This window comes from Ochotona curzoniae, unplaced genomic scaffold, assembly GCF_017591425.1.
Source record: "Ochotona curzoniae isolate NIBS_2020 unplaced genomic scaffold, NIBS_Ocur_1.0 scaffold_3208, whole genome shotgun sequence".
In the NCBI taxonomy this organism is placed as follows: Eukaryota; Metazoa; Chordata; class Mammalia; order Lagomorpha; family Ochotonidae; genus Ochotona; species Ochotona curzoniae.
In genome coordinates, this window is record NW_024467106.1 from 27517741 (window position 1) to 27580421 (window position 62681).

The 62681-nt window shown below is 50.6% G+C and overlaps 2 protein-coding genes across 2 annotated transcripts; one reads left to right on the forward strand and one right to left on the reverse strand.

Moving 5' to 3' along the window:
- Positions 1–20575: 20575 nt before the first annotated feature.
- SEC61B (SEC61 translocon subunit beta) lies at positions 20576–26591 on the reverse strand. Its single transcript, XM_040963103.1, has 4 exons — positions 26514–26591; positions 26271–26368; positions 22595–22696; positions 20576–20846 (listed from the first exon to the last, which is right to left on the reverse strand). The coding sequence occupies exons 1-4, from the start codon at positions 26514–26516 to the stop codon at positions 20759–20761; spliced, it is 291 nt and encodes a 96-aa protein (XP_040819037.1). The 5' UTR covers positions 26517–26591; the 3' UTR covers positions 20576–20758.
- A 355-nt stretch (positions 26592–26946) lies between these two features.
- On the forward strand, positions 26947–31461 carry ALG2 (ALG2 alpha-1,3/1,6-mannosyltransferase). Its single transcript, XM_040963102.1, has 2 exons — positions 26947–27301; positions 30011–31461. The coding sequence occupies exons 1-2, from the start codon at positions 26954–26956 to the stop codon at positions 30911–30913; spliced, it is 1251 nt and encodes a 416-aa protein (XP_040819036.1). The 5' UTR covers positions 26947–26953; the 3' UTR covers positions 30914–31461.
- Positions 31462–62681: the final 31220 nt, after the last annotated feature.

Genomic DNA, 62681 nt, shown 5'->3' on the forward strand with positions numbered 1-62681 from the left:
CAGGCACACAGGTTCCGCGTGGGAGGAAGACTTGGTGGAGGGCACGACCATCGAGCAAGACTTTTCACACCTGGGCTGGACCCAAAATGGAGGAAAGGATGTGTTTCTCACGAGTAACAGCAGTGAGGGCCCAAGAACTGAGTCAGAAAAAGCCTGGACAGGGGGTGGGGGCAGCACCAGGAGCGTGGGAGTGTAAAAGGGGCGGGACGTGGGGAGGAAAGCAAGACGTCACAAATCTGCTCCGAGGTGTTGACCACAGAGAATGCAGAGCCAGCTTGCACACGGAGGCCTCTCTGCCCACGCACATATAACCTGGGGTACAACACCCAGTAGCGGAAACCTTCCAGCCGCTTTCTACCGGCAAGTAAGGTTCAAGACGCCGTGGTGTGCCAGTGGAGTGGTACCCATTCTATTTCTTAAGGCAACACACATGTGCCCCAGAAACACATGCTCACCAAAAGGCCAGCCACCCAAACTAAATGTGTTAAAGATTTAGAACTGAAGAGTCTACCAAGGCAGAAAAAAGCCTAGGCCTGGGGGGAGGAGAGGAGAGTTTGATGGCCAAAGGGTCTAGGGTTTCTATCAAGAATGATGAAGTATTCTAGAATTGTTGACGGTGATGGTTACCTAACTCGCAGAGCACTTGAGCATCTAGTGAATTGTACCCTATAAGCAGGTGAATTGGATGATCTGCAGCATCCAATTGGAAGAACAATTGGTTCTTCCCAGGAGTCGCTCTAAGAAGCACTAGTCTAGACCCAGAGAACATGTGATCTGACCACTCCTTGTCCTATTACAGAGGCGACCTCAAGGCCCAGGGAGTGTGGATGCATCCTGAGGCTCTTAGCGGGTTGCAAGAAAGCTGTGCCTGGAACACAGACTTCTTCCTACAACTTCAGTGCCCAGCCCTGTGCACGGCTGTTCCTGTCCACCCTTGGTCCCTAAGAAAATTTTCACTGATCCACAAACTCCGAAAATCAAGCAGTTGCTGGGCTGCTCGCTCATGCAAGGAGAAAAGACAGAGGTCAAGGCTGGTGTGAGCTACAGTAACAATCCCTTCCCAAGCTTCCTGGCTCTGCCTCCCTCCTCGCTCCCTCTCATCCATCCTATGCAGTCTTCCATAGTGATCTTTCTAGAATCCAACCTGGGACTCTTCTGATATCTCCTCATTACCCACTCAAAGCAATAGGCTATGGATCCAATGATTGCTTTTTGAGCACCTGCTAGGAGTAGGGTATTGTGCCAGTTCAGGCTCAGCCAATGATGACATCTGGGCCCAGTGAGGCCCACCGCTTGTTCTTATAAAGGTTTTCAGTCACACTCTAGATTACTTACATAATCTAAGAGAACAGAATCATTATGGCAGATGCAGTATGGCTCAAACGCCCCCAATATTATTTATGGCTGGGTCTTATACAGATTGTGGTTTACTGACCCACAGGCCAGGTCCTGGGGTTACCATAGTAACCAACAAGCTGTGGTTTTCATGGACCCTACAGTGGACAGCTCATGACTTCCCACCATCCAGCCTTGACCTCTGTCTTTTCTCCTTCCACGAGCGGCCCAGCAACTGCTTGATTTTCAGAGTTTGTGGAACAGTGAAATTTTTCTTAGGACCAAGGGTGGACATAGGGTTGTCTTGAGGGTCCATTTTAAAAACCAACCCCTTCCTCCAAACAAATAATTCAACAAACAGTATGTAGAAAAACCACCGTTCTGTAGGAGTAGAGCTAATCAAGGGTAATCACATCTCCAACATCAATTTCACCCAGATACCTTACATTCTTTGTGTGTTAGTTACCACTGCTCAGGGAAAATATAGGATGTTTGTGTTTTGTGGTTTGGCTCCTCTCACTAAGCATAATGGTCTGCAGTTGCTTCCCTTTTGTTCCTAGACCTATGATTGGGAAGTTAATTGAAAGTAAATCTTTGCAGAATTTTTTTTTAAAAATAAGAAAAGCAAAAGGAGGGAGGGTAGAGTGGGAAGCATCCTTGTGCTCTTTAAAATGTACGCACGAAATACTTAAAATCTATTCCTTTATGGGAATAAAGAAGTTTTTTTTTAAGTGCATTTGATAGTTCAACATAAACAAAAACTAATTCCCACCTAGTGTCACCATCATTTTATAAGCGAAAATAAACCATACTCTTGAAAAGTAGTAAGGGAATCAGATTCTGCTAGTTCCTCTGCTGGCTGTGTTCCTGTTAGCTGTGGCCTCGCAAGCCATCCCTCTTGCAAACTCCCAGCCTAGGGTCAGGCACACGGGAACCTGTGACCATGACACCCAGGCAAACCTAAGTCTGGCATCAGCGCTTGCTTGCTCTCAGCAGCAGGTGGCCAGGTTCCTGCAGCCACGACCTCAGACTGGCTGTTCTACAAGGCATCCAGCCCAGGTGGCAGCCACAGCATGGGACACAGGGTTGAGGAGGGCTCCTAGGTGAGGCTCTTCCTCTGGCACACGCAGGTGAACCCACTGACAGTCACACCGGCAGCTCCCAGCAGGGACTCTCCCGTTGGGCACTGGTTCCTACCAAGTCTCTCACATGACCAGGCAGGCAGTCGGCTCTCAGGGAACAGGTGGTGGCAGCACAGAGAGAGAGAGAGAGAGAGGTTGCTCCACTGGCCTGGCTGGCAGCCACAGGGTAAACCAGGCACTCGCCGCCTGCTCACATGAAGCTTCTGGAATCCCCTCAGGCAATCCCGAGGTCTGTGTGGGGGAAATAAATCATGGCTGGGGCGTGAAGGTAATCCCGCCAGAGCCTGGGGCCAAGGACACAATGCTGCCCGTCTTTCGGTCAGGGACAAGCTCCTGCTTACCCAGCACCTCTATAGGGTGAGTGAGTGCATGTGTGTGTGCACATGGACACGTATGATCACTTAGGGCCCCATCATGGAGACATACCAGCAGGAAGTGCCCTATTCAGTGTTACATATGGGGTAGAAGGTGTCTGTGCCCTAGCTGGGGGCTCTCTGTGCCCCTGAGCTGACCTAGTTGCCTCACTTCCCAGATGTTTCCATTCCTTCCCTCCAGGAGTCCTGGAAAGTAGGGGAGAGGGGTGCACAATTCTAAGGAGCAGTGAGAGACCCTGAGTCAAGACAGGAAAGAAGTCGAAACAAATGCAGCTCACACAGCTCACATTTCCCAGAGAAACTTAGGCCAGAGAGAGGAGACAATCGCTGCAGAGCGTCCACAGATGGAACCTGGGGACAGCTTGTCCCCTAGGAGCCTCGCCATTAAACTAAAGGCTTATCATGCCCAAAACTCAAGTAGCAATACCACAAAATGTATTCTGTAAGCATCCTTCACCTTGAGCTTTCAGGACGGGTGTGGGCTTGTGACTCAGAAGTGGACAAGAACACAGCCAAGGTCAGCAAGTTAGGGGCAGGTGGCAGCAGGGGCAAGGCCTCAGGTCTAGGCGGGTTCTCCCCTCAGCACCAGGTCAAACTGTCAGCAATTCCTGTCTGGAGGCTCACGGCCAGCCTTGAACTTGGGGCTTCATCTCAGCTTTCCCCCACCCGGAGTCAGCTGTTCCTGTAGACCTGTCGCTGCCAGGATGAAACTGAATTCCTCTCCTTGGCCTCAGAGCCAAGGACACGCTCACTGCCCAGGCTGTGCCCAGGCTGGTAATGAGACCTTCCCTGCCACCTGGTGCCAGTCCCCCTGCGGCGTGATGCCTGTGTTCTGGCTCTGAGGAACAGCTGGCTGGCAGAGAGGGGTGGGCAGGGGGCTGGCAGGCCAGGCTCTGAGTCAGGTCTGGCTCGCCCCAGAGGGTCACCTGCCCTCTGGGAGGCTTGGGTTTTACTGCCCTCTCACCATGTCACAGAAGGACACGCTGAACCCTCCCAGGGCCCTGAGGACAGGGGTCGAGCTGACCCCGTAGACAGGGAGGGAACCCGTGAGCAGGCAGTGTCTGCTTTCCTGAAGGTGTCTTCAGGACAGGCAGCAAGGAGGTGGCGGCCTCAGTAGCCCAGGGGAGGCAGAGTGGACACGGGCTTGGCCTCAGAAGCCCCAGTGCCAAGGCCTGTCTCCAGCACCTATCCAGGAATGCAACAGACAGAGCAGGGCAGCTCAGCCCCCAGCAGGCGACTGTCTCCCTGCCACTGGCTCCAACGTCCCCAGTGGTTGTGCACCAAGAAACCGCAAAGATTTACAGCCCTTCATCTTCACCGTGTAGGGAAGTCCAGGCCGAGACGGAAAGGAGTCCGCCCTTAGCCACTTAGCACCAGGACTGAAGACTGAACTCGACTGCAGCCATCCAGCGCAGATGCTTTTAGAACATGGAGTGACAGACATCGCCCAGACCCCCCTACGCATCAGGAGGACATCTCTGTGGGAGCCAGCAAGTACCCTCCTGGTTGGAGTCACATGAGCAGCTTCAATTCACAAAGCACAACGCATTCGCTGCTGAAGTGCCTGCGGCCATCCTGTAAATGCAACTCCTGCCATAACCACACAAGAAGCAAACCCGAAGGCAGCCCAGAACCTCCCCAACCATGCCTTGTTCTTGACTCCATGACTTGTTCTTGTCTCATGACTCCATCCGGGCCCAATGCATGGGCCATAAAGCCAGCCCTCTCCAGAGATCCCTGCGAGGAGCGGGAAGAGGCAGTAGGCGGGGTCCCAGGTAACGCAGGGCAGGGAGGACTAGTACACACTCTCAGCAAAATGTCACCCAAATCGCCTTTGCAACCTAGAAAAATCCCTTCACGCTGTCCCCTTGGGAAAAAAATCCCTCCAGCGCCCCCTGGTGAGCAGCGTTGGAAGACCTGGCACCTTGCCACACCCTGTTCCCTCCACCTCTGCGTTTGTTCCAGGGCAGGCACTTGGCCGGTTCCGCCTCCTCTTCCTCCTGCCGCCCACCGCCCAGAGAGGAAGCCGCTGCGACAGAGCTCTGCTGTCGTCCTGCCATCCCTGAGCTGCCCAGGAAGTGTGTGCCCTCCCCACCCCGCAGCCCCCGCTGAGGCAGGTGTGCAGGAGCAGGTGTGCAGGGAGGAGCCGGGCCTTGAAGCCGGCTGGAAAAACAGTGGATGAACTTAAACTCCCTGTGGTCACTGGGCCTGAGGAAGAAGGATGAAGCGTCGCTGCCATTGCCACATCCCTGGAAAGTGAGCAAATTCTGGTTGGGAGGGAGCAGGGTGTGGAAGTGGGCAGAGGAATCCCAAGACAGCCCGGAATACTGGAGGCCAGGGGTGGCTCCCACTGGAACTTTGGCTGCATCCATGTTGCTGCTATGGTTTCACATCTGTCCCCTCCCCCCGGGGTCACGCAGGGAGTAGTCCCCAAACTTGAACTAATGGTGCCAAGGGGGTGGAAACTTGACCCATGCAGTGTTTGGTGGCATCCTTTGAGGGGATGACTGTATTGGACTAGACTGTTGCAGTAGAATGCCCAAGACACTCCTGATGGCTTTGTCAGGAGACGGGGGGAGAGCACAGAGTTGGACAGGAGGTGCCTGCCTCCCGCCTCGTGGTGGCTCCTCTTCGGGACTCTGCCAGCAAGAGGTCCAGTGGGAACCTCCACCAATGGAGATGACTACATTCAGACCATTGAGTCAAAATACTTGCCTTTTCTCTGTAAAGTAGCTTTCCTCTGATTTGTCACAGTAGAAATGAAGAGCTACCGTACACAGTCATTTGGAGCAAGTGACTCAATATACCTATTTTACTTTTTAAGATTGATTTATTTTGAGCCCCACACAATGCCTCAATTGGCTAATCCTCCACCTGCAAATGTGAGCATCCCATATGGACATTGGTTTATGTCGCACTTGCTCCAGTTCCTTTCCAATTCCCTGCTTGTGGCCTGGGAAAGCAGCAGAGGGTGGCTCAAAACCTTGGGACCCTGCACGCAGAAGAGTCTCCAGATTTTGAATCAGCTCAGCTCTGGCCGTTGTGGCCCCTTGGGCAGTGAAGCAGCAGGTAGATGGGCTCTCTTCCCCACCCCCCGCAACTGGTTTGTCTCCTTCTCTCTGTAAATCTACCTTTCCAATAAAAATAAAAGTGGGAAAAAGAGGGAAGACTTGCTTGGAATTCCTTCTAACATATCCAAAGGCAAATGTGAAAATCTTAAAAACAGAGGAGAAGGAAAAGAAGAAAGGAGGTTTGGCTCTCAGATCCCAGCCTCCACTTGGCCCGCTACAGAGGTTGTAGTGTCAGCCAGCGCAGTGTAGACACAAGCTTACCAGGCCAAGGGGTATAGGGAGGTTTTACAATGTGGAAGAATGTTTAAGAACCCAATAACATACCACAAAAACATTTAAAGCAAGAATCAGTAAACCCAAAGAGAGTGAGAGACAGCTCTGCTATAACAGCTGGAGAGCTCAGCACCCCACCCCACCCCCACTCTCAGGCAGAGCCAAGGAAGGAGCCAGGAGACCTGACACACAGCCAAACAGCTCCAACCAGACATGCCCAGAGCCCCCAGGCTCCACCCCAGCAGACAGCAAGATATTTTCAAAGGCATTTGGGACAGTGGAGACCACACATTACAGCACAAATGAGGTCACAGTAGCCATCAAGTGGCCACCAAAGTATGTGTGGATAAATGAAGGCAGGAAGGGTCATTCATCCCTTAATCACAGTGCCCTGTTCTAGAAAACACACCTTTGGGTGACTCCATCACTGTGCAGGCACCCTGGAGATCACATGCAGAAAGCCAGATTTTGTTGGTCATTACTCCAATTGGCTCTCAGATGCAAATAAAAAGAGACACAAGAGACCACAGCTGACACAGCACGACACACTGCTTCCCAGGAAGTTTTTCCCTTCCAACCAGAAGGAGAACACACTAAGATGATGGTATAAAATTGTGGTTTGGGGAATGCATTAACCTGGCAACATATCCATTTAGTATCAAGCATGTTGTAACTTTTATACAGCAGCAATCTATTTGTGTGCACAAACCAACCACAATAACACATGAGGTACAACCATATGAGTAACGTATTGAGCCACATCATGGCCATGGTTACATCCCTGGCCAACAGGAATGTTTCAGTCGTACTGTGGTCTTAAGGGATCACACTCACATACATAGTCCACTGTTGGCCAGAACATGACTATGCTGGGCAGAAGCATGTAAGCGATGGACCATTACAAAGAGGGTTCATCTGACCCAGACTGCAATGTGGTTGCACCTTGGGAGATAATGTGCTAACTGAAGGAGGTCCATCACCAGGGGGCAAACACTGTGCTTGTGGCACCTTTCACAAGAGGGCCCTAGGTACTCAGACTCATGGAGACAGAGGTGTTCCTATAGTGCAGGGGCAGGAAACATCCCATCCACAAGCTGTAGCATATACAATCATTTTGTCTGGCTGTGCCCAGTCAACTGCAGGCAGGACTCAAAATTCAATAAATCAATCGGCTAACTCTTCAGTGGGTTGCTTGACATGGCTCACTAATGATGCTAGAAAGGTACAGATGGCCCTGGGCAGAAAAAGGCTTCCCCATTCCCGGTTTAAAGGTTGTAGGCCAGGGGTTGACATTATGATGTCTTGGTTAAACCACCACCTGCAATGCTGATATCCCATAGGGGGCACATCCCATAGGGGGCACTTGTTCATGTCCTGCTTGTTCTACTTCCCATCCAGCTCTCTGCTAATGGCCTGAGAAAGCAGCAAAAGATGACCTAAAACAAGGGAGATTTAGAAGAAGCTCCTGTTCTCAGTTTTGACCTGAGCCAGTCTAGTGATTGCAGCCATTAGGAAATGAACCAGCAAAAGGAAGATCTCTCTCCCTGTGTCTCCCTCTCTCTCTCTCTCTGTAAATTTGACTTTCAAAAACAAATGGAGGCATAAAGATTATAGGGTTTCAGTTTTGAAAGATGCGAAAGTTGCATGCATGGACGGTGGTGAGGGGTCCATGATAGCATCACCGTGCTTTATGCCTATGAAGTGCACACGCAAATCTGGTGAAAATGGCTTATTTTAGGTTGAGTATATTTGACCACAAGTTTAAAAGAGAAATTTAATAAAGAGTGAGAGAACGTAATACAAACAGCCTAGGTGAGGGAGAAAAAAAAAATCTACACAAAAGCCACAGACTACACCCAAAGACTGGGGTTCCTTGGCAACCACAAGGGGTCCTGCGCTATAAGGCACAGGCAGGCCTTGGCAGGTGGTGGGCTGCCAACACATGTGGACACTGCCACCCCACCCCCTACCGGCTCCAGTCTCAGAGAGCAACATGGTCACAGCCAGGACACCGAAGGCTCCAGCTGGGAGAAGCGGAGAGAGGGGTCTGAGAGCCAGGTCTGCACTAGGCAGACAGAAAAGGGAAACCCCCTTCCGACGGCCCCACATCCCAGCCTGGGCTCACCCTTCGCAGCCAGCAACCCCATCCTGCGGCGAGAGTGACTCAGGCCACTTACCTCCTGGGGCCACCCACTGATGACAAGAGGGACTCCCCTGGAAACTCTGAAACTGCTGAGAGTGAATGAGCAAAACCAGGAGTAGACACGTGGGTGGTCGTGGGTGGGAAGCTCGCTCTGCTATATCGTGGTTTCTGCCCCACATGGTCTGTTGGGATGACCAAAGGCAAGGGGGCGTGTCTGGCCACAGGCCCACCCTGTGGCTTTCTCCCACACCCCAGAAGGCGGGTTAGCTGCTCCCATGTGGGAGGGCGTGGACGGGAAGCCTCTTAACAGAGCAACCGCGGGGAAGTCCCCCTTCATGACACGCAGACAGGTGATTGTGGTGGTTCCGGGTCTCTGGTCCACTTGTAAAATGGTAGAGCCGGACCTGGAACTCCACTGCCAATGCCCCAGTGGGAAGGGCAGGGGCATGCTGGCCCTTCCAGGCACAGTTTAGTAACTGCACAATGCTCTGTTTTCTCTCTCCTGAGCAGGGTCAGGGTCCTTTACTCTGCCTGCTGCATGTGGCGTCACCGTGGCAGCCTCCAGTGAGTGCGTCTTCTCTGTGATCCCCATCTCTCACCCTAGTTCCCCTTGCCTTCCTGACTTCTGCTCACCATCTAGCACCCACACTTCCTTCCTCAGAATGGGAGCATGGGCCCGGCACGATGGCTCAGTAACTAAATCCTCACCTTGCGCACACCAAGATCTCATACAGGCAACAGTTCGTGTCCCACCTACTCCACTTCACATCCAGCTCCCTGCTTGAGGCCTGGGAAAGCAATAGAGGACACACCTGTATGGGAGATCTGGAAGAAGCTCCTGGTTCCTGACTTTGAATGGACTCAACTTCAGCTGTTATGGTCAATTGGGGAGTGAACCAACAGATAGAAGATCGTTCTGTCTCTTCTCTTTGTAAATCTGTTCTTCCAAATAGATAGATAAATTTTGAAAAAAAAAAAATATCGGGGCATGTTGGGTGGAGAAACATTTTAAGGAGTTTTGCAAATTAGGCACAAGAGGCAAAATTCTTCTATACCTAACCTCAGAGCTAATAAATTCTATAAATAAGTCTCCCAGTAATAGTAGCTATGTCTTGGCACTGTTTTGCAGTATGCTAATCCTCTGCCTGAAGCTCCAGAATCCCATATGGGCTGTGGTTCAAGTCTCAGTTGCTCTACTTCTGATCCAGCTCCCTGCTAGTGGTCTGGGAAAGCAACAGAATTGGCCCAAGTCCTGAGACCCCTTCACCCATGTGGGAGTTCCTGGCTCCCAGCTGCAGACTAATGCAACTCTGGCCATTGCAAACATTTGAAGAGTGAACTAGCAGACGAAAGATCTCTCTCTCTCTCTCTCTCTCTCTCTCTCTCTCTTTTTCTTTCTTTCTCTCCTTGTACCTCTTTCAAATAAAAACAAATAAATCTTTTTTTAAAAAAAAAAAAAAAAGCAATTGCCATCTGACCAAAAACTGGTATGCTTTCTGCCCAAAGCACCACTGGGTCTATATAAAAAGGCAGAGTTACATCACACACAGAGCTATTCCATTCAATGACTCACTACCCTCAAATGGCAGCAACTGCAAAACCTGAGTGACAAAAATCAGGAGCCACTTCCCGGTCTCCCACATGGATGCCAGGGCCCAGGCACTTATGCCATCTTATGATGCTTTCCCATGCCATTAGCAAGGCGCTGCATGGGAAGCAGAGAAACCAGAACAGCCACCTGCCCCAAAATTCCACATCTTACTAGCAGTGCTGGGCATCGAAGGCTGTACTCTCTCTATGGTGCTTCTGCTGGCTCCCACTGACCCTAAAGCAAGAAGACCTGGTGCCAATAAAGGCACCCCAACTCCACGACGGGCCCTCCCTCTACAGAGAGCAGGGCATACCAGCGAGGGAATCGGAGGAAGCTGCACAGACACGGGGAAACCAGCTTCGTGCTTCCTTGATGTGTGGCCCGGAAAGCCCCACGTTCTCAGAGCTGCAGAGTCCAGCCACCCACGTGAGAGTTGCATCATCTCCCCACCCCACTGAGTTATTTAAGAAAGTCTTCCTGCAGATGTGAGGGAGCCCACAGCACCCCAAGTAAGGGCTAGGAGGTGACACCCTTCATCCGCAAGAGGCCAGCCATGGCCAAAGTCCGAGGTACTGAAACTTGAGCAGCACACTGCACACCTCCTTTTAAAACTCATTTCAGGCTGCAGGCACAGCCTGCTAGAGAAACACAATGCTAGATGTTGCATTCTTGTGACATGATGGCTTCGAGACCAAAGAAGGGTCCAGAAAGGGGGTGAAGGGAAAGGGGTCTCCACTCGCCCTCCTCTACCATCCCCAAGGACAATCTGACTTAGTGTGTGTGTGGAGGGGTGTTCCATGCATCTCAGTCTTTATGTGTGTGTGTTCTGCATGTCTGTCTCCATGTTTTGTCTCTGCATTCATGCATGTGTGCTCTGTGTCTCTGCCTTTATGTGTGTGTGCCTGAATGTCTGCCTTTACATGTGTGAGTGTTCTATGTGGGTCTGTGTGGGGAGCTTGCCTATGTATGTGCTTCTATGTGTGTGTGTTTTATATGTCTGAAGGAGTCTTTATGTTTGTGTGTTCTCTATATCTGTCTTTACATGTGTTCTGTATGTCTGCCTTTGTATGTGTGTGTTCTGAATATCTGTCTTTATATGCGCGTGTTCCATATGAATGTCTTTATGTGTGTTCTGTATGTCCCACTCTCCCTCTGTGCCTCTGTATCTGTGTGTCTCTCCTCCCCACCCATCCCCCTCCTCTCTCTTCCTCTCCTTTCCTCTCACCCCGAAGCATCCACAGGGAAATGACCAGCCAGCCATCTCTCGAGTCAGCTCCGGGAGCAGCAACAGCGCTCAGGATAAACGGTCATTGATGTCAGTGAATAGGGCGCCAGAGTTTATCACATGCTTGCTTGTATCTGTTTCCAGATATTTCTTACAATCCGGGGTGGGGTGGGGGAGGTTACAGAAAGTAGCAGGTGCCTAGAACGGCCTCTGCCTTCTAAGGGGGGGGGTAAATCTCCTCTCTGGGGGAAAAGTAAGCTCTTTGCTGCCCTGCCACTCTTTGTCTGTTACAGAAGACAGCCAATGACCGCTTCGGCATCTCTCTGCTCCGCCTCCCTCCCACCAGTACCTCGATGGCCTCTTAGTTGTTTTAGGAAAATGAATCATTGGTTTTGCCGGGGCAGGTCCAGAACTGCCTCCAGGGTTTCGTAGACACTGCTGGTTGCCTAACCCCACTTTATTCTTCTCTTCTTTTTTACACAAGAGCCTGATTTTGCTGGGAATAGAAATATGCTCAAGTGAAAACCTTAGATTTCCTAGCCTGCCTTCCAGACACGAGCAGTCAGCCAGCAGAATTAAAGAAGAAGCTGCTGTATTGCACTGACTCAGTTGGCAGCTCCCTTACTGACTTTCCATTTTCCTTCGCCTGAAACATGAACGCAATGACCAGTGCTGTAGCAGCTGTTTTACAGCCATGAGGGGACCTGGACTGAAGACAACAGGCCTGTGCTAAAGACATCAAAACAACAGATTAGGACCTTGATAAGACCCTAATACTACGATCCCAGCTCAAGAATGAGGCTCCAGTTTGAGCCTGCCCTCCCCCAATTCAGATGCTGGCAGCGTGCTAGTGTTAAGAGCTGCGTAGGTCGTAAGGGCCTCTCCACCATGCTTCTGGAAGAGGTTTCTGACAGCTGTCTGGCTGCCCAGCTCCTCCAGCAGGTCAGATGTAGTACCCTGTTCTTTCTGAGGATGTAGCTTCACCAGACATGGAACCTTCTTGCACCTTGACCTTGCACTTCCAAGCCCCCAGAACTGTGGAGAACACCTGCTTGTTCTCCATAAAGCCACAAGTCTGTGCAGGGTCTGCTCCAGCAGCACAAAATGGCCCAGGACACACTGCAGCCCCAATATCTCCTCTCTACAGAGAAGGACCTGCAGCCCCCAGTCCTCCTCTCCACAAAGGACTCGCAGCCACACATATGTAATTTCTAAATGACAGGGAAATGATCAGCCAAGTGGCTGTGTGGCTTGCAGTGGGAGGCCAGGAGTTTCTGGGATGTGTGGTTCCAGGGAAGTCTGCAGAGGGAGAGAGAAGCAGCAGCACTTGTTACAGCAGTCTGCTTCCCAAGGCTTCCAGGAAGCCGACCACTAACGGAGGCAGCTGGGTGCGTACCACGGAGAACCCAGAAAAAGGTACTGGGTTGGCTCCTCGCAGATATGGTATGAGATAGGGATGACCAGGTGAGATAGCAAGTCCATCCTTGCACCAAATGAACTCAAAATTGTGGGGTCCCAGAGCTAGAGAAAACATGTGACTGTGAGCTAGGCTCCACCTCCCTACCTGGGGGAGGGCTGTACATCCCTGTGGCCAGCTTACTGCAGTCAGCATCGAGAGTAACAGGAGGAAGTGACCGCAATTCCAAGCAAGAAACACTCAGGGTCAGACAAGTGGTCTGAAGGTTCATGGTGCCAACATCAAGGAGAGTTACAGTGCCCAGATGGTAAAGGACCTATCCAAGGACCCTCTCAGTGAAGTCTTAGCCCACAGGGTTCCCATTCCTCGGCGCCACAGCTTCGTGCCTCTGGGACCTTTGCCAGCCCTGTTAGGCCTCCTCACCATCAACCATCTTGCAAGTCTCCCGGCAAAGTCCCTAGAAGTCTTCAAGCCTCTTCTGGCCTCAGCCCGCTTGGGCTGGCTGCCATGGCCACTCTCAGATGCTGAGGTTAAAGTGGATAGAAGGTGGCAGCAGCAAGTAGAGGTCTTGGCTTTGTTTCTCTCTCTCTCTCTCTCTCTCTCTCTCTCTCCCCCTCCTTATCTGAAAGACAGCCCCTAGCACAGCCCCTAGCAGTGCTTTTCTCCGAGAGGCCTTGCAAAGAAGGAAATCCACTCTCGTTTCTGTCCTCTAAAGACACTTGAGGCGAGGCAAGCAGCAACCCACAACTGAAGGACAAATGACGCCTATTAATCTCCTAAACCCTGGACCTGGCCATTCCGATCTTCGAAGCTGAGCAGTTGAGCGACAACCAAGAGAAGGAAATTGAATTGAGACATTGTAATTAAATCAGGAAAGAAGGCTTTTTTTTTTCTGCAAGGGGGATGGTAAAGGAAATTAAAACCAGTAATGTTGAAAAATGTGGAGGGCAGAGCTGGGGGACGCAGAGGGGAGGGCTCCATCAGGGAGAAGAAGGAGCCAAACAAACTAGGTCGGCACAGCCCATGTGCGTATTTCTCAATAAAGGGGCTGGAAATGGTTCTCCTCAAGCCAGCAGGAGTCCAGCACCTCCAGTTGGTGTCTAGATATGCCCAAATCCACACAAGGCAAGCTCTCCTGTAGGACAACAGAAGCATCAGTTGAATAAAGCTAGAGAGGCAGGTGGGTGGCACAGTGGTTATGATGTGTATTTGGGATGCCCACATCCCATGTCACAGTGCTTGCCTGTGGTTCCTGGCTCCCTGATGCTACAGTTCCCCACTAAGGTGCACTGTGGAGACACAGGTGATGGCACAAGTCCTTTGGCCTCTGTCCCCCACTGAATGAGGAGACCTGAATGGCGTTCCTGGCTCCTGAACTTGGTCTGGCCCAGCCCTGGTTGTTGCAGGTTTTTGGAGTCTAGAAGATGGGACAGCTTTATATATATATGTGTGTATATATATATACACACACACACCTGTATTTAGAAAGCTATAAATTTGAAGTAGTGTGACCAACTGTCCTGGTTTGGCCAAGATGACCCGACCTTCGGTTTCCTAGGTCCCATGTTCCAGAAAAGCCCAGTGGTTAGCGAACCTACCTCGCAGACAAAAAGCTCTGGTTCTACCCTCCGCTAGTCAGTGTCCACATTCAGAGGTTTGTTGGCTGGACAGAGTCCACACCTGCTGGATTCACAGCTAAGACCCTGGTAGCATGGAGAAATTGACACCCAGGTTTCCTCGACTCCCTCCTGCCTGGGAGGCATACGGAGGCAGACTTCTTTCCGTTGCAGTGACAACTGCAGTGATGTGTGCCAAGTTTCCACCCAGGAAGCCTGTTACACACCCAGCACCCCAGGATCGCCCTGCTGGCTGGCTGCGTTAGCCTCTGCTCAAGGGAACGATGGAAAGTCTGGGCCCGCGTAAGGGGAGCGGGTATGCAGGATGAGTCACTTTGGAACTGGTCAGGAACTGGTCCACCTGCCAAGTGTCTAGACATCAGCCAACAGCCAACCTTGCAAGCAGGCCTTTCTAAAAGATAGCAGTTCCAACCTACAACTAAGCGATAACTCCGTGTAACACAGTGACCAAGTGGAGTTCATTCTAGGAAGGCCAGAGAAATATACTTAAGGGATGGCCTGACTCCCCAGGCTGCTGTGTATGTATACACCACCCGACCCCAACTGGCCATGCCAGGAGTGATCCCAACGCCAGTGGTGGTGGCACAAATGCTATCCACTTAGCAAACTGGTCACTACCAAGCTGCCTGCCTAAACCTGCCCAGCAGTCAGTGGCACCTGCGCTTCAGGTCAGAGCGTGGAACTCCTCTCAAACAAATCTCGACTATGCAATTTCAATAGCAATGCATAAGAAAAGACCTTACCTTTACAATGGGAGACACACACATTTGGAGACATGCCACCCCACAACTGTGAACACTTTGCTTCCCTTCTGGGCTGCCACTCCCCTCGAGACTAGGTAAGGTGTCTGGAAGCAGAGTTGATCAGAAAGCCCTGGGAGCCAGGAATCGGAACGTGCCGGTTTCTTGCTGCCCAAAGGGTAGCATTCGAGAAAAGCTTACTGGGCTTTGGCGGGTGGGGTTTAGGAGCTCAGTGGGCAAAGGGTGGGAGGCTGCAGCTGGGGGCCTTGCTGGGAGTCCCAGACAAGCTTCCCTTTCAACGCATCTGGACAAGTGCCACAAACGAGGTGGCCGCTGGCAATGCCAGCACATGGCCTTGGCTTCCAGAAGCTGGAAATGCTGAATCAAGCTGTGGGCAGGTTGTTTCACTCTGGCCTGGGAGGGAGCTGCCCTACAAGGCCGCTGCTAGGCTCCTGCTGACTGCCCACACATCCCCACCCCCAGCCAGTGTTACCTGCATCTCTATGCGAATCTTCCCAACATCCTGCCCTGCTGACTTCAGCTTGACCCAGTTCCTTCTGGAATCGCTGCATTGCCAGAAAGTCACATGCCAGGAGACTGGAGGTTCAGGATCTCAACACTTGAGTGTTGGGGGGGAGGATACAACTCTACCCACAACCTCTTGGGCAAAACTACTTGACAACAGGAATTGAGCTTAGGAATTCTTCAGCACACAACATTGAACCTGTAAGAGTCCAGAAACAGCAACTCTACCAAATGCATGAGTAGAAGAACCAACAAGGATCATGAGAGGGTTAAATGGGGGAAGAGGGTTGGAAAGCAGGGGCATGAGAATAAAGAGAGAAGGAGAAAGAGCAAAGGGATGATCTGTGAGTCCCTCCACCAAGGCCAGCCACCTACACTGCATGTGAGCTCAACCCCAATCAGCACCAAAGAGGAGCCAGCACTGATGGTTTCTCACGGCCCATGGAAGGGACCACGTAGTATAGAAGTGTTGCTGGCACTGTCACATGACCACACAGTATAGTCATTCTGGTGGCAGTGTCACGTGACCATGCAGTACGGAAGTGCTGCTGGCAGTGTCTGTCTGGCAATCCCTGGCATGGCTGCCCACATGCCAGGAGCAGAGTACTAAAGTTATGATGCCAACCGCAGATTTCCCCCAAGGGAGGGTTGGCAGGGACAACAGCGAGGGCTCGCTATCTGGCTTCTCCATGACCACAGAGCTACTTCCCATTTGTAGCCCCAGGTGGGACTAAAATCCCCACCTCCAAATGCCCAGTCCCTTGAAGCCGTGAACTTTGTCACCAGGACGTTTCTAAAACCCTGCCACAAGGGCCTGGCCCCCAGTGCTCTGTAGAGTTTAGCTGAAATAATACACCCCAGGCTCCGTCTATAGCCGCAAGAGCTCCAAAGAAGAGAGAAGCGAAACAGAGCAATCAATGTCTCCAATCAATCACACCTCCAACTAAAGCCATGTCATGCCTGAAGTAGATTGTATGACAAGTGGTATTCCTCGGAATTGTGTTATTTTTCAAAGTGCCATCACCGTAGCTCTGTCGCAGCAGCACCCTTCCCTCCCTGCTCACTGCAAACACTTCAGACTCCCATCTGTGTGACACCAGTCAAAAACCCAAGGCCAACTCCCAGCACGTGTACTTCTGCCATGGAATGACATAAGCTTCAGCTTCCTCCTGTGGGACAGCCAACTCCTCCCCAGGTTAGTTTCCGAGTCACTAAGATAACCAAGCACTTCTCATCTAATCCTCCCATTTTCAGAGAATGAGCATATCCATCCACATTCGTTAATACATAAAAAGGAGACCCAGAGAGGGCCAGGGGTCAAATGACCATGGGGTTAAGTTACAGGGCATGCAAGAGAACCCATGTCAGAAACACTCCCAGGCCCAGAGGGATAAAGTACAGTACAGTGAGTTTCAGTCTTACCAGCAAGGCCAACACTGTGGCACTGGAATCCCATATGGGAAGCAGTTCAAATCTTGGGTGCTCCACTTTCAATTCAGCTCCTTGCTATTAACCTCAGTACCACCTTCAACTACCTGGGAGACCCAGCTGAAGCTCCTGGCTCCCAGCTTAGGACAGCCATTTGGGATGTGAACCAGTGGATGAAAGCTCTCTCCCTAACTCCACCTTTATCTGAAGTCAAAGGAACTGAGAACTGGTCCAAACCCTCCTCCTCCAGCACTGGTCATCAAGAGCGTGGCAGTGGGACTCCACGGCTCCACGCCCGACAGGGCCTGCAGGCTCTGAGCCACGACAGCCTGGGAGACGTTTGCAGCTATGCTGATCCGAGACCATCACAGGGAGACTGTCATTTTCCAATTGGCACTGGAGACAAAACTGGTCTAGACTAGGACAGGTGAAAATAGAAGCTCGGGTGTACTTCACCTCTCCACAGCCCATTTTCCTTTGGAGCATGTTCAAGTGGTCTCAGGTCCCTGGGATGTAGGTACCAGATCTTTCCATTGCCCATTGGCCTCAGGGTCTTTGGGCTCCTTCCCTGACAAGGTCTGTCTCCATAGACATTATCAGGCACAGCCTACACTGCACTCGTAATGGAGTTTCCAGTTTTGCTTAATCAATTTAGAACTTCTACCAGCAGGTGCTGGCTTGCGTATTCACTTATAGGTGATTAGAATTATAGCCCAGGGTCAAGAGAGCTTGAATATTCCTCAGGCCAAGGTAGCCTTACCTCAGGTTCAGTTCTAACATGCTAGTCTCTTGGGATTACTATAAATAGTGCATGTTCCTCTAGGGCCTGGGAAATAACTGTCTAGGAATACTCACTCAAAAGAACACAAAATGCAGGTTCAGACACATGAAGGAATTTTAAGTCTTAAAAAAAGGGAATTCTGACCAATGTTACCACAGGGACAAACCATGAGGACGTTGTGCCGAGTGAAACGAGGCAGTTGAAAAGACAAATACTGTGTGAGTAGTCAGGATCCCAAAGTGAGGAGACGGCTGCCTGGGCCAGAGCTTCGGCCATGCCGAATGCAAAGAGCCCTAGAGGCAGGTGTTGGTGTTGCTGTAGCTCCAGGAATGAACTCATCACACTGAACGGTACACTTCAACGAGCTTAGTACAGTAAACCTGTATCTTCTAGCTGAGAAGAGGAACAGCCTGGACAGTAAGCTCCCAGCCTGTGGTGTGAGCAGTGTACCATCAGAGCCAAAAGCAGTAGAGGATGGATGGTTCCTGCACCCATGTGGGAGACAAGGGGGAAGCTCCTGGCTCCTGGCTTTGGATCGACTCAGCTCTGGCCTTTGAGGCCCCTTGGGGAGCAAACCTGTAGGCAGAGGATCATTTTTTTCTGTAAATCTACCTTACCAATTAAAAAATCTTTAAAATAAAAAATAAAACAATAATGGGACTTGCAGTTATCAGGCAGCAGCAGGAATAGCAAGGTGTCCCACCACCAAACAGCGCCCCCCTGTGGTCACAGCTTCCAGCCCAGGGAAGACACAGCTCCTGGACAGCAGCAATTCCTTTTCCACTTGCCCAGGATCACTTTCACCATCCGGCTATAACCTGAACATGAGGGGGAAGCCCCATCAGTGACTAAGCTCTTTAGTTCCTCCCAAATGAAATCAAGACTTCTTTCTTGCATTTAGAAACCATGAAGCTAGGGCCCAGCGCAGTGGCACAGTGCTTAAGGTCCTCACCTTACACGCCCAGGATCCCATATGGGCGCAGGTTCAAGTCCCGGCAGCCTCGCTTCCCATCCAGCTCCCTGCCTGTGGCCCGGGAAAGCAGTCGAGGACGGCCCAAAGCTTTGGGACCCTGCACCCACGTGGGAGACCCGGAAGAGGCTCCTGGCTTTGGATTGGCTCAGCTCCAGCCGTTGCGGCCACCTGGGGAGTGAATCATCGGATGGATGATCTTCCTCTCTGTCTCTCCTCTCTGTATATCCGCCTTTCCAATAAAAATAAAATAAATCTTAAAAAAAAGAAACCATAAAGCTATTTATCTGTTCCCTACACTAAGCAATCTGCAAGATCTAACGACACCAGTTTTCTGTCGTTTTTTTCCCAATAAAGTATCCTTCATCGAGAGTCGTAAGGACACACTTCCTCATACAATGCTCTAGCAAATCTAGACCTCTATTCTCATGGTTTAAATCTCTGTGGGCCTGGCGCAGTAGCCTAGCGCTTAATGTCCTATATGGGCACAGAGTCTAATCCCGACGGGCCTGCTTCCCATCCAGCTCCACGCTTGTGGCCTGGGAGGGCAACGGAGGATGGCCCAAAGCCTTGGGACCCTGCACCTGTATGGGAGACCTGGAGGAGGCGCTGGGCTCCTGGCTTATGATCAGCACGGCTAGAGCTTGCGGCCACTTGGCGAGCAAGTCAATGATGGAAGATCTTCCTCTCTCTCTCCTCCTCTCTGTATATCTATCTTTCCAATAAAAAGTTTTTAAAAATAAATCTTTAAAAAGAAAAATGACACTGTGATCCTCAAGCAACTTCATAGCAAGAAATTTAATAAACATTTATGAAACTACTTGTGTTCAAAGAACTGTCCTTAAATTGGACATTGCTTTGTGATTCTGCACTTCCTAGAAGTCCTGGACTCAGCAGAAGTTCTATCCGGGAGTCCAGGGCCCCTGGAACATGCTGCCAGCTTTGTGTGGTTCTTGGTACTGCCCTACCAGAAGCTGAATGTCTTTACCCTGGATGGCCACATAATGCAAATAAAACCTCAAAAAGCTTGCACTAGGGGCTGGAATTCTATCAACTCAGGGCAGAATTGCTAGTATTTTACCCAAATTAAAACTTTCAAAATCCAGTCTCTGAGAGTAAAAACTTTCAAATTAAATTCTACTCCTAGACTAGGAGAAGGGTGCTAGCTAGGTTACAACACCAGGTAAGGTAATGGCCCCCTGCAGCCGGGCAGGAGAGCTCACCTGCTGGCTCTAGCTGCCGATTCCAGCTTCCCACAGTGCAGACCATGGGAGGCGCTGTTGGTTCAAGCAGCTGGGCCCTGCCACCAATTTGGAGAACTGGACAGCAAGTCCAAATCATAGTTCTGGGCGGCTTCCAGAATTGCCCAGGCCCAATCAGTGCAGGCAGCAGGGGAGTGAGCCAGCAGATGGCAGCTCTCTGCTGTGCGTGCGTGCGTGTATGTGTGTGTGTGTGTGTGTATGTGCGCGCGCACACACACACATATCCACGTGCCTCTGTCTCAGGAATTAAGATTTTTTTTTCCAAAGGAGAGAAAGAAGCAACAAAGTATTATCTATGGTTTCAAAGACAAAGAACAGAATGCACAAACTCTTCATCCAAGATTCTAGCTTTTGATTTCTTTGCTTGTTCCTCCCCTGGGTACCAGCTATCGCTGAACACAGATACGCCTGGGGAAATCACAGAAGCATTCCCTTGAAAACCACAGAGTATCCAAAATGACAATCACCAGGACAGAAATATCTTGAAGAAAATCCATGGCCAACAAGCTTACCTTGAACTTGAATGGCTCATGGCATCACGGTTTGTCAATTAAGCAGAGCACACCATCACAAGACACGTTTTGTACAAATTTACTTGTAACTCTAAAAGCAGCAAGGCCCAGAGCCCAGGGACTGAGGAATCTGCAATTAAGACTTGGTATAAACGAATTAAAAAGTTTATTAGTTGTAGAAAAAAAACAGATTCTTCAACATTAATTCGTATACTCCCTGTAAAACAATAAGCTTACAGAAACTTTCTCGTGCACAGAAAAATCATTATATTTTTGGTCCAAGATCTGCTGGGTTGTTTTTTTCTTCGGATGACGGATGAGTATAGCTGAGTCTATGAACGAGTGTACTTGCCCCAAATGTGCAACATGAACACAGAAGCGATGAACAGAAGGCTCATAACCAGCACAGGAACGGGGCCACTGGAAACAAGGAGAGAGGCATGTTTACTTGGTAAGGGCACAGGAGCACATGTGTCCTAGTGAAGTCTGCCAGGGAAAGCAGGGAATCACCTGGAACAGCATTTAAAACATTTTAAAATCCTCCTCAGCCATGACTGTGGCTAACTAGAGGGTGGCACAGTGGTTCAGAAAGGAATCCTTATCTTTCAGTAAAACGGAAATGAGCACAAAGAAAATAATGTCTCCTCTGACCCACCTCTCTAGTTTCATGTATTTGATACTTGCCCAAAACGAAGAAACATCTCCCAAACTCTTCAAGTGCACATGATCCAATCAGCAGATGTCCCCTCCCCTCAGAGGGACACCTACTAAAGACAACCTCACGGAATTTACGAAGTATTCTCCCATGAGAATTTCTGCTCCCACGAGATTTCTTCACCAAGCACTGACTCCAAGACAAACCCAAGGAAAACTATGGCACAGAGGTCACCAACCACAGCTACACGGGAGACACTGGAACTCAGGCTTTCCAACTCCACACACTATGCTCATCAGCCTGCCACTGGGTCCCCAGCTCCAAAGCGTAAAGGCAGCGGCTGATTTTATCATCAGCCTTTCCCTGGGCAGGGCTTCTCTGCGTTGAGTCAGTCAGTGTAGGAGCTGCTGTAAGAGGGAGCTCCTGACTTCACACCTGGGGATGACACCGCGGGGCCCGCCTCGCTGATGCTTCCTGCCCAGACATCTCATGCCTCACATAACCTCCCAGGTACAAGCAGAGAGCGAAGACTGCAAGAACCACAGGGAAGGATCTTCACAGGCCCCAAGGCAGCTAAAGCTACCCCAGGGGTCCCTGTCTTCCACGTGGAAGACCTGGATGAAGTGCCTGGCTCCAGAATTTAGTCTAGCTCAAGTGAAAAAGCACATGGACAGACCTCTGTCTCTCTCTGTAACCTTGACTTTCAATTTAATAAGTAAGACGTTAAAAACCAAAACATAAACAAGAGGCACATCTCCCATCTCACAGGATGGCTGGGCAGGGCCAAGCCGACTAGGAAACAGGTGTTGGAAGTCCAATGCAAATCACCTTGCACTACACCAATGAGGGCGGTGCTGCCCCAACTCACCCTCCAGGTCCTGCAGGCAGGAGCTGTGAGCAGTGGCACCCTGGGGCCTACCACAGAGAACCAGAAAGCCCAGGGCACAGGGATGGGGTGTCCCAGGTGCCCACTTCCCATCACCCTGGGAGTTCCCCCAGGCCCAGGTCCTGCCAAGTGTCAGATCACCCTTCCAGTTCTACTTGCTGCTGGCTGCAGACCAGGAGGCGGCCGGGACCTCCGGTTCCTCAGACTAAACAAAACCTTCCGCCAGGCCGGTCGCTATCAGCCACCGCCTTTAGGAGAGCTCAGAGAAGCCACAGCACTCCTGCTCAGATGGACACTCCTCTTTCTCAGTGCAGGGCAACACCTGACCAAGAGCAAGGCCCTCTCACTGGGCGCGTTCCCTGCAGACTCCTCTGTTCCTCATACTGAGACACAGCCATGTGGAGACCTTCCCTCTCCTCTTCACTCCCGCCATGAAGAGATGTCATCTGGGCCCTAAATTCTCTAACACATTGATCAGCGGGCAAACCCACGCAGGCCCTCAGGACACTCGAGAAGCTTCCACGTGCTGAAGCTTTCAGCTTCTCACTGAAGTGAGCACCACAGGGGCAGAGGCAGCACTGGGTTATTCTGCTGACCTGGGGCAGCCCAGTCACTGCCAAGACTTACACTTTGAGCCCGGGGGAGTCTTCGGTGTAGAACCGCCACATGCCCCCGGTGCCCGCCGAGGTTGTGCGGCCAGCGCTCCTTGTCCCACAGCTAGCATTTTTCCTGTTGGAGAGGACAAAGTTACTGAGAGCCTGTCACGGTATCGCAATATGCTTTAAGCATAGCATATGCTTAAAGCGGCGCCCAAGAGTTTGTGAGCCAAACTTCTTGGCTGCCGCTCACTCCTGTAAACCAGGACCCCCAGGGGCTGAGCCCCAGCACCCACTCAGGTACAGAGCAACCCTGCACAGTTGTCACTGTAACCATGTTACAAACAAGGAACAAGTTCAGCAGGGGCTAGGCTGTGTCTAAGATGGCACAGCAGGCTGGGGCCAAGCTGGGAGGCAGTCAGTGCTGACCGGGAGCCTAGCCACACTGGTTCACATCAGCCATACCACGCCAGTCCACACCAGCCACGCCAGTCCACAGCAACCACGCCAGCCCACAGCAACCACGCCAGCCCACAGCAACCAGCCCAGGCCACACCAGCTACCCTTCCCCGGGACAGTGCATCCACATGCCTCTCCAGGTGAAGTCAAGTACTGAACTCATTTAATGCCCCAAATCCATACCACCTGGTCTTAAAACAACAACTTTGAAAGGCATGCTGGGAAATGACAGGATTCACAGCAAGAGACAAAGAGCAGGATGCCTCTTCTACTGGGGTCCTGCAGATCAGAGCGTATGTGTTAGGAAAACTCGCTCTGAAATCCTGACAGCAACACGTGAACAAGGCACTCCGGCACACAGGTGGCAGGCCAGCACTTCCTCTGCTGCCTAGGGTCAGACAGGTTATTTACCCATGGGGAAAGGTTCCCTCTTTGTTCATCAGCAGGAGGCTGAGCCAGAAGCCCCATGTGGACAGGGCAAGCCAAGTGCTCAGCCAGGACAGCACTCAAGCACTTTCCACTGTTGCCACAAACCCCCAGCTCCATCTACTGCCTTGGTCTCCTAGAACCACAGGAGCCCAGCACAGCCTTTCTAAGACCTCTCACATTGGGTGACATTGTGACACTGCACAGCACTTGGAAACCAGGGCCCAGGAACACCAAGGCTCCTTTAAAAAGCCCCTCTTCCTCACTGAGCAGCGGCGCAGGGTTCCCAGCACAGCCCACTTCTGGAACCTCTTACATCTCTCTAGGGTCCACAGAACCCTTTCTGTCTGGCGACTGCGCACCTGCCTCCCTTGTCCCTGCCCTAGCACGGCCACGGTTTTCACAACACCTTGTCTGGCTGTTCCTCACCAAGTCCAGTACCCTTTTACCATGCCATTGTGCCTGGGAAACCCATTCCTCTCTGGGCCCTTGCTTACTGAGGTCCCTACTCAAAGACCATCTGCTCTGAACAGCCCACCTAAACAACTACCCCACTCTGCCCTAACCTCTGCAATGTCTGGACGTTCAGGTTTATTTTCTTTTCCACAGCCCTTACAAGTTCTACTATTTATTTGCTTTGTTTCTGGTCTGCCCCCACTGGGGAGGCTAGAATCTGTTCACAGATTAATCCTCTGAGCTGAAACAGCACGTGGCATGCCACAGGGCTCCAAGAATGATTTATCGACGATCTAACATCCCCGTCTCCCACTAGCCCTGCATGAACGCTGCGGCTCAGCCCGTTTCCCTGGCTTTACTGCTCCTGCCATCCTCACAACTTCCCTTTGTGATGCACAAAGCATGCCAAGACGCTAACCCAGACCTACCTTCAATCCTACACCATCTGCCATGAGCACCCCGAGCGCGGGGAGTGCAAACCTGCAGACCATACACGGACAGCTGTCTAAGTGGCCACAAGCATCCAATTCTTCCTCCAACATTCCCAAAGCATAGATATCCTCTTTGCACATACTCACAATATTACAATAAATACTTGATTCGTGCTAAGAGTCTACAAGGGATGCCCCTGGGGTCTCCCCATGGACATGACCATGGTCTGCCTAGGGACACTGGCCTCACCACACTGAACCCTAAGCAATGACACCAAAATTCTCCATTTCAAACACTGGACAAGGACTATTGCATTTTTATTCAATTTGATTATTATATTGATATTCAACAAATACCTACTTCTCTCTTTAGAAATGCTCAGATTGAAGCAGGCATTTGGCCAAGCCAAATGTTCATAGCTGAGATCCTAGTCCAACTTCCCTCTGATGCAGACTCTGGGAGGCCGGAGGTGATGGGTCAAGTCAACCCATCTCTGCCACACCCATCCACACGGGAGACCCGGGCTGCGTTCCAGCTCCCAGCTCTGGTGCTGCCTGCCGCAGGTATGTGGGGAATAAACCAGCAGATGGAAGCCCTTGTTGACTCCTTAAAGAATAAACTTTAAAAGCCTAAAAATAAATCCTTGGATGCCCCAAGCTCGGTGCCTCAGTACTCCCTCTTGTTGCTAACCAAGCCTCTTCCTCAGGACAGGCTTTCCATTCCGGCCCAGAGAATCCTGGACCCCTAAGTGTGGGGGCAGGAGATTCCCAACTGTTCCCAGTCATCTTCCTGTTTTGGCCAGGCTTTCTTGACTCTGAGCTGAAATGCTTTACCCAGGTTCAAATCCCTGTTTTTCTACTCTTTCACAAGGGCCCAGGCAGGCTGACACTGTGGCATGGCACATTAAATGTGCACCTGCAGTGGCTGCTGTCCTGGCTGTCCCACTTCTAGCTCCCTGCTTCTAGCCTGTGAAAGCAGCAAAGGAAAGCCCAAAACCTTGAGCCTTGCACCCACTAGGGAGACCCAGAAAAGCTCCTACCTCCTAGCTTCAGACTGGCTCAGTTCCAGCACTCCAACCGTTGCAGTCATTTGGGGAGTGAGCCAGCGGATGGAAGATCTCTCTGTCTCTCTCTCTTTGTAAATCTACCTTTCAAATAAAAAGAAATCTCTACCCAAAAAAAATTAAATTAAAAGATTCCCAAGGCAACAGACTGCCTTGGTTCCTTCTCATCTGTTGCACCGGAACTTAACGGTGAGAGATGGGGCAAGGGACCACGTAGGCAACCTCTCCAACAAACTCTATCAGAACAATGTGGCACAAATAAGATGCTACCGCAGCACAGCAGGCGGCCAGCAGCTCCCACTGCCTGGCTGGCAACAGGCCTCAGGGGCAAACCACCCCAGCCAGCGGCCCTGGTGGCTCCTGCAAGTCCTGGTAAGTTCAGCAGTGCTGGTTCTCAGGGGCCAGGGAGGAGGGAGGCTGGATACCCGTCTCCTCTGCCCTTCTTAAACAACACGCAGAAACCAACAGTAAGTGAGCAGAGGGAAACGCATTGAGATGGAAACGCCAGAGGTGCATTAAGGAACGAGGGCCTAGAGTAGACCCGCGGACCGCTACCTCGGGGCGGCAGAAGCGGAGGAAGGAACGGGAGGCTTTCCAGCAGGATGTGAATTCCGGCATAGGACGGCGTGGAACCTCTTGTGTTTTGGTCATGGGGTGTACATTAGAACCTCACCCAAGGAAGCAGGCGTCGCTGGGGACGCCCAGACGCACACGCCTAGGCCAGGCTCCGGTGCAGACACACCGGCTTAAACACGGCTGACCCCACTCCGCAGATGGCCGCCTCCCGACCACAGGGCTGCAATCACTGCCGCCCCACCCGTCCCTGGTGTTTACCGGACCCTCCACGCCGAATCGGCTGCAAGGGCCTCACCTCTGCCGAACCGTCGATCCCGCCGCACGGGCGGCCACTGCCTTGCTGGGGGACCGTCCCGACGAGCCCACGTTCGTGCCGCTGGGGGTCGGACCCGGCTGTAAGGAAAGATAGACAAGTGAGCGCCCGGAGCCAGACCCGGGCCCCCAGCTCCGACAGGGAGGAGAACACGGGAGCTGGGGGCGAGGGCCGGGCCTAAGGCGGGCCCGGGAGAGGCGGGCCGGGCGGCGGGGGTCGCGGTACCATGCTGGACACTGGAGGGGAGCCGGACGTCAAGCGCAGCACCTGCCGGAGGAGAGACTGGCACAGGCCCCGCCCCTGGGCCGCCTGGCAGGGGTCCTCGCCGGCACCAGGGACGCCTGGGCTGTCCTAGGATATGCCTGCAGACATTCTACTCCACAGGACTTGATTAGCCACAGACCTGAAGTTAAAGAGCTTCTGTTTCCCTCCAGTTGACGGCACCTTCCTTTCCAAGTCCAGGTTCCTACACCAGGGAGGTGATAAGTCAAAATCAGACGAGAAATTTCCTCCGGCTGTTCTTAGGCGCCCCCAGCTTTGCGCTGATGTGGCCTCACAGTTTCGTCCACGCGGCAGGGCCGCTCAAGGACCCCTGCGCGGGAGGGCGGAGCTTGCACGGAGGCCCCGCCTCCCGGGCCCGGGGCGCCGGCCAGGTTGGCCCGGTCATGGCGGAGGAGCGGCGGCCGCCCGGGGGCCCCGGAGCCGCGCCGTCCGTGCTGTTCCTGCACCCGGACCTGGGCGTGGGCGGCGCCGAGCGGCTGGTGCTGGATGCGGCGCTGGCTCTGCAGGCCCGCGGCTGCCGTGTGAGTCTCTGGACGGCGCACTATGACCCGGGCCACTGCTTCGCCGAGAGCCGCGAGCTGCCGGTGCGCTGCGCCGGGGACTGGCTGCCGCGCAGCCTGGGCTGGGGCGGCCGCGGCGCCGCCCTGTGCGCCTACATGCGCATGGTCTTCCTGGCGCTCTACGTGCTTTTCCTCGCCGACGAGGAGTTCGACGTGGTGGTGTGCGACCAGGTGAGGAGGCGTGGGGTGGCGGAGGGCAGCAGCACGCTGGCGGCCCGCGGAGTGTCTCCATCTGGGGACCTGCCCTTCCTCCGGGTCGCTCGGGGAAGGGAAGGGTGACGCCCGTGCGCCTGGGAACCCGCCCTGGGACAGGCTGGAGTGCAGTCAGCCTCAAGCACCTGTAACAGGTGGACAGCTAGCGCGTGGAGGCCCCTCCTCGCCATCGTCTCTGTGGGATCCACCTCCGGGTCTCGTCCCCTCTGCCATGTCAGAGTGATGACACCCAGCAGGACACCTCGTTCCCCAACGCCGCGTCACCTTGGCTCTCTGTGGGTTTAGGGAGAATTCCTAGGTCACTTTAGCAAAGGATGTCCACCTGCTGTCCCATTTTTCTAAGGCATTTTAAAATGTGCTTCCTCCTCCGTTAATTTATTTTTTAAAGCAGTAGACTGGGGTCTTTGTCGGATACAGTGTATAAAGCCCGCCTCCTGAAATAACCCCTGCTAAGCTTTTCCTGTATCCTGCCACAAGTTGTCTGTGGCCGCACCAGCTTATGTATGTGTATATGTACTAGTCACATTTCCTTATTTGTAAATAGCAGGGGCGGTGACATGCCAGCACTTGGCTGTCTTCATCAGAGATTTCTCCTGGAAAATTCTAATCTGTCAATTTTACAGACCACTTTTACTCTTTGTCATGGATTGTTTGTGGTACCCATTTGTCTCATGCAATCAGATTGGCCATCCTTTACCTTGGTTTTTAAAGTTGAGCTTCTGCAAGCATGTCTTGAGTAGATTCCTAGAAATAAAATTGGTAAGTCGAAAAGCAGTTCCTTTTTTTTCCCTAAGATTTATTTATTTTTATTGGAAAAATCAGATATACAGAGAAGGAAAGACAGAGAGGAAGATCTTCCGTCCACTGGTTGACTGCCCAAGCGGCCACAATGGATGGAACTGTGCTGATACAAAGTCAGGAGCCAGGAGCTTCTTCTGGGTCTCCCACACGGGTGCACGGTCCCAAGGCGTTGGGTCATACTCTACTGCTTTCCCAGGCCACAAGCAGGGAACTAGAAGGGAATTGGAGCAGCCAGGTTACAAACTGGTGCATGCAGGACAAGACCTTTAACCACTAGGCTACTACACCAACCCCAAGCCGTTCATTTTAAACCTCAGTTTATTTATTTAAAGTCAGAGTTACAAAGAGAGATCTTCCATCCACTGGTTCACACCCAGATGGCTGCAACAGCAAGGGCAGGGCCAGGCTGAAGCCAGGAGCTTCCTCTGGGATTGCCAAGTCAGGGGCCCAAACACTTGTTCCATCTTCTGCTGCTTTTCCTGGGCATATTAACAGGGAGCTGGATTGGAAGTGGAGCAGCTGGCACTTGAGCTGGTGTGTCGCGCCCACGTTTCTTATCGTCCGGCGATAAGAGGCAGACGCGAGTGAAGTCTTCTGCGATAATCTTTATTGCGCGCACCAAGATGAGGAAGGAAAGGCTCCGACCCTGGCAGGTTGTCTGCTCTTATGTGCTGACTGGCCCCGCCTCCGCCGATGATAGGTCGGCGTCACGATCACGCAGGGTCCTGGGCGACTGGATTCGTCAGTCCCAGTGTTCATGCGCCGGCCACGCCTCAGCTCACTGCGTGAAAGCTACATAACTCTCCATCAGGAACCAAGGTGTGGCTTTTCCGGCCGGCGCCATTTTGGGTACGGCATGTGGCCAGTACATACAGATGCGGCTGGCAACACTGGTGCCCAAGTAGGATGCCAGTGCTGCAGAAAGCAGCTTTACCAGCCATGCCATAGTGCTGGCCCGGAAGCCCTTTCTGGACAAGTGTAACACTTACAAGCATGCTGTCTGTGTCACAATGCAGGAGGCAGCTGAGACTGTGGTAAGTAGAAAAAAAATTCTAGGTTCAGAAGCAGGAGACCTGACTTGGGTTCTGTGTGTGTTGCTTCACTAAATGCCTTCGGATGGATTGCACGGGGTTCCTAAAGCTCACCTGCCCCGGGTGTTAAGTTAGGGATTAACTGACTTTGTAAAGACTGCCCAACAGGAAAGTCGGTAACAAAAGCGGCATCTACTGCATGTTGGGGAATGGCTGTGAGCACAGACTGTATGCTAACCGCTAGCATTTTATATATTCCAGTGCATTGTCAATCACAGAATTTTCAGAGGTCTTGCGCTACAGTTGTCCCGGTGTGGGAGATGACTTGATTGCAGTCAGGTTGCTGAGCGGATTCCAGCCTGACCGTCTGCAGTGACAGAGGCTGGGACGTAAACTCCTGCAGTTCCTCCCTTCAGATCCTTGGCAGGAGTGTGACCTAGAGCCCCCCTGTCAGTGTGGCAGGCACCAGCCGTACATGGCAAGCAGGCACGCGGAAAGATAAGCCACAGTATAAAATACCGTTGACAGCTTAAGCATTGGGGATAAAGGATCTCACTATTTAGGATAAATAAAATATATTAAAATTATTCACCTTTCAAAAAGCTTTCTAGCACTTTTAGGTTTTTATTTGCTTTCTGTTAAAAATTTTGTTCCAGAGGAAGCCACTAGCCTTGAAGCTTTCCATGGGTCACACTTGACTAGCAGGCAAGCACAGAGCAGACGGGGCCTGGCCCGTGAGGAGCTGTGGCCAGGCAGCCATCCTTAGGTTTGTGCTCTGGCTTCAAAGCTGAGTTGGACAGTCACCTAACCCCATGTTGACCTCTGCTCTGACCAGGTGTCTGCCTGCATCCCGGTGTTCAAGCTGGCCAGGCGGCCCAAGAAGGTGCTGTTCTACTGTCACTTCCCAGACCTGCTGCTCACCAGGAGGGACTCCCTCCTCAAGCGGCTCTACCGAGCCCCGATCAACTGGCTGGAGGAGTACACCACGGGCCTGGCCGACCGCATCCTGGTCAACAGCCGCTTCACGGCTTCCGTCTTCAAGGACACCTTCAAGTCCCTGTCCCACATAGACCCCGATGTCCTCTACCCGTCTCTGAATGTCGCCGCCTTCGACTCAGTCATCCCCGACAAACTGGACGACCTGGTCCCCGCGGGGAAAAAGTTCCTGTTCCTCTCCATCAACAGATATGAGAGGAAGAAGAATCTGGCCCTGGCGCTGGAAGCCCTGGTCCAGCTGCGCAGCAGGCTGCCCTCGCAGGACTGGGAGAGGGTGCACCTGATTGTGGCAGGTGGCTATGACGAGCGAGTCCTGGAGAATGTGGAGCACTACCAGGAACTGCAGCGCCTGGTCCAGCAGGCAGACCTTGGCCAGTCCGTGACCTTCCTGCGCTCTTTCTCAGACAGACAGAAGATCTCCCTACTGCACGGCTGCACGTGCGTGCTCTACACGCCAAGCCACGAGCACTTCGGCATCGTCCCCCTGGAGGCCATGTACATGCGGTGCCCGGTGGTGGCCGTCAACTCGGGCGGCCCCTTAGAATCAGTGGTTCACAGCGTCACGGGCTTTCTGTGCGAGCCTGACCCCGTGCACTTCTCAGAGGCCATTGAGAAGTTCATCCATGAACCTTCTTTAAAAGCCACGATGGGCCAAGCTGGCAGGGCCAGGGTGAAGGAGAAGTTCTCCCCCGAGGCTTTCACTGAGCAGCTGTACCAGTATGTCACCAAACTGCTGGTATAGCCGGGCGTCTGAAGTTAACAGGGGTCGCAGATCTAGCTTGGGACCCCAAAACAAATGAACCTGCAGTCCAGTGCAGACATTTTTATTTTAGAGCTAAACTTGAATCTTGGAAGCCAGCCACGTTTCTGCAGACCACACATCTCTGCTTTTTGAAAAAATGGTTATCTTTTGTTATAATCATTCTGAATCTTACCCGTGTTAAAATATGATACAATTCCACTTTCAGTAGAATGTTTAATTTTCTCTGCATTGTAGCTGCCTATGCATTTTGAATCTTGTGCCTTAGTTTGCTTTGGTAATTTAAATGGGTTGTTATCAAAGTGGATTTGTTTAACTTCATGGCATAATGAGGGCAGGGTTCCCTACATAAGCACGCTGTCATCCGTTGGTTTTTTTGGTTAGTCCTGCCTTCACCAGGATGCGTGGCAAGAGTGCCCTGTTGCTGTTTTTTATAAACTTGATTTACTGTGTTTTTACACATTGGGACATGAAAATAGAAGAGTCTGTTATGGGTATTAACAATAAAACAGAGAAGTTTTGGCCTCTGTGATCCATTCTGATACTTATTGAAGATACCTAATCCTGGGGCCACTGCTGTGGTACTGCAGTTTAAGCCTCCACTTGTGACACCAACATCCCACTTGGGCACTGCTCAGCTTTTAAGTCCCAAATGCTCCAATTCTGATCCAGCTTCCTGCCAGTGCACCTGGGAAAGATGTGAAAGATGGCTTGAATGCTTGGGCCCCTGCATTCCCGTGGGAAACCCAGCATAAGGCCATTGGGGATTAAACCAGCAGATGAAAGATCGCTGTAACTCTACCTTTCAAGTAAATAAAAGTAAGTCTTAGGGGAAAAAAAGGTAACCAAATCTGAAGTCAGAAAGCAATGTTGGCATAAGAAGGGAATATTGTCACATATGGAGTGTACATATTGTTGAGAGTGGTTTTTTGTTTTGTGTTGTTTCAGTGAAACAGAGCTTCAGTCCACTGACCTAAATACTCATGACAACCAAAACTGAACAAATGGGTGAAGCCAAAATCAGGAGTTCAGAATACAACCCTGTATGGGAAGCATAGACACAACTTTTTTTCTGAAATTTTTTAAAGATTGATTTATTTACTTTGAAAGAGTTACTAAGAGAGTGCAAGAGAAATCTTCAACAGGTTCACTGCCCATATGGTCACAGTGACCGATGCTCAGCCAGGCTGAAGACAGAACTCCATCCTGGTCTCCCACATGGGTGGCAAGGGCCTAAACATTAGATCACCTTCCACTGCTTTTCCCAGGCCTTTAGCAGGGAGTTGGATGGGAAATGGAGCAACCAAGTCTCAAAGCAGCGTCTTCGTGGTATGCCAACATCATAGGCAGAAGCTTTCCCTGACATGCCGCAGCACTGGCCTGTAGACCCAGCTCATGAGCCATCAGCACTGCTTCCCAGGAGCTGCGTGGTAGCTGGAATGAGGAGCCAGAGCCAGGCACGGAACCTGAGCTCTCCGGCACAGGAAGAGGTCGTCCCAACACTGGGTCAGAGGACATGCCTGTGCCCTCAGCGTGTTCTCTCTGCGTGCTGTGTGTACTGAGCATTTGTTGTGTTACTGAGGGCGTGCTGTGTGTACTGAATACATACTGTGTATGCTGAGTGTGTGCTGAGCACATACTATGTGTCCTGTGTGTAGTGAGTGTATTGAGTGTGTGCTGTGTATACTGTGTGCTGTATTATATGTACTGAGCACATACTATATCGAGTGTGTACTGAGTGCTGCTGTAGTACTGTGCTGGGTGTACTGAGCGTGTACTGAGCGTGTACTTTGTGTTGAGCGTGTGCTGTGTGTAGTTAGTGTGTGGTCTGTGTACTGGGCATGTACTGTGTGTACTCTGGTCCTGGCTCAGCCTCTGCCGCGGTGAAGCTTGTCTTGAGCCTCTCCTCACCTATCGGGCATCATCTCTCCACACACTAGTCCTTGCTAGGCCCCGGTCAGTCCTGCGTCTTTGTTTCCTCCTGTTCTAAGTGTGAGTATTGAACTGAAAGCAATTATCGATATACCCTAAAAGCTAAATTTGTTTTTTAAAAAATAGGAGAGGTTATTAGCCATAGGCTCTGCATGAATGAATCCTGAGAACACAGATTTGGGAAATGCCCACGAGCTTTGGGTGCAATAATCTCTGCTTCCACTCTTTCTGTCACGTGGGCTGTGCCCTTGCCTCCTGGGATGGTTGGTGGGTTGATCATGTATGTGAAGTGCTTACAAATAGCACTTGGCAAGTGGAATATAAATGCAGTTGGGCCAGCGTGGTGGCTCCACAGGCAATCCTCTGCCTGAAGCGTCAGCATTCCATGTGGGTTCTGGTTCAAGTCTTGGCTGCTGTGCTTCCCATTCTGACCTGGGAAAGCAGTGGAGCTGGATGGCTCAAGCCCTTGGGTCCTTGTGTGCATGTGTGAAACCCAGAAGAAGCTCCTGGCTCTTGGCTTCAGATCAGCTCAGCTTCAGACGTTGCAGCCATTTAAGGAGTGAACAAGCAAATAGAAGGTATCTTTCCTTCTCTCAGTAAATCTGCCTTTCGAATAAAAATAATTTTTAAATTTTTTTTTATTTTTTTTTTATTGGAAAGGCGGATATACAGAGAGAAGGAGAGACAGAGAGGAAGGTCTTCCATCCACTGATTTACTCCCCAAGTGGCGTCAATGGTCAGAGCTGAGTCAATTCAAAGCCAGGAGCCAGGAGCCTCCTTCAGGTCTCCCATGTAGGTGCAGGGTCCCAAGGCTTTGGGCCGTCCTGGACTGCTTTTCCAGGCCACAAGCAGGGAGCTGGATGGGAAGTGAGGCAACTAGGATATGCCCATATGAGATCCTGGTGCGTGTAAGGCAAGAATGTTAGCCAATAGGCTACCGCTCTGGGCCCTCAGTTGATAACATCTTATGTACATCCAGGTCACAGTAGTGATTTTAAGAAAAAACAAACAAAAAAGAACTGCCCCCAAGAGGACTGTCAGATTTTCCATCTTTGGCAGCATGAGAAGCTGGGTTGCATTGTTTGCCTCATTGCTGCAAAGGACTACCCTCCTGGGCAGCATGTCATGTCTGTTTTGTGGCTTGGTGCCTGTTTTTCTGGGAGCTGCAGCCTTTCCAGAAGAGTGCAGTGGTCCTGACAGCTGAATGTAGGCCAGACAGCATCAGTCACGCTGTGGTCCGTAACAGCTGCTTGCCCACTCCAAGCACTTTGAGGCAAATTCTTGTAGAATGCTGTGCATGGGTTCACACGCCTTTAGTGCTGCTCGTTGTCCTGAGTCCCGGTGAGAAACAGACCTCTCAGGTCCCAGAGGGATGCCAAGCCTGACCTGCCGTGACCTTCCAGCTCCCCACATGCTCACTCCTCACCCCTGGACCTCCAGTGGAGCCCTGTCTGTGGGAGGCACTCAGCTTCCAAAGCTAAGATGGAGTAGGCATCCAAGAGACATAGGGTGACGTGGGTGAATGGTCGGGAACCTTATCTAAAGGCATTCCAACACAGCATCCTCCCTTCTCATTGCGTCTGCTCAACTGGTAAGATAGAATGTTACATTCACCAGTGACAGTCACCACAAAGTTTTATTATAAATGAGAGGCAAGGCAACCAATTGACTGGCTGACTGGCCAGCTGGGACCAACAGCCCATACCAGAGTGCGGCCCCAAACCGCACATTCACAGAGTTTTTATAGGGGCAGTTTACAATAGCTTATACGGTGAGGGAGGTAAGACCGCACATTCCTTGTTTATCTCAGCTGGGCTGCCCCTGTCTGCCTCTTTTCAGGTCTGGACTCCGGCCCTGGAGCCACCTGTGACAGACTCCAATCTTAGAGTTATCTGTGGGTTAACTAGGCTGGGGCCTTGATTTATGGAGACTTGGGGGGCACATTGGCCATTAGGCCTGCAAGCTCACGCAGTTTCTTAGCCAAGTAAGTAAAGCAGGAGTTGCAAAAGTGATAAGAATTACAGTTAGCAATGAGCCATGTTTACCCCATTTTGATTTCAGCTCTACATTTTGTGTAGGGGATAATGAAATGATTGAACACTCAAAATAGAGCTAGAGGTGTAGAATGGCAGCTAAACACCCTGTCTGTGTGGCACCATCTGGAGGTTCTGATTGCCAGATCCTTCTGCCTGCACCCCTGGGTCTGTGGACCGTGCGGGGTGCAGTGTCTGGTGAGGCTCCTGCTGTGGTTGCGGCTGGACAGCGGCTCGCTTTCCCACTTCTTCCTCTGTGAGGCAGACCCAAAACCCCATTTTATACCTAAGCTCACGCAGTTAAAACACATCCAAGGGCCCACACCTGGAAAGGGACCCAGCCAGGATTCCACTCGAGGCCACCAAACCCACTCCAGACGGAATTCTTCTGCCTGTCGGAAGAGCCACCCAGCAGCTGTTGGCCATCGAGCCCTGCTGGGATGGGCTGCAGAGTGGCGCAGCTCCAGTTGTCTTGCTGCCTCTTCTCAGCATCCTTCCGGGTGACGATCTGCACTCACGTGGCCAGCGCAGCTCTCCAGCTTTCCGAACCCCTCCCCGGACTGCAGCTGGTTCCAAGTCCCCTCCTCTCCTGCCGCCTCCAAGTGGATTCCTTGTCCTTCATCCCCAGCCACAACCGTGGGCAGTTTTGTGCCACCTTCCTAATGCCAGGCACCCCCAGGCCTGCAAGCAGAGGGTGGGGGAGCTTTGGTAGCTGCAGGCTCAGTCTCCAGCGTCCTTGATGAGGGAGCAAGCGGGGATTCTGTCCCTGACCCCACCCTGCATTCCTGCCAAAGGTCTGCTGGAGATAGCATCCAGGGGCGAGGAAGAGAGAGCACACGTGAGCAGACCGGAAATCTCTCATTTGACTCTGATAGTCACCTAACTTTTAAAAAATAAGCTTTTTTTCCCCTAAGGAAAGTTGATACAACAGAAACTAAAACTAAAGATGACATGTTTTCCCAGTGCCGTCTGCGCTTCCCATGAATTCTCCATTTCAGATGTAGAGTTTGTTCTGTGTAACAATCCCTTTTACTGGATCTTGAGGTTACACCAACTCTTTGCCATTACAAAAGCCCAGAGAAAAATCATTCACTTTAGATTCCAAAAGTAAATTTTTACAAAGAAAAAAACGTCAAAAAAAATCTGCCAGAGAAAAAGAGACATGAGAAAGTTGCAAAATTTCCTAGTGGTACACCAAAATAATAGTAATTCTAAAAAAGCAAAATCCCTAGCAGATAAGGTTTGTTTTCAACCCAGTTTACCGAGTTAAATAGCATGCTGCCATCCAGATGTTACACTTCCTTTGCATTGTAAGCTTGAAAGCCTGACTCAGCGCTTCAGTAGAGTGATGCAATACCATGTGTCAGGACACGGGCACTAGTATTTATGATGTTTAACGTGATGACTGTGTTAGAACACTGCTGGCTGCAAAGAACAGAAAGTCACCTCTAATTTAGGGTAAAAAGGAAAAAATGTAGAAAGCTGCAGGGATAGATTGCATAATTCAACAAGAATTTGAACAGGGGAAGTGTAGAGATAGAGCTAGGCTTAACGTTCAAACAAATCCAGGGACTTGAAAGCCACCAGACTACCTCTCCTGGACAGACCATTGCTTTGTCTTCACCATAGACATGAGGCTTCCGTGTGGGAGGAAGCTTGGCCAGCACCAGCAGCCAAGGTTTCCAGCTTACTATTTCTACCACCAAAGAGAGGCAAGAACAGCAGAGGACTGAGAGAGACCTTCCTTGGTCCACGCGTCTTCCCTTAGATTCAGAAAGCAAAACCCAAAAGCAGGGTGCTATGTATGGCAGGCTCAAAACAGCATCCTAACCTTGACCTCATCAACTGGGGCCAGGATCCAGGATTGCCCAGAACCAGAATCCCACGGAGACAAGAGCAGGGACATTCCTAGACAAAGAAGAGGAAGCAGAAAAGTGATATGTTGGGTATCCTCTCCAGTATTCAGGAAGGAGATCTTGGGAAGACTGACCCCAAGGGCTCAGACACACAGGACAACCCTTCCCACATGTCTTGCCATCATCACCTCCACCTCGACAATTGTACTAATGCACACTTCTGACCTACCTTGTAGGGGGAATGGAGATAAAATTGCAACACTCTCTGACTTGTGTAATCCTGCATACTTGATAGTCATACCTCCCAACATGACTTTCTCTCTGTCTGCAGTTAAATAATCTTGTGATTCTGAGTTGGTTTTGTTTGTGGGAGAAACCTTGGATATAAAGTCTTTTTTTTTTAAGGATGGTTCTTTTTTTTAAGATTTATTTATTTTTACTACAAAGTCAGATATATATAGAGGAGGAGAGACAGAGAGAAAGATCATCTGTCCAATGATTCACTCCCTAAGTGAGCGCAACAGCCAGTGCTGCGCCGATTCAAAGCCAGGAGCCCAGATCCTCCTCCAGGTCTCCCACACGGGTGCAGGGTCCCAAAGCTTTGGGCTGACCTCGACTGCTTTCCCAGGCCACAGGCAGGGAGCTGGATGGGAAGTGGAGCTGCCGGGATTAGAACTGGCGCCTATATGAGATCCTGGTGCATGTAAGGCAAGGACTTTAGCCGCTAGGCCGCTGTGCCCTCAACCTTTCCTTTTGAAAAAGAGATTGCTTTCCCTCCACTCTTCATCTTTTTTGGTCCCCACTGATACATGCTATTATCCAATTATTTCAGTATAAATAATTTCTTCCAAATATTTCACACTTTTATCTGAATTTTCGGTCTGTCTGCCGCAGCTGGTTGAACTCACCTCGGTACAACCAGCTGGCCTCGGGCTGCTTAGCAGTCTTTATCTGCCACTCCTGAGTTAGATAGGATGTCCTGTGGAACACAACTTTGCTTAGCATTTTCCAGAAAGAATATATGCATTTGCATCATTCCCATTCTGTTTACATATAAATTAGCTTCATCATATTTTTTTAAATGCCTTGAATCCCCTTTGTTCTTTCAAAGCTTTATAAATATGTTGTCTTCCTCGGGGAAGCATTTCCAGTAGAATGTTACTTGCTTCAGGAAAAAGGTCTCTGTGATTCTATGCATGAAGAAAGGGATTCATTTTGTTGGTGATGTAACAGGAGAAGTAAAACAGAGGCATGAGTCATGCTGAAGTAATGAAAAGTATATCCAGGTTAACTGATCCCAGGAATCTTGAGGGCTAGAGAATGACCCATGATAAGCCATGAGTAACACTTGTTGAGACCTCACTATACACTCACAACTTCCTTAGTTCTTACTCTACATACACAACCTCATTCAGTGCTCATAGCGGCCCCATATCATTGGTAAGATTTTTCAACCTGTTGTAACAAATGAGAAAAAGTGGATCACAAAGAACTTCATACACCAAAACTTGGTGCAGGCACTTTGGCACTGAATCAGCCAGCTTCCCCATCATTGCCCACAGCTCCAAGATGCCACAGGCAGGGAAGGGGAAAAGAAAAGCAACTCCTACATCTTTTTCAAGGCTGAGAAACAGCAATACATTGAACTCTACCCAAAGAGAAAGGAAACTTTCCGCCAACCAGAGAGCTGCCCTGCTAGACTGTTGGAGGTCTAGCCAACTGAAAGGCACAAAGCAAGAGCACTTTGGGGGGTAATCTTGTTATTGTCCATGCAAGGGCTCAAACCCGGCTGTTGGCCCACATCCAGGACTCATCACGGAATACTCATCACCTCGTCAATTCATCCTCCTCAACTGACAGGCAGAATATTCATCCAAATATTCATTGCACATCTGTGCCGGGCAGATTATCCATTAGCAATTCAAATCTGGCCCCGTGCACTGGCCGCTCCCGCTAATGCTTCTGTTTGGGTGAGATGCCGCGTTGTCTACGATGGATAATAAAGCAACTCGCTCTAATCTTGAAGAACAATCAACCCATCTTGCAAAGGTGACTAGCTGTGTGTGTTCTCGCCCTGGCAGCCTCGGAACAATGGCCCCATAATGCACTCGACTCAGCTGGCAATGAAGACCCATCCTGATTAGTATCCATGGCTGGTGTCAATCACCACGGGTTGCACCATTGTCCTCTGGTCCCCAACACAGTTTATTTACAGGAAAACAAAGGCTTTGGAGGGGGGGCTATGGCTGCATCCCAGAGATTGCAAAATAGATTGAGCTGTCAAGCACACAAAGTAGATGAAGATTAATGAGTTGTGCGGACAATAAATATGAAGAGATGACCATGAATATGCTAATGAGCATTATCCATATACACCGTAATTGCTACCAAAATTAAAAGGTAGCATGAAGAAGCCGGGGTCGCAGGGCGGGAGTGGGAGTAGGGTGGTGATGGGGAGCTATTCTCCGCTGTTTGAGTCACTCACCTCGATGAGGCGCTCCACGGGTTTCCTTTCCCGTTAAAGCCACCGAAAGCACCATTGTTCACAGTTGGAATAAGTTCCTTTTACACAGGAATGTAAAAGGGCGGAGGATAGGGAAGCTGGAAAGTTACTGCAGGGGAATGTGTAATTAGCAAAGGTGCTTTGCACAGGCAAGGAGTGATCCTCTGTCAGGCTCCCATACCGTCCTACCCTTCAGCCCCACACCCAGAGCCACCAGTTCAGGGAACCACCAGCATTACTATAATTTAGGTCAGCTTTCTGGAAGGAGAGGGTCATCCTTCCAAAGTGTTCTAAGACCAAGTTTTCACAAATAAACATAATGAAGACATGGAAGGTGAATGGAATTTTGCTGCCATGAATAATCTGACTTTGGGGGGTTGGTGGAAATCTAGATTCTATGGAACAGTTAGCTGTGTGCCTGTGACATGCCTGGGTGCCACCCAGCTCAGCGACCAGTCCCCAGTCTTCCACATGGCAGGATAGTGTCCTCCATGCCCACTCCACACCCCCTCTTTCTTCCTTACCACCCTTGTGTTTGTGGATGGAATTCAGGTGTGGTAAGAACAGGCCTCACGGAGGCAGCAAGAGCTGTGAGGAACAGCAAGAGAAAGGTTTTCTTGGCTGGTAGGCTGTCTGCCCTGGACAACCTTGGACCTGTTCCCACAGAAATCTCCAGAACACCTTGGACCCTCGAGGACAGAGCCTATGGCTAGGTCCCTTTGGCCTCCTCCAGATGCAGAGCCAGCAGGGTCTTTAGAATGAAAGGGGTGAACTGGATAGAAGAGCAGTGAGAGATCAGGAGAAGGAAGGCACCCAGGAAACTGTGAGAGGCTCACTACGACCTAAACGCTGCCTGCCCAACAGGAGAAACAAACAAGAGGGAATTCTGTCCAGATGTATGAAACAACCCCACTCAAGCCAGAGAAACAGGTGCTGCCCTAAGGAACTTAGGAAATGGTGAGATGTAAAAAGCTGAAAGCCCAGTGACAGGTATGGCAGCACTAGACTCAGCTGACCAGGTCTCCTCCTCTGAAGCTGCTGCCTGTGCATCCTAGGATGAACAACTCAGCAAGTACTCAGCAGACGGTAGACGGTAGGAGGTAGGGTTCTCATGGCCGGGCAAGTCAGGATGGGGAGGAGCTAGGATAGGCCATGTAGTCATAGCACAAACTCAGGTTTAACTTCACATGGACCCTGAGGGGAGGTTCGCAGCCACAGGTGCACAGCCAGGTGAGTGCACTATCTACATCCCTGCTGTGTCACCCCAACATGTGCAGAGGTAATGAACTGCAGCAACAGGCAGCATCCTCTTACCACACAAACACACCCACTGAGGGCACCAAGACCAGGAAAGTGGTCCTCTGGAGCAGTAATGAGGGCTAACTGGCACGCCCATGTGCTTGGGATGCCAACAGCCTGCTGGAAAGGGAAAGTGACTGCCTGCTGGGAACAACAGTCCAGCTGTAGGGTAGATGGGAGGTGGGAGGAGATGTGAGGAAGGAGGGCTCAAAGGAGATGAGGTAGGGAACAGAAAATGAAAACAATGTTTCAGGGATGTGGTTGCGAAAGAAAAAAGACAGCAAAGAAAGACCCCAGTAACAAGAAAGGCATCTTGGTAAAACAAGAATTCAGAATCCAGAGCTGACTTGAAGGAAAGGAGAATTGCATCCCTTGTACACCTGGGGTCTAGCCTGGGTCTCCTGCCCACTGCACTGCTCGGCAGCTTCTGTGGGCATCAGCAGACCCACACGTGACAGACCCTGTGTGTGGCCAGCCCTCACAAGGTGTGTGTTGACTCAAGCCATTTGGATTTGAAATTGGCAGCTGTGGAAGAGGATACAGAGACTCATTTCTTGCATTGTGTTCCACCCTGGCCTCGTGGGCATCAAAGGCTCACAAGACAAAAGCCAGTGCCCTCCTGAGTGCAGCTGGGAGGGGAGAGGGAAGGGCCCAGCTTTGCCTACAAAACCTGGTATTTAGTGTCGTGTAGCAAGCAGGCGCAGGCACAGGCACACCCTCAGGAGCCGATTAACCTTTCTGTAAACGAGACTCTGCAATGCAAGTAAATGCTGCGTGGTGAATGGGATGCCCTGGGCCTTATGGACCAAAGCTCCATGTCAAGTCAGAGAATTAAAACAGCAACCACAAACCCATAATATTAAGGAGGAATCGCTTCAGAACACATTTGTGGCAGGGCTATCTACAGCAAAGGCTTGATATAAGGGGATATTACAGAATGATTGTTAATCATTTTCTAGAAGCAACAGCATATGGGAATATGAACCTAAGAGTAGTATGTCCCTACTCTCAGGAGATAGTCTTAACTCAGTCTGCCCCATCAAAATAGCACAGACTAAGTGACAGCCAGCTGAGGTTTATTTTCTCACATTGTTATGGGCAGAAGTCTAAGGTCAAGGTCTCTTCCTGCCATGCAGGTGGCTGTCTGCTGCTCACGTTTTCATGTGGTGGGGAGAGAGGGAGAGAGAGAAAATGCTTTTCATCCTGAGGTCTCATCTAAATCTGATTTTCTTCCTAAAGATCCCAACACTACATACCATCACATGCAGGTTAAGGCTTCAACTCATAAACTTAGGAAAGGACACATCTCAGTGTACAACAGAGTTAATGCTAAAATAGATAACAAAAAGTCATGACACCTGAATATTATTTTCAAGTGCTTTGGCAGAACAATCTTACGACTAAAATTACAGAAAACTATGAAAACCAATAACCAGCTTATAGAAATCAGTGAATCTGACTTAATCATTTTTACGTTTCTTCCATCCACCTACTGCTTCCCTCACAAATCCCTTCTCCAGTCAGCTTGACACATAGAGGACACTCCATATGTTTACTGAATTAACATGAAAAATAAAATTGCTGTTACCTGCTGATATCTGCCTAACTGCATAAACACATAGTTCTAAGCCATTCACAAAGAAATGCCTACAACTCATTATTAAGTAAACATAACCTGCTTCAAATAAAAAATTAATGTTGTTTTTTTTTTCCGTCCAGAGTCAAGTATCAAGCAAGAGACCCACCTGCTCTGTGTCCCAAGATGTCCCTCCTCTGTCCCTCCTTCCCCAGAACGCCCAGCCCTTGCACACAACCTGCCCTCTCCCAGTTCTGTTGCCCCCACTGGAAGCCCCTGGCAAGACAAACCCTGCGGAGCAAACCACACAGACAAAAACAGTTAGATGGGAGTTGGCACACGTGTTGTAGACCTGTAATATTATTGGGAAGAACCAGCCACAGAAAACATTTACTTGCAACTAACTTGTAAAACTTGAAGTAATGAAAACATTACTGAAGTAGCAATGAGCTCCAGTTTACTGTTTGGAAATGAATTATACATAGGATTTTTAAAATCCTAAACACTTCTGGATTCTGCAACTGTCTTAGCTCACTTTTTACTACTTTTGTTTTTCCTGTTTCAATGAAGCCTGTATCCAGCCTGAGAAACAAACAGAAAAAAAGAGGACAAGAAAGATCAAGTCCTCCTCACCCCAGGAGGCTGTCACGTCGCTGGAGGGCCTCTTGGGGCTCTCCTCCAGGACTGTTCAGCAGTGATCATGGGAACTGCCATTTGGTGGCTGCTCACCGTGTTCTGGGTGCAGCTGAGCCTGCAGCAAGACCACGAGAGAAGCAGTCCCATTTCACAGACGAAGCAATGGAGAAATGGAGGCCTAGAGAAGACAAGGAGTTTACCCACACAACACAGGGATGTGGCCATCACATCTACTCACCCCAAAAGGCCAAAAGGTCATGTATTTATATTTCTGTATTTGAGAGTGAAAGAAGTCTTCCATCCACAGGTTCACCTTACAAATGGTCATAACCAAACTGGGCTGCTCCAAAGCCAGGAGCCAGGAAATCCTTTCAAATCTCCCATATGGATGCAAGGGGTCCAAGGACTTGGGTCATATGCCACAGGTTTCCCAGACATATTAGCAGTGAGGTGAATCAGAAGTGAAGCTGTCAGACCTTGAACTGATACCCATATGGGATGCTGATGCTGCAGTCTGAGAATTAACCCACTATGCCGTCTTAACTCTAAAAGTTCACTTATTTATCTTTATGCATTTGAAAAAGTAAGGGAAGAAGGGGGTGTGATTTTCTATCTACTGTCTCACTCACCAAATGTCTGCAGCCATGATGGCAGGGCTAGCCCAAAACCAGGAACCAGGAAATCCTAGGTCTTCCACGTGGGTAGAAGGGTCCCAAGTACCTGCCGCCTCCCAGGCACATCAGCAGAGAGCTGGTGTCTTGGAAGTGGAGGTGGGACCTCTTTCCGGGCACTCTGACAGGGGATGAAGGCACCCCAAGCGGTAGTTTAAGCTGCTATACCACAAACCCAAAAGTGTGATGTAGCCCAACACTCTCACCTATACGCAATATTCTTTAAGAAACAAGATTTCCATCACACGGTCACCCACGGTGGGGGTCGTCCTATTGCTTCCAACTTCTCATTTTCCGTTGCAGCTGTGACAGCTCATTGCAAACCCTGCACCGTGTGAGTCTGCACCACTGCCTGGTGCAGACAATGAGCCCTGTGCAGCTGGAGGCAGCGGTCAGCAGCGGTCAGCAGGGCCAGTTCCAGCTGCAGCCTCCATGGGCTGCCCAGGCTCCAGCCACTGCAGCCATGCTCCCCCTCTTATGGTGCGTTGGGCTGCCTCTAGGGGAGACGGGTGATGCCGTGCGACGCCCAGCTGATCTGAGATAATCTCCCCGTGGCAAGGTCCTTAACAGGCGTGACGCCTCCTTGATCACGGAGGTCACATTTTCACATGTTCCAGGGATTAACACTTGGACATCTCTGGAGGACCACTATTCAGGACGCCACACAGCCTTCCTGCCTGTGTTGCTAGCAGGAGTCACCTCCATGCCACACTCCACTCCCCCTCTGGGACAGCCTCTTGCCCTGCGGCTTCCGCCAAATGCAGGATCAGTGTAGACCAACTTTCAACCTTGGTCGCCCCCCCCCACATACACATACATGTACACACCCACCCACACACACATGCACATGCCCACGTTTGCACACAGGTGTGCACACACATCAACATAGATGCACACTCATTCTTTGCCATCCTGGAGGCATGTGATGAGCTGAATCCCACCTACCTTTTCCGTCCCAGGACACCCCAGAGTCCCAGGTCCTCCACCCTCGGTCGCCATTCCTTCCTTTAAGGCTGCAGGAGAATGACTTTATCCCTGAAGCCTTCGGTGATGGAGAAAAGAGAGACTCCCCAGAGTGACTTAAGACCTTTGGGGGCAAGGAACTTGAACTTTTTGCTGAGTCCCTTTGACATCCAGTGCTCTGCTTTATAGTTCACTCATGGGTCCCACGACTCCGCAGCTCATGTGAAGCTCCCGTTCCCCCAGGCCCGCATTGCACTAGCAGGGCCTGCAGAGCACACGGAGATTGCTTCACTCGGCTCCTGGAGCCAGGTGGTGTATGAGTCACGTGAGCACACTGCTGTCCATCTGGGAGATGCCAAGAGACCTGGGGCCTGGCGAGGACCTGCTCCTCTTGGAATGGGGGTGGGGGAGCAGGGAGAGGCTGCCTCCTCTGTGTTCCAGTTTGGGCAGAAGAGTGGTGGAGGGGTGCGAACGGGCTCCCTCACGCCCCAGCACGAACCCCATCTCCATGGAAGAGGGCCTCCCAGCACCTAAGAGCCACTCAAGAGCCTCTCTTGTTAGCACCATCCCTGGAGGATGTGGGGGTAAGTTCCAACATACATCACAGATATTCTAGAACTGTCATCATTTAGGTCTGAGCAAGCAGGAGCCACAGCTAGCTACTACAGTGCAGATGACCCCCAAAATAGTGAAAACCATGTACCCACAGCATTTTTCTTGCATGCACACCTCCACTTTTCCCTGTAGCAAAGGTAACAGCGTGGGCAGGTGCACTGAAACTTCTCCATCAAAGGTGATTCGGCCTCATCTTGGCCAGGCTAGTCTATTCTAGGTGAGCATTCAGTCAACCCCAAGTGCAACTCCACAAAGCCTTGTCTTCTCTACTCACACGCTCCCCACTTCTTCATTTCCACTCGGGTACAGGTATAGCAGTGGCCAGACTGTGGATCAGTTGTGGCCTCTGCCATGTTGTTGTGTTATGAAGGTACTGGTTGTCCTATGCTGCAGTCACCGGGGTGGGGGCTGGCTGATCTTGCCAACCTGGGGTCATCAGATAAAGTCTCCCCACAGCCTGAGGTCCCTGGGACATGCACCTTGCAGCCCTCCTGTTCCAATCCCTAATGAATCCACGTCATGCAGTTCGCCTGGAAGCTCCTCCTTGCCCATCAGGTGTTCCTGGATCTTGAGCCCCAAGAGTCAGGTCTCCACCGGAAAACACTGCCTTGGCCCCCACCCCCATCCAGATCTGAGTATTGAGGATTAGAGGGTGCTTCCTTATTATTATTTAACTTATTTATTTGAAAGACAGCATTACACAGAGAAAGGAAACATAGGGAGATTTTTTCATCCACTGGTTCACTCCCTTAAATGGCCACCACAGCTGGGGCTGGACCAGGTCCAAACCAGGAACCTAGAACCACATCCAGGTCTCCCCAGTTAGAGTGGCAGGGACCCAAGCACATGAATGGAGCAGCTGGGACTCCAACCAGTGCTTACAAGGGATGTCTGTGCCACAGCTGAGGCTTGGCGCATTGTGCCACCATGCTACACACAGGGTTTAGAAGCCAGGATAAGGGCTCCTCGGGTTGGGCTGTATTCCAGAAGCACTGGGCAGTCTATGGTGGCTTCTGGACCCAGGAGGAGGCAAACGTGGGTCCCCTAACTCCCTAAAGTAACGTTCTTGCCAGGAAAATCCCAGTTTTCCTCCCAAATAACGCTCTGAATGCCGACACAATGCCCTCTGCCGCCAGGTCCTCATCCCGGAGGTGGAATGAGGCTTCAAATGCCAACACAAGTACCACCAGGTCCTCACCCCGGAGGTGGGGCTCCTAAAAATTGAAACGGCAGTAAAGTCAGTGTTGGAATTCCTGTTCTCCAGCTTAGTTTTGGCTGATGAATGAGAATGTGTGAGCAACATGTAAACTGAGTCACAAAACATCCAACCAGAAAAAACACTGCCAACTTCTTTCAACCCAAAATCATTCTTCAAGATTTCATTTTGTCTTACCCTCCTGTCATTTACAACCAGAGTTCTCATCACAAAGTTTCTTACAGGTAAACCCGAGACCCCAGGTTTATTTGTGCCTGCAAACAAAACCCTGGTATGCATCGCAGACTTGCTCAGGCTCTTGGTTGTGTTCCTTGGACATGCTGGAGCCCAGGGAGAGCCTTTGCCCTGTCATACGAAGATGATGTTGGAAGATTTAGATTCCCCTTAGAAGCAAGGTGCTCATAAACCCTGATGTATTCCGTGGTTGGGAATGATAATGTCATAAAAGGAGAGGGAATGTCGTGCCATGGATGCCTACTACATCACTGGTTGTTAATATGCTAATGCCCTTTGAATATTCATTGGGCTGCTGCCTGGCATGGTCCTGCCTCCGCAGCAGGGGCTGTGGGTGGGCAACAAAGCTAAACATGAAGGCTGCCCTCCTCTGGCCCTGTGGGGAGAACACTGGGGCTGGGGGTAGAAGGCAAGAGACGGCCAGGGGCCCCCAAATCCCATCGCCCTGAAAACTGCTTCAGAGCCCAGGGCAGAAGCTGCACTTGTCAGGGGCAGTGGGGAAGCAGTGTCCCAAGGATGTGGGATCCTGGAGACCCCATCAGGGTGAGTCACAGGTATGAACTCCAGGTATGAAGACATTAAGAAGCAGGTGGGGGAAAAGAGGCTTGCAATACAAGGAAGATACCAGAGGAGAATTTAAATTAGCCAATGTCCTCTGAGTAGCTCTGCCCCCATCTTGGGTTTGAAGGTTGCCAAATTCAGGAACACAGACAGTCCTGCTGCAGACTGACTTAGAAGGAACAGTAGAGAGGCAGGGAACCTAGATGGAAAGGATGGGAAGCTTGACTCGTGTCCCTTGGGAATAATCTCAGAACAGGTATCAATGTAATTGGAGCAGTCTTTGAAAGCAGGACTCCAACCCCTACACCTTCCCTGTTTAATCAAGTGGGTTTGGGCCCAGGTCATCTCTCAGTGCCCCACTTCTCTCATCTGTAAAATAACAACACACTCTCTGGGTGGTTATGGGTGCCATATCAGAGTGGGTACAGGCACAGCTCACCGCACTTGAGACTTGGTTATCCTAAATGGTAATAGTCAGTGGGCTTTGATGCCCAAGCTTCCTCCACGGCAATGAGCAGCCACCAGTGCCTTTAGGTATCAGAGCAATGGCTCCAGCCATCATAGAAAGAAGCCTGTGGACCCTGCGAGATAGCTCAGGGCTAAATCCTTGCCTTGCATGCGCCAAGATCCCATCTGGGCACCAGTGCATGTGCTGGCTGCTCCACTTTCCATCCAACTCCCTGCTTGTGGCCTGGGAAAGCAATAAAGGATGGCCAAAAGCCTTGGGACCTTGTATCCACACGGAAGACTTGGAAGATGCACCTGGCTGTAGATTGACTCAGATCTGTCTCTTGCAGCTACTTGCAGAATAAACAAGTGGACAAAAAAATCTTTCTCTCTGTCTCCCCTTCTCTCTGTAAATCTGCCTTTCCAATAAACAAAATAAGTAAATAAATCTTTAAAAAGGAAGAAAGAAAGAGGCCTGCAGGGGGCAGGGTTGTGGTCACTGCTGGGACTGGGATGCCAACTGTACCCTGAGACATTGAACAGCAGAGGGAAGCTTGCTTGATGCTGGGAAGCCCTGGGGCCTGCATGAATCTGAGAGCTGGGAGATGGTAAGGATGAAGACGCTTGGGGGGTTGGGTGCTAGGAGGGACGGGGGCGGGAAGTGTATATAATGCAAGAAGTAGGTGGGATGAGAATGAGCTGTCAAGTCACATTGTCACTCTCAAAGGGGTTACTTCTCGAATTCTACATGTAAGAGTGGAGAAAACACAGAAGAATCATTAATTAACATATACATGTACATAAATATGTATCTTTGTAGAGAAGAGAAAGTACTCTGGATCCCTGATATTCCCTGGCATTAACTTCATCACCAGAGCTGTAGGTCTGGAAGATGCTTGTATTTGTTCATCCATCCAGCTATCCAGGCGCATCCATGCACCCAGCCAGCCAGCCAGTCAGCCATGTACCCATGCACCATGCATTCTCACTGTGTCTATCATCCCCAGACCACTGAAGGATCTCAGTAAATATTTCTTGAGCAAAGATTTAAATAGTGTAAAATTTAACCTAAAATTGTTAATGACAATGCTACATAACCAGTGCTGCTTTCATTTCTCTTGGTAAATAAGCCAAGGAATGTTTAAAGATAAATAGCACATTTTGATCCTATTAAATCACATCAATAAATCTTATATATGAGACTCAGGCTCCAGGCACTGTCGCCATTTCTGTGGGCAATCTGAGCACTCCTACAGAATTATCAATGCACACACTGAGCATTTCTACTCTCAGGATTTTTGCCTTTAAATGGACTTACACGTGTGTAAAATGGAAGCTCATAAATATATTCATGGAGCATTGTTAATGACATTACAAATAAAAAATGCCTAGTGCTAGGGGACCAGTTAAATAATACTGTGTTGACAGGGCAGGTGAACAAAACAACCCTTAAATATATGGCTAGAGAATGATCTCCAAGACCCAATGTAAGCCTTGCTTGCATGTTCTCAGACCTCTGTTGTAACAGGACACAGGAAACCAGCAGGTGGCTGCCTCTTGAAAGAACAGAAGAAAGATGCTGGCTTGCTGTATCCCCTTTTGAGTCCATATTACCTATGTTTAAAACCCACAAAGTTTAATCTAAAAAAACCAAACAGAGGAAACAATTGAGGATGACAAAACAAAGTTTCTTTGCCCATCCTTTGACACCCAGGTGCCTCTCCCCAATGCCAACAAGATTTTTCTTTTTGTTTGCTAGTGGTTATTTCAGTAATAGTGCAATTTGGCTATTTCTTGGACCAATGATTGTCTGTAGATTTTATTGATTTTTTCTTTCTTCTCTCTTCTTTTTACGATTTGTTTGACAGGGCAAGTGCTTCCATCTGCTGGTTCGCTTCTCCAGGGTTCCACAATGATAGAGGGAAGCCAAGCCAGTAACTCAGTCATGGCTTCCCGTGGCAGAAGCCCGGCTCCCAGAGTTGGCCCAGGTAGGGAGCTGCAGGCAGGAGTCAGGGCCAGGAATCTACACCAGTATTTCCCTGTGGGACTCAGGGTTCTTAACCCCCCGGGCTAAGGTCACACCACACCCACCCCTTTAATTCATCATATACTAGTCAAGACGCAACACGCCGTGGCACTGCAAGGAGCAACCCCCAGGGCTCAGGGGCTTTTCCCACTCCTGTGTGTTCCTGGCACACGGGGAGAGGCAGCCTCTGTGCTTGGTGGTTACTCAAAGACCGAGGCTGCTGGGGACAGCTGGCATCTTGTGCGGTGCCAAGGGCCACCTAGGAGGACAGGAAACCACACTGGCCATGTAGTTGCATCCACACCTCAGCCCACAGCTCAGCGAGCACAACTAAGCCCTGGCCATAGGGGTGAGGAAGCGACTAGGGCAGAGGAAGAGGAGGAGGAATCCCTATGAGCAGCACTCACAACTCCACAGCCGCTTCGTCACTGGACACAGAACCTTGAGCTGGGGCTTCTAGATGCTGTTGTCCAGCTCCACGTTCAGCGGGTGGGCTGTGCCCACGTGTCTACCCCCTCCTGTGCCCATCGCTCTCCTCTGGCACTGCCTCCTGACTTCTCTCTGCGGAGTGCTCTGCTTTGTTTCCACCAAGCTCGCTCTCACCCCGACGACGTGTGGCCATTCCCGCAATTGCATCTCCTACACTGCGGACATAGAGGTCCACGTGACACAAGTCACTGCAGAGCCAGGCTGAAGGGCACAGGGGTCTGCATCCAGTGAGACCATCTTTCGTGCCCCTGGGATCCTTCGGCAGGATTTTCCTGTGTTATATCACCTTCACCTTGCGTTACAGTTACCACTGTAACTGGTGATACAGTGGTACAGCCAGCTAAGCCTCTGACTGGTGCTGGCATCCCATATCAGTACCCATTCAAGTTCTGGCTGTTCCATTTCCCATCCAGCTCCCTGCTTATGACCTGGGAAAGCAGCAGATGACTCTGGACCTTGGACCCCTGCACCCATGTGGGAGATGCAGAGGAAGCTCCAGGGTCCCGGCTTCAGATCAGCCCAGCTTTGGCCTTAGCAGCCATTTAGGAAGTGAATTAGCAAATGGAAGATATCTCTTTTTCTCTCTCTGTCTCTCCTTCCCTCTCTTTGTAATCTTGCCATTCTGATAAAAATGAATGAATCTTTTTGAAAGAAGACCTTAAAAAAGTTTTTTTTTAAGGCGTACAGACATCAGAAGGTAAAACTGCAGGAATGTGGGTCACACTATCAATGTCCCATGGGCCATGAGAGCCATCAAAAGATCACGTGCCATCAACCTGAGCTAATATGGCCTCAGCCAGCCAGAGGTAGGAGCTCCCGAGGCCGGATGGGGAAGCAGGTGCCGTGGAGCTTCAGAGACTGGCCAAGGAGGCAGCACCGGGAGAGCAGCCAGATGCCTGCCCCTGCTGCTGGTCTGTGTTAGCCCACAGCTTACCCAGATGAAGTGTTCTGCTAGTTTTCCTGGGACACAGCAGGGACAGGGCCATGAGCATATCCTCGCGATGGTCTCCAGTCCAGGTCCTGGGTCAGCGCATGGCGGGGGAGGAGGAAGGGCAGGCCATGGTGCTCAGGAGTAGCCAAAGAGCTGCAGCTTTTGCTTCTCTTTTTTTTTTTTCATTTTTAAATTATTATTATTTTATGATACAGTTTCATAGGCCCTGGGATTTTCCTTTCCCCCTCCTCAAATCCCCTCCCTGCCACTGACTTCCCCTGTATTATTATTGCAGTAGTATAGTTCTTCATAAACAGGCATAAATCCATCATTGTGGACATGGGCAATAACAGAGTCCATCATCCTACTGTCAAGATATATTTAACAGTTTCATTGGGAGTCCATCTTTGTCTGGAAGTAGAGATGCATACTGCATTGTATCCTCACATCTGGACGTGACAGTCTCCATGACACAGTTACTATAGCCTTAATGAAAAAGCCACAAAACAAAATCAACAACAGGAAGAAAAATAGAAATTTACAATGCCCTAAAGTTAAATAACATGCCACTGAATGACTAATGTGTCGGTGAAGAAATGAAAAGAGAATCAAGAACTTTTTGAAGAAAATGATGCTACTGTATGAGTCAATGAAGAATTTAATGTGAGAAAAAAACTGTTTTAAAGAAATGAATATTTAAGAAAAACATCAAAATCCATGAGATACAATTTCCACTATCTTTGATGGTGAGATGTGTCTCCTGTAGGCAACAGACAGGTGGGTTTTATTTTTGATCCAGTTTACTAATCAATGAGGTTTGATGAGTTTAAGCCATTTACATTCAGGGTTAATATGAATAGGTGGTAATCTGGTCCTGTCATTTTAGCAATAGGTTGTTCACTGATTTAGTCTTCTGTTGTTATTTTACTGGGATGTTCTTCACATCTGCCTGTGGTTTTGGTGGGCACTAAACTGAGATTGGGATCCGGGAAATGTTAGCACCAGGGCGGTGTGGGATAACATTCCAGGGAGGCCATAACTAGAAATCAGTTAGTCCAACCTGCCCATTCCCCAGATGTAAAAGTCAAGGCCCAGAGAATGGAAAAAGCATCCCCACCAACCCACTCCATCAGTATTGCCTGCTCCTGCTCCCTGCCACTGCATCCCCAGTCAAGCCAGCTAAGGGGGGGAAAAAAAGGCTGAAGCACCAGGCAGTCCCCAGGCCTGCCACCTCGCAGTGGCTTGGGACTGAGGACTTGCTAAGGGCCTAACTCCATCTTCCTGCTGCCCTCAGCAATCAGAAACTGCCACACCCAGAACTCTCATCCTGAATTCCCAGCGCCGGTATCCTGGCACCTGCAATCAGCTACTGCCTGGGATAGGAACACGGCACCCGAAAGACTTTGAAAAGCTCCATAAAGGGTCATGCCAAGTCTCTTGTGTCACGAAGTCACCTTTCACTATTTCCCTACTGGCCGTCCCAGCCGGTGCTGCCCCAGTCACTGTCACCCTGACTTTAGGATACGATGTTTGGATGGACACTGCCCTCTTGTGGTCACAAGACAAAGTGCTTTGTGGACCCACCGAGAACAAAGGCTGTGAGCTGCTTCTCTCCCCACTGGCAGGTAAAGGACTAAGTGACTCCAGGGGTTTCTCACTCTGGGGGCCCAGCCCTTGCTAATGAGATGCACATCAGCTTGGGGAACAACTGGTGGGTGCCCAGCAGAGGGGCTGAGTCCAAAGGAATGAGGCAATCGATTGACTGACAGTTGCTCCTGCGGAAGTTTCTTGGAGCAATCACAGACCACCTGTGCCCACAAGGGACGAATTGGATGCTTCCTCCTCCAGGAAGTCTTACTTGCTCTCTCCAACTCCTGTGAATAGATGGACAGCTATGTCCTGGCCTGGGGCCTCGGGGACACCTTTGCCACATGTCCAATAATTGAGCAAAGACTGTGGCTGGTGCCTGCCTACCTCCACTTGCACAACTGGGCACTCCGGCCCGGCCCAGACCAGCATGAGTGGCAGGTGTATGCTTTTACTGAATGGAGGGCGTGGTGCTTTAGCCTGGTAACTGTCACCCAAGCACCATGCTTGACTCTATGGTTGCCAGAATTAATCAAATCATAAATGTGCATTTCTTTTCTAGTGGGATTTTTTTTAAAGATTTATTTTTATTAGAAAGGCAGATATATAGAGAGGAGAGACAGAGAAGAAGATCTTCTGTCCAATGATTCACTCCCCAAGTGAGCGCAACGGCCGATGCTATGCCGATCCAGAGCCAGGAGCCTCTTCCGGGTCTCCCACGCGGGTGCAGGTTCCCAAAGCGTTGGACCGTCCTCAACTGCTTTCCCGGGCCACAAGCAGGGAGCTGGAAGGGAAGCGGGGCTGCCGGGATTAGAACCGGCGACCATATGGGATCCTGGGCGTGCAAGGCGAGGACCTTAACCACTTGCGCCACCGCGCTGGGCCCTCTAGTGGGATTTTAAAGCGCTTATTCTTTTTCATTTGTGATGATGATTATGATGATGATAATGATGATGATTTTTATATGATCTTACAAAGGCTCAAGGGCTACAGGAAAGTGCATAAGACCATTATTTCCACATTTCTTTTTTCGTTCCTGTGTCTGGGGGAATGAAATAAAATAAAGGGAGAAGCCCCATTCAGTCCCATCCATCCAGGGTCCTCAACGTTGGGCATGCTCCAAGGGCACTGCTCAAGTGGTTTTGATAGTTCAACAGTTCTGGATTGCAGCCAATTTCATCACTCCAAACACGATGAACTCTCTGCAGAATGCACTGACTGACATAGTCCACCTTAGACTCTCTGTTTGCTCAGATCCTCACTGCCAACACATGGCTGGGGCAGATGATCGATTTGTTCTGTCCTCCATCCTCTGTTGTGGTACCAGGTGTCCTCTGCAGGCTCCAATGGACCGCCATTTTCTCCATGTGCACTTGGATTTGCTGTCCACTGTTCCGTCTCAGCCTCTGAGGAGGCTCAGCTTTGACACATGCATTCCATGGTCAGACCATGAAACCTGCGCTTCTCTTCATGTTTGGGGTTCTGAGATCAGCAGTTCAGTTAAAGGGATGCCCAAAGAAACCTCATCTGAGGTGATCCCAGACCTGATTCTTGTGTGTGAATGCCAGTCCAGGGTCCAGCACAGTCCATCGCCCCAATCAGCTTATGCAAAATGCCAGATACATAAATCTTTTTTTTTAAAGATTTTTTTATTTTATTACAAAGTCAGATATACAGAGAGGAGGAGAGACAGAGAGGAAGATCTTCCGTCCAATGATCCACTTCCCAAATGACCGCAACGGCCGATGCTATGCTGGTCCGAAGCCAGGATCCAGGAACTTCTTCCAGGTCTCCCACACGGGTGCAGGGTCCCAAAGCCTTGGGCTGTCCTTGACTTCTTTCCCAGGCCACAAGCAGGGAGCTGGATGGGAAGTAGCGCTGCCGGGATTAGAACTGGTGCCCATATGGGATCCCAGGGAGTTCAAGGCAAGGACTTATGCCGCTAGGCCATGCCGCCGGGCCCAGATACATAAATCTTTAAATAAATAAATAAAGCAAGCAAGCAAGCAGGACCTGGAGTGGACTTAAGGGGTGTGGTCTTGGTGCCTCTATTTTCTCTTCCATCCAATGGGAGCCAAGGATGTCAGGTGGGAAACAATGGCGGACAGCCCACACTAGCCCAGTGGCCTCCTTTCTCATCGCTGCCAACTCCTCAGCGCAGAGGCTTGGCCGGCAGCCACCGCCGATTGGATGGCCCAAGAGCTAGCCTGGCTAGGATTGTGTTCCTAGCTGCCACTTCAGCCCCAAGGCGCGGAGCAGGTGAGGCACTTCTGTGTGTGTCAGGCAGCTCTCCCTGAGCAGGGAGAGGCCAGCAGGGCCACTGGCCTAGGTCTGCTGGAGGGGAAGGGAGTGAACATGAAGCACCCTCGGAGACCCCCGAGCTGTCCCTGTGTGCTTTCCTGTAGGATGCTGCTTGCCTGAGGGGGCTCCGCCTGGAAAGTGCCCTGGGAAAGACAGAGCCCCCTTCCACCCAGACACTGATCTTTTCAATGCACATTTTTGTATGTGTCTTGTTATTAGGATTTATTTATTTATTTGAAAGGCAGAGTTGTGGGGAAGAGGGGACAGGCAGCAAGAGAGGGAGAGAATCTGGGTATCTCCCCCATAGTGGCCCCAAACGCCCAGGTCTCAAGCATGGGTGCAGGTGCCCAAGCACTTGGGTCATCCTCTGCTGCCTTCCCTGGCACATTGGCAGGGAGCTGGATCAGAAGTGAAGCAGTTGGGGCTTAGCAGCAGCACTCATATGGGGTACCAGCGTGCCAGGCAGGCAGGCACTTCACTCACTGTGCCACAAGGCCAGTTCCAGAGTGTCTTAAAGACGCTTGTAGCTTGAATAAATTACTGAAGTATCTCCCAATAGGGATCTTTTCTACCTAATTTTCTCTGTCAGAAGGTAATACCCAGTAACGAGCCTGTTGGACAGCTCTCCCACACAACTGTGCCCAGCAGAGGCTGGCAGCAGATGGGGAGGTCTCACATGGACAGAGACCCCTGAAGACCTTTGTGACCACCCAGGGCCATCTTGAATTTTCATTAGTGGCTTGAAGGATGGAATAGAGGCCCAGCTAATCTGATTTCTGGATGAGGCGAAGCTGGAAGGGGTTTCAGCCACCTTGGAGGACAGGATTTAAAATGCAATCCCAGCTTGACAAATTGCAGACGCAGACCTAAATCAATAAAGGTAGCGGCAATAAAGACAAATGCCAGCTGCTGTGGCCGGAGCTGAGAAAATTGCCCAGGTGCCAAATGGCAATGAGATGGAGAAGTCCTGAGCCGGGTGGGAGGAGAGGCCTGGACGGACACCACTCTGTCACCTCCTGGTTCTCACACATCCGGGATACACTGCTCTTAGTCAAAAGGCTGAGCGGCAGTGACTTCCCTAAGTACAAGGAGAGTACAGTGCTTAGGGAAAAATGCAGATTCCCAGGCCACGGTGGCTCTTGAATGGGACTAGGCAGAGGCCAAAACTTCAGGAAAGACAGCAGAGCAAGCAAGCAGCCGCTGACCACAGCTTCCTCTGGAACATTTCCCAGGGATTCCCATGTGTCCCATGGGATCCTCTGTAAGAAAGGACCTCCCCCCAGGCCAGCACTTGCCACCTCAGCATCCCCAGTCATAGTGTTGGTGCCAGTCTCGGCTGTTCCACCTCCAACCCAGCTCCCAGCTCCGTGCTCAAGAAAACCAAATGCTTGCATTCCTGTCAGCTGTGGGAGAGACCCTGGTGGAATTCCAGGCTCCCAGCTTCAGCCTAGACCAGCTCTGGCTGTGCTGTCATTGGTGGAGTCAACCAGTGGATGGAAGATCTGTCTGTCTCTCCTGCCTGTGTCACTCTGCCTATGGAAGGAAGGAAGTCAGGAAGGAAAGCAGGGTGGAAGGGAGGGATAGAGGACGGAGGGAAGTTTCCTCATAGTCAGAGGAGCTTGAGAACACTTTTGGAAAGAAAACCAAATTTACAAGGCAAAGGAGCATATTGACAACTACAAAATGTTCTGTAATGTAAAAAATTGCAACCATCACTTTAACTCAGAGTACCCTGAACTTTCCAAGCAGGCAGCTCCGTTCCGTGGAACCCACAGCCACAGTTGGCAGGACACACTTTGGAAAGCGCTGACCCGGCTTACCCCATCCTCCCACGGAACAGTGCTCGTTAAAGGCAGAGCAAGGTCTTACCTCTGCTTCTTTTGCTTCTGGGTGTCCATTTGCAAGGAGCTTCCCCAAGTTCTGACAGACGGAGGCTGTTGCATTTTCTAAGAGATCCCCTGGAGCACCCTCCTGGAAGAAGGAACCAGTGACCACTAAAAACCTACGGGCCCCTTTCATTCCTACTGTGGCCCCCTTTCTCCGCGGCTTCATTTCTTGTGGCTATGGTTACTTAATTCAATGACAGACAGTTCCAGAAATAAGCAGTCAGCCAGCCTTCGGGGGAAGCCATTCTGCCTAGCACGCGGTCTTGTGCTGTCCCAGTGGTGGATCCCTCGCAGCGCATCCACACTGTATACATTACCTTCCTGTTAGCTGCATGGCAGCAGTCTGTCTCGGTCATCAGATCAATTGCTGGAATGCTGTGGTTCAAATAGCAGTGATCCCTCTCAGTAGTTCTGCACGAGTAGCTCTACTGGCCGCTCAGATTTGCCCAACATAAGTCATGAGCACTTCCTTCTTGGGAAGGGCCAAACATTCACAACACAGAAGTAACCGTCGCACGCTGGGGACACTGGGGTCGCAGCGTGGTAAGACCTTGCAAGACAGTGAGAGACCTCATGCATACAGCCTTTGAAAATACAGTATTTTACTGGTTCCATTTCATCGCCACTTAGTGCCATGGATCTCTTGCTGTGCCTAATAAAGTAAGCTCATCACAGGTATGTGTGTGTAAGAATGTGCTGTATGTTGGGTCGGGTACTGCTGGAGGTTTCAGATATTCACTGTGGTAGTGGGGCCAGTGTCTTGTAGCAGATCTGCTGTGGATAAGAAGGTCCCCTTAACCCCACTACATCCCCCAGCAATGCCTTTTCAGCTCAGGAAAGAGAGGCTGGCCAAGTCATGACAAATGAAGAGGAAATTGCTAGAAATCCTCTCCTCTCACAACGCCAGCACTAGGTCTAGACATCCCTGCCCTGAGAGATGAACAACAAAGCCAAACCTCGACCTGGGGTCTGGGAAGAATCCTGTAATGGGGTCAGGAGGAATCAAGAACATCCCAAGGACATGTGCCCATACAATGCAATCACTTTGGGGCAGCACAGTGGCGCAGCAAATTAATCCTTCACCTGCAGCCCCAGTATCCCATGTGGGTGTCAATTTGAGTCCTGGCTGTTCCTCTTCCAATTCTGCTCACTGCTAATGGCCTGGGAAAGCAGTGGAGGATGGCCCAATTCCTTGGGTTCCTGCCCCCATGTGGGAGACCTAAAAGAAGCTCCTGGCTCCTGGCTTCAGACCCTCCCAGCTCTGGCTGTAGCAGCCTTTTGGGAAGTGAACCAGTGGATGGAAGGTCTCCGCGCCTCCTCCTCTCTCCCTGTTAGCTCTGACTTTCAAGTAAAATAAGTCCCTTTTATAAAAAAATGCAACCACTTCATGAAATAGAAGGAGGAAAAGATACGAACAGATGGGGGCTTATTCTGAATTAGACCCCAACGTAGGAAGGTTCTGCTGAATGAGAGTAAGAAAGGAAACCACCTTGGAAGCAATTAGCAAGAAAAGTCAGTGTCAAAAATCAAATCAGGGAAGAGGACACTAGACTTACAAAACATTTCCAGAAGTGAGATCCAGAAGCAGCCAAGAGCAATGACAGAGATTCTCAGGTTATGAATAAAAGGTGCTAGCGAGGGGAGAAACCAGGACAGATGAGCGGCAAGGCCAAAAGTACAATGGGAGAAAAATCCCCACATCTGCAAAAATGCCCTCTGTTCATTGTACGCTTCTAAAAAGAAGAGGAACAAAAAGAGAGCTAAGGCAGGCAGCAAAGTGCCAGGGGTGTGCTCTGCTGCTCCCAGCTCTGGCAGCCCAGAGCCTTTGGCCCAGTAGCCAGCCACTCAGGTGCCCACTGCCCATAGCAGCCAGCAGACACCTCTCATTGATGGTGGCAGGAAGACTCCAGGGCCGGCGGGCTGTAGGCGGGCTGTGGGCAGGCAATGTCCTGCCTGTGAACCCAATAACAGGCAGCACCGTGCCCCACCACTATCCCTGTGCCTGTCTGTGTCCCCAGGGTGGCCGTGTGCCCACCTCTGTGCAAAGGGAAGACCTGATCTGAGTTGATTCCCTAACCGTGGAGCCTACTGCAGAGCTAGCCTGGTTAGCAACACAGCCAGGGTCACCTGCAACTGTGGCAGGAGCTAAGCACAGCGCCACCTCACAGAAGTCACCAAAACACACGACAGACTTCCCCAGGGCACATAAATAAGGGGCATTCTTCCCCCAACCCTTCTGCAATGTGCTCACCTCACCAAGCACCTGGCGCCATCCCAGTGCCAGCCCCTCCTGACACCCAGGTTTCAGTCTCTTCCTCTGAAGGTCGGGGACTCTCCTACTCTACCTGGCAGCAGCCCTGAGCATTGCGCTGTTAGGGAGCTGGCACGGTACCCACCTCTTCTGATAGGAGAAACGAGATCCACTTGCAAGTGTCCTTCTAACTAGAGGTGTGTGTTACTACCTCACATCTTTCCCCGTTTGCCTTGGTTTTCACGAAGCTTAATGGCCATGATTTAGGCAGTGGTTGCGATAACCACCTCACCCAGAGCTTCTGAGCTCGGTTTTTCCCTCTCCTCCAATTCCACTCCTTTCTTCCATGTGCTTCTCTCTCTCTCTCTCTCTCTCTCTCTCTCTCTCTCTCTCTCTCCCTCTCTCTCGTCTTCCTTGCAAGTGTGTTTGTGAAACAGAATTTTCTCATGCTTGCCAGAAGTAACAAGGTCATGTCTTAAGCTGCCCCTAAGCTGAATCTGCTCCCCCCCCATCCCCACCCCCTGAAACACAGGGCTTCCCCATTGAACGTCAAATAAAAATACGAGTCAACATTTTTACATGGAGATGTTGTACCAACAAAGTCAGCTCTGGGTTTCTCGGGAGCATGTAAGTGTGGCCACACGGCTGGGGAAGGGGCTCCTTGCATCCCCCAGGTCTCACCCTCTCCCGACCCGGCCCCCAAGCCCACCTGCCTCACAACCTCGGTCTCCTTGGCAGGGTCCCACAAGGCAGTCCCTGGCTTAGGGCATCCAAGGCCAACCAGAGCAGGGTCAGGGAGGAGCCACGCCTCGTGGATTCTCCACCCCTAACGCCTCCTGTCGGCAGAACAAAGAAAACAAATAAGTGGGCGGGGAAAAATATCAATGATGGAGAGAAGCATGAACGCCTGCAAACCGCACTATGCTCACAGGAATGATGTTCAAGTTTAAGGCGAGCCCTTCTCAGCAGTCCGTATATTGACACTGGAATGACAATGTGATTCCTTTAAGTAGCAGCTGCAGCACTCCTGCGCCCTGGTACTCAACAGAAAGCCGTTGAGTAGCTCCCAGATGGTATCTCCCCTCCCCTGCCATGAGATGCTGCATCCAGAATATGCCCACAGTGGCCTGTTGTTTTGTCTGTACACTCACGGGTCTTCAAGGGGTGCCAGGCATCTGCTTCCTGTGGCCAAATAAACCCACCAGGGCCAGATCTCTCACTGACTGCCTGGCTGTGGGAGTGAGCCCTCAAGTGTGATTGCAGGAAAAATCATTATTTCAAGCCTCCCACAGGATCCAGAGCTCATAAAAAGAAAGCCCAGGAGACTGCAGCTTAGGGCAGGAGAGGCCTGAGGGCTGCACATATTCAGATGGGCAATAATTAACCTGAACTAATTATTGTGGGACCCCAGGTCAGTCTTTTCAAAGCTTGGTTCCATCTCCCTTGGATAACCCCAACCAAGATGAAGCCAGATCTCTTCTTTGCTCCAACTCAAGGGACCTTCAGCAAATTTGCACATCCAGAGCCAGACCTCAAAAGAGTCAAAGACTCCATGGCTGGGGGGACTTATGGAGTCCCTGGTGGGACAGCTGGGCAAGACCTTGTTCCCAGCACTCTCAAGATTCTGAAACAACAACCTGCAAATATCAGTATGGAGAAAACATAGCAGAGAAAGATGCACCTGTTTCCTCCAGTTTGTGGACCACAGAATTAAGAGCATTTTGCAGCAATATTGAAGTTCATGTATAATTTTTCTCATTGTACTCATCTGTCATAAGCTTAGGAAGTAGCAACCTCCAGGGACAAATCCAGAAGCCCCCGTCCGTAGCAGAGGGTTCAAGGTGGGGGTCATAGCTGGTCTGGGGCAACCCTCTGGACCCATCTGGATCTGAGAAGCAGAGGAGGTGGCCCTGAGACTCACCCACACCAACAGAGGGCAAGTGTGAATGTGCATGGCTGTAACACACACCACTCCCTGCAGAAAAGAATAAACAAATTCCAGCTTCTTATCTCCATAGGCTCCAGGATGAGAAAAGGATCAGAAATGCAAAGCAAACATACATTGACACAACCAATAAATCTAGCTTTATAGGAGCCAGTCGCTATTGCACAAACCATAAAGCTGATGTTGGCATGGACCTGGTACCTGCATTTCCAACCCAGGATGATGCCCTTCACAGAGATGAGCATGCTGAGTGGTGATCCATACAGGTGCACAAGGATTTACTTAAAAGGTGAGAAAGTGAACATACATTGATGCGTGAGGGTGGGCTGTCCCACACAGAGGAAGAAGATGTAGGGAATTTTCCAGAATCTGCAGAGGTCTCAGGAATGACTCAGATTCCTCCGGAGCATGGCAGGGGTGTTCCAGCCATGCTCAGCTGGTTCTTGGGGGATGGAGGGAGCCTGGAGACTCCTGCTCCCCTCTGAGCTCCACTGTACAGCAGTGTCCCCCATTGCCCTCCCATCAGCAGGTGCAGCTGCCTGCCAAGAGCTAATGAAATGTTTACCGGGGAGATTAGCTTGTCAGTAGCCGGGGGACTGATGGTTATTGATCCTCTGTGTGCCTGTCATGCCTGTCCTGCCTGAGGCACAGTGCCTTCTGATCCAGGGGGGCTCACGCACCTCCCCAGGCACACACAGTGAGTCCAATGTGCAATAAAGACTTGGAGCTCCGTGGCCTGGTCACAGCGGTCTCTGAGTGGCTAGAAGTCACCTGTGCCACCTTGGATTGTCCAGCCATGGGATCCTGGAAAGATCATAGGACATGCCAGAGTGGAGTTCAAATCCTGTCCTTATTGTTCTATAAGCTTGGCCTCTGTGAGACTCAATTTCTTCCCACCTGTAAAACATCTGCAAGACTACACAGCTCGTGTTTCAAATTTAATTTTGGAAATGGATATCAAAGGTTCAAGAACCAATAATGTTGAGGGGCTGAGAAGGGTATCTTATTTTTAGACATAAGAAAATTTGGGTCCTATGTTTTGATGCATCAGTTAGTTAAGCTGCTATTTGTGCTTCCAGCATCTCTCATTGAGGCACCAGTTTGAGTCCTGGCTGCCCCACTTCTGATCCAGCTCCCTGCTAAGGCACCTGAGAAGGAGGTGATGGCTTAAGTTCTTGGGCTCCTGCCACCCTGTGGGAGACATGAATGGAATTCCCCGTTCATGGCTTCAGCCTGACCTGGTTCTGACTGTGACGGCCATCATCTGGGGAGTGAACCAGTGGTAGAAGATCTCTCTTTTCTATTTTTCCCTCTCAGTAAATCTGTGTTTGAATCAAGTCTTTTAAAAAAAAATGAGAAAATTGAAGATGTTTACTCGAAGTGGTCAAGCCAGCACTTGGGATGGCCACATCTGAGTTCCCGTGCTCACATCTGCATTCCACCTGCAGTGCAGCTTTCTGCTGACACTACCTGCTCCTGGGAGGTGGCAGGTGATGGCTCAAGTTCTTTCATCTTTGTCACATGCATGGGAGACTTAGGTGGCATTCCCAGCTCCTGATCTTAGCCTGACAAAGCTCCAACTAGTGAGAGCATTTGGGAAACAAACCAGAGGATGGTTTTTTCTGTTTCCTTGTGTTGCTCTGAGTTTTAAATACATGAAAGACACAGAGAAATGCAAAGAGGAACACCACAAAAATGAGGAAATTGAGTCAGACACAGGAGCCCTTGATCAGTGTGCCAGTTGGGGATCCATAGCAGAGCAGGTAGTAGTATTATGTTCTAACACCTTGCC

Excerpts from the sequence above, each read along its gene's own strand:
- SEC61B (XM_040963103.1), bottom strand. Across the intron at positions 22,697-26,270 it reads GGATCGACGGTTCGGCAGAG|GAAAAATGCTAGCTGTGGGA; the intron begins GTGAGGCCCTTG and ends CCTCTCCAACAG. Across the intron at positions 20,847-22,594 it reads GACTCCCCCGGGCTCAAAGT|TGGCCCCGTTCCTGTGCTGG; the intron begins GTAAGTCTTGGC and ends CCTTGTTTCCAG.
- ALG2 (XM_040963102.1), top strand. The coding sequence starts at position 26,954 with ATGGCGGAGGAGCGGCGGCCGCCCGGGGGCCCCGGAGCCGCGCCGTCC. Across the intron at positions 27,302-30,010 it reads ACGTGGTGGTGTGCGACCAG|GTGTCTGCCTGCATCCCGGT; the intron begins GTGAGGAGGCGT and ends TGCTCTGACCAG.